Source organism: Gossypium hirsutum, chromosome A05 (genome assembly GCF_007990345.1).
Source record: "Gossypium hirsutum isolate 1008001.06 chromosome A05, Gossypium_hirsutum_v2.1, whole genome shotgun sequence".
Lineage (NCBI taxonomy): Eukaryota > Viridiplantae > Streptophyta > Magnoliopsida > Malvales > Malvaceae > Gossypium > Gossypium hirsutum.
In genome coordinates, this window is record NC_053428.1 from 52,321,974 (window position 1) to 52,394,062 (window position 72,089).

At 33.9% G+C, this 72,089-nt stretch overlaps 2 protein-coding genes across 2 annotated transcripts; both read left to right on the plus strand.

Annotated features, from left to right (window-relative positions):
* The first annotated feature begins 34,490 nt into the window (after positions 1-34,490).
* LOC107959925 (sufE-like protein 2, chloroplastic) lies at positions 34,491-35,529 on the plus strand. Its single transcript, XM_016896098.2, has one exon. The coding sequence runs from the start codon at positions 34,558-34,560 to the stop codon at positions 35,218-35,220; it is 663 nt and encodes a 220-aa protein (XP_016751587.1). The 5' UTR covers positions 34,491-34,557; the 3' UTR covers positions 35,221-35,529.
* Positions 35,530-47,639: 12,110 nt separating this feature from the next.
* LOC107960990 (uncharacterized) lies at positions 47,640-48,323 on the plus strand. Its single transcript, XM_016897233.1, has one exon. It carries the CDS (start codon positions 47,640-47,642, stop codon positions 48,321-48,323), a length of 684 nt encoding a protein of 227 aa, XP_016752722.1.
* Positions 48,324-72,089: the final 23,766 nt, after the last annotated feature.

Here is a 72,089-nt window from a genome sequence, read left to right on the forward strand (position 1 = left end):
TAGCATCAGTTAATGATTTAGCATGCCTCACTAAGGCACGTTTTTAACAACCAACCATAGCATATTACGCAATAATTAATCTCTACTTATTCTTCAAATTTCCATGTTCAATCATCAACAACTTAATGTCAATTTACGCGTTTATTCCATAGCTATGACCACGCCAAATGGTCCTAAAGCATTCATTATGTACATGTGCCATACATTACCCATTCATAGCAAACAAACATAATCACATCACAGAGCATGAGCACACCGCATGGATAATTTGGCTTACAAGCCACAACCATTATAAGCCACCTCTCATGGCTATATACAATAGATCATTACAAGCCAATACATTTGGCTATTCATAATAACATCTATAATAAAAACTAAGTCTCTATACAAGCCACTCACTTGAAAATGCTTAACATATATATATATGTCAGCTTCCTTAAGTTGATGATTTGATAGTGTCACGCTATCTCCGACGATCTCCAACCCCAAGCTAACCTGTCAACACTAAAGAAATTAAAAGGAGGGAGTAATCTTTACACTTAGTAAGTCCATATGAAAATAATAAGCAACATGCTAACATGCTTCTTAAGATAATACAACCACAATTGCACTTATATTTATATTCTGGTCATGCTGTCTTCTCGAGTCATAGTTACCAAATTATTTATATTTGGAGCTATGGAGCTCCAAATTAATATATGCTAATTTTCCCTGAAACTAGACTCACATATATTATTACCATAAAATTTTCATAATTTTTGGTCTAGCCAATAAGTACAGTTTATTCTTTAAAGTTACCCCTATTTAACTATCTAGCAGTTCCGACCTCTTTTCACTACGAATTAATTATCTCATAGTACGGGACTCAAATGATTCTCCTATCTATTTCCCTTGAAAATATACTCATTATTAATTTTAAGAATATTAATTCCAGCCCATAATTATTTTTTTTACAATTTCTAGTGATTTTCCAAAGTCGGAACAGGGGAATCAGAATTCATTCTGACTCTATCTCACAAAATTTCAGATATCTCATAGTATGAAATTCTTTTTCTTATACAGTTTCCTTTATATAAAAATAGACTCAATAAGCTTTAATTTCATGTATTATTCAGTCTCTAATTCGACTTCCACCATTTTTGGTGATTTTTCAAAGTCCCACAATGACTGTTGTCCAAAACTATTTTAATGAAATATAATGATAACTACCATAAGTTCCTTTTCAACTAATATTGAACTCACCATACATGATTCCATGTTCAATTTCACAATGTAAGCTAGCATGGTATTTCGACAAAATGTATAATCATAATTCATACATCTTAGCTCACCAAGGTCCCGACATTTCGAGGTTTCAATAAGCATAACCTTAGTGTACTACCTGTACCATATATTCTTAATCATATCATTCCACCTCTTAACCCAAATATCTTGAATTGCCCATTGAACCACCCAGAATGCTAAAGGATGCTCGGGATTATCATACACCAATTTGAATACCAAAGCTATGTCCTATACATGGTCTTACATGTATCCACATATCGTTTCCATATCACGGATATGGTCTTATACAAGGTCTCATGTCAGTGCCAATGCCATGTCTCAGATATGGTCTTATACTGCACACATATCATCACCGATGCCATGTCCCAGACATGGTCTTACATAGGCACAATTATCATTTATCACAGTGTCATGATATCCAAGTCTTAAGTATTCCTTCGGTCACCCGGGGCTTCCGAGATACAAGGCTATTGCCAAACTTTCATTAAATCAACACAAACCAATTTCATTAGGTCATACATACATGTATCATACAATGTCAAACATTAAACACATAATTATCACAGTGTTATTGAATTACTTACACACAACTTACTTGTCGAGATCTCGTCGGGGACAACCGTGTTGCAATTCCCACAACTCATGTAATAGTAATTTAACATTCATCACATTTTCCACATCATACATCATCCATAAATTCTTCTAATATATTATGTAACATCTCAAAATAGGGCCTAAATGGAATAGTGGTTGCGAAACCACAAATCTGAGATAGAAAAGTTTATTTCGATTAATTTTTTTATGATTTACCGAGTGATTAGATGCATGTGTTAGAGTATTGATAAGAAATTTTATAGATTGCATGTTTAATTTGCCTATTAAGGCTTATTTGTAGAAGTTACTGTAACAGCCCGATTTAGGGCCTAAAGGAATGATGGTTTTAGAACCACGAATTCAAAGTCAAAAAATTTATTTTGATTAAGTTTTAAGGTTTATTTATTGATTAAAATATTGTGTAAAAATATCGTTAAGAAATTTTACTGATAAAGTGCTTAATTGGACTTTTAGGACTAAATTGCAAAAGTTACAAAATATGTGTTCTAATTCATAAGTACTTGATTAAAATGGGGTTTTAAAGATGAGATCCTTAAATGGTAATTAGACCATTATATTTCGTTTGGACAAAAATGGGCATGGATAGGACAAAATTTTAAAGAAAGGCCTTAAGGGCATTTTAGTCATTTGGTAATTAAAAGAAATAAAAAGGGAAAATAAAGTCAAAATTGACTCATCTTTTTCATGGAGGCCAAAATTAGCATGGGGGAATCCATGGCTAGGGTTTTCAAGCTTTCCAAGCTCAATAGTAAGTCCGTTCTAGCCCCGTTTTTCAAGCTCTTTATGTTTTTGGAATCCCGGTAACTTGATTAAGCTTATTCTAGCAATAATTTAAGCTAGGGTTCATACTTGGAAAAATACCCATAGGTGAAATGTGTTTATTTTGATGTTTTATTGTAGAATATAAAGGCTGAAATTATGTTAAACAACTTTTGCTTAGCGGTTTTAAGCAAAAAATGAGTAAAACGGCTTAATCGGTAAAAGTTGTTATTGTTCATAACTATGTGTTAGAGTGAGAATTTGATTTTTCCATGGAAGGGAAAAATGATCAGCATGTCATAAAACATAAGAATAAGGGATGGAGTTTAATTCCCGAGCCTAGGGGCAAAAGTGTAAATATGCTAAAGTTCAGGGGCAAAATTGTAATTTTACCAAAGTTTGAGTTAAGGACTATTTTGAATACTACATTAATTAAACAAGTAAATTATGATGTTTTAGATTCCTGGAAAACAAGATTTGAACCTAGAATGGGAGAAAAATCGAAAATCGAAAAAGTTGGTAAAATGGCCGTTTTAGTATCGAGGTAAGTTCATAAGTATAATAAACATTAATTTATGCATGTTTCAATGTAAAATTAAAATATTTACTATGATTGCCGAGGTATTGAAAGTAAGTATAATTATGATGATTTAAATGTTCAATATTAAATCGACATGGAAATGAGAAAGTATGTAAGTTTGTATGTAAATAATACATTATCTTTATTACGTTTTTATATTTCAGCATATTTTATGTATTGTAGCTGATTTTTGAATCATAATTGACTATTGGAAGAATGGAATAAAGTATTAGAAAGTGAGATACTTCCCATTTGAACCTTCGGAATCGAAAGATACAGATGGTATGTAGCTAGGTCACATGTGTAATACGGGATGTATACCATGTGTACAAGAGAGCTACGAGACATTATGAGGTAGCTAGGTCGCATGGGTGATACTATGTGTACACCATGTGTACAGGAGAGCCAAAATTATGTGAACAATTAAGCTAGGTCACATGAGTGGTGCTAAGTGAAGGCCACTATGTGTACAAGAGAGCTTCGATTTTAAAGGTGGACTGTGTGCGATACCATCGCATATCTGTTATTATTCCGAAGTGTTCAACTGGGAAATTGATTAAATGAAATTGTGTATGACATTGTGAAGATAAGTGTAAGTATATATGTGTATAACTTATGAGTAATATGCTTGATATGTGATTGGAAATTGGAAAGATTGTTATGGGTAAGTGATGAATACAATTGAAGTGTGAAAGATCAGAATTGACAATAAAACTGTTCTGGATAGTTACAGTGATGAGAATCTAAAAATTTACCAAAAATATTAAAAATTGAATCAGAGACTGAATGAGATATCAAATTAAAGCTTAATGAGTCTATTTTCATATAACAGAAACAGAGCAAGAAAAGGAATTCTATATTCTGAGATACTTAAGTTTCTATGAGACTGGTTCAGAATGACTACGTGATCCCCTGTTCTAACTTTGAAAAATCATTAAAAATTTTACAGAAATAATTACGGGATATAATTTATATGTTTGAAATCCTTAATAAGTCTAGTTTCAAATAAAATAAATGATAACATCATATGAGTTTTTTATGAGGATAAAATTTATTTGTAGTGAAGAGTGGTCAGGAAGTTGAACAGTGAAACAGGGGTAACTTCAATGAATAAACGTACAAATTGGCTAAATAAAAAATTCTGAAAATTTTATGGTAAGAATATACGTGAATCTAATTTCAAAGAAAATTAACAGTTTGTAATTTGGAGTTTTGTATCTCCAGAAATAAATAATTTAGCTGCTAGTACTCTGCTAGACAGCTTATTTTGAACTTGTTTATAATTGTAATAGTGAAAGTATGAGTGTTTGTGATGGTAATGTTCCGGGAACATATTGTGACTTTGTTTAATGTATGATAATGTATTGTTTATTAATATTTACATATTTACTTACTAAGCTATTATGCTTACTCCCTTCCTTTCCTTTTTCCTATAGTGTCGTAGATGTTAGCTCGAGTTGGAGGTCGTCGGAGGTTAAATCACACTATCAAAATATTGATCGATATATAAAGGTTTTAAAGTATTCTTAAGTCTTTGGCATGTATGGGGACTCGTTTAATTATTATTAAGTTGCTAGGAGTTGGCCTAAAATACTGACCTATGTTATTTGAAGGTCTCTATTGTATAAAGTCATTTAATGTAGATAGTCTTGAATATGTTTGAAAAGTTTAAAATTGATGAAATTTGATGTATCGATTTTAAATGATTACAAGTACTCAAGTCTAGTAATACCTCGTACCCTGTTCCGGCGTCGGATACGGGTAAGAGGTGTTACATTTAGTGGTATCAGAGCTATAGTTTAGTCGGTTCTCCGACTAACCTAACATGTGCAAGAGTTAAGCTATACATGCCATATTACTACCTGTGATAGTGTGATGCCTCACGATCCCGATGAAATAGTTCTGTTGAGACAGAAGTGTTTTCCAATCAAGCTACCATCGACGTGCAAAAAGGGGTTAAGTAAGTTCATATAATTTGGTGGATATATTGGTGTACTTAAAAATTGATCTTGGTGACTTGTGATGGTATGTGTGAGATCAAGTGTAAAATGAAATAGATATAAGTGGAGAAATATAGAAAAGTGAAAAGAAGTGAAAGTTTACATCATTATAAACTCATCCATGTTCGTTTGACATTGACATGATATTATGTGTCTAACTTATTTGACTAATTCGATGTGATAAATAGATTTACTCAAATTCGTGGAATGTATGTTTGAGTGCATTTGTTTTAAGATATGAATATGTGTGTAAGTCTGTCTAAAGTGAATTATATAACTGTGATAATATTAAGATGAAATGAGACTCGTAAAAGGTAAGAGTATTAGTTCATGATGTTTATGTGATAATGAATGAGTTGTGAATAAGAATTTCTCTTGGAATATGAAAGATGAGATGAAGAGAAAGTTTATATTATGATAATTGTTCAAGTTGATTGGCAATTGTGTGATGCTATGAGTGTAACTTGTGAAATTAAATGAATGTTATGAGTAATTCTATTTGAGAATTATGAACACATGGTAATTCTATTTGAGAATTATGAACATATGTATAAGTGTATTTTTTTGTATAAGATGATAGGAGGGTTGTGTAAAATGAATATGCATGTTGAGTTATTTGAAGCAAATTATATATATACTGATGAGTGTTAAGTTATATGCATGAATATATAAGACACAAGTTAGAAGTGTTAAAGCCTGACCCCCTTCCAATAAGATTAATTGACAATGTGATAGCATTTGAGAATGGTTTAATAAATGAACTCAGTTGCAGAAAAGATGTCAAGTTAATATGAAGATTTTCTAAATTCTAAAATGTTACAGTCAAAGAAAGATTAGACTTAGTTAATTAACTCATCCAGGTATGATGCTTAAAGTATATGATTGCTGGATTTTTTTTAAAATAAATTTTGATTGTGAATGAGATAATGTGGATTTAGTAATGATAGAATTAGACAGAAGAATAATGATTGAGCTGTATTAAAAGCTGAAGGCAGAGTTTTTGGTTAAAAAAAATGAAAGCAAATGTGAGAATTGGAAATAGTTTTCAATTAATATAGAGGTCATACAGAGTTGAAACTTAGTTATATTGGATTTCAATTTGATAGTGGGATGATTTTGAAAGTACTGCTTTGAAGAAAATTTGTTTGTAGATGTTTAAGAAATTTTGAGAAAAGATATTGAATCTTTTTACCAGTAAGATTTTCGGGGACGAAAATCCCTAAAGGGGGGAAGAAATGTAACATCTCGAAATAGGGCCTAAATGGAATAGTGGTTGCGAAACCACAAATCTGAGATAGAAAAGTTTATTTTTATTAATTTTTTTATGATTTATCGAGTGATTCGATGCATGTGTTAGAGTATTGATAAGAAATTTCATAGATTGCATGTTTAATTTGCCTATTAGGGCTTATTTGCAGAAGTTGCTGTAACAGCCCGATTTAGGGCCTAAACGGAATGGTGGTTTTAGAACCATGAATTAAAAGTCAAAAAATTTATTTCGATTAAGTTTTAAAGTTTATTTATTGATTAAAATATTGTGTAAAAATATCGTTAAGAAATTTTACTGATAAAGTGCTTAATTGGACTTTTATGACTAAATTGCAAAAGTTGCAAAATATGTGTTCTAATTCATAAGTAATTGATTGAAATGGGGTCTTAAAGAGGAGGTCCTTAAATGGTAATTAGACCACTATATTTCGTTTGGACAAAAATGGGCATGAATAGGACAAAATTTTAAAGAAAGGCCTTAAGGGCATTTTAGTCCTTTGGTAATTAAAAGAATTAAAAAGGGAAAATAAAGTCAAAATTGACTCATCTTTTTCATGGAGTCCAAAATTAGCATGGGGGAAGCCATGGCTAGGGTTTTCAAGCTTTCCAAGCTCAATAGTAAGTCCGTTCTAGCCCCGTTTTTCAAGTTCTTTATGTTTTTGGAATCCCGGTAACTTGATTAAGCTTATTCTAGCAATAATTTAAGCTAGGGTTCATATTTGGAAAAATACCCATAGGTGAAATGTGTTTATTTTGATTTTTTATTGTAGATTATGAAGGCTGAAATTATGTTAAACAACTTTTGCTAAGCGGTTTTAAGCAAAAATGAGTATAACGGCTTAATCGGTAAAAGTTGTTATTGTTCATAACTATGTGTTAGAGTGAGAATTTGATGTTTCCATAGAAGGGAACAATGATCAGCATGTCATAAAACATAAGAATAAGGGATGAAGTTTAATTCCCGAGCCTAGGGGTAAAAGTGTAAATTTGCAAAAGTTTAGGGGTAAAATTGTAATTTTGCAAAAGTTTGAGTTAAGGACTGTTTTGAATAGTACATTAATTAAATAAGTAAAATATGATGTTCTAGATTCCCAAAAAATGAGATTTGAACCTAGAATGGGAGAAAAATCGAAAATCGAGAAAGTTGGTAAAATAACCGTTTTAGTATCGAGGTAAGTTCATATGTATAATAAGCATTAATTTATGCATGTTTCAATGTAAAATTAATATATTTACTATGATTGCCAAGGTGTTGAAAGTAAGTATAGTTATGATGATTTAAATGGTCAATATTAATTCGACATGGAAATGAGAAAGTATGTAAGTTTGTATGTAAATAATACATTATCTTTATTACGTTTTTATATTTCAGCATATTTTATGTATTGTAGCTGATTTTTGAATCATAATTGACTATTGGAAGAATGAAATAAAGTATTATAAAGTGAGATACTTCCCGTTTGAACCTTCGGAATCGAAAGATACAGATGGTATGTAGCTAGGTCACATGTGTAATACGGGATGTATACCATGTGTACAAGAGAGCTACGAGACATTATGAGGTAGCTAGGTCGCATGGGTGATACTATGTGTACACCATGTGTACAAGAGAGCCAAAATTATGTGTACAATCGAGTTAGGTCACATGAGTGGTGCTAAGTGAAGGCCATTATGTGTACAAGAGAGCTTCGATTTTAAAGGTGGACTGTGTGCGATACCATCGCGTATCTGTTATTATTCCGAAGTGTTCAACTGGGAAATTGATTAAATGAAATTGTGTATGGCTTTGTGAAGATAAGTGTAAGTATATATGTGTGTAACTTATGAGTAATATGCTTGATATGTGATTGGAAATTGTAAAGATTGTTATGGGTAAGTGATGCATACAATTGAAGTGTGAAAGATTAGAATTGACAATAAAACTGTTCTGGATAGTTACAGTGATGAGAATCTAAAAATTTACCAAAAATATTAAAAATTGAATCAGAGACTGAATGAGATATCAAATTAAATCTTAATGAGTCTATTTTCATATAACAGAAACAGAGCAAGCAAAGGAATTCTATATTCTGAGATACTTAAGTTTCTATGAGACTGGTTCAGAATGACTACGTGATCCCCTGTTCTGACTTTGAAAACTTATTAAAAATTGTACAAAAATAATTATGGGATATAATGTATATGTTTGAAATCCTTAATAAGTCTAGTTTCAAATAAAATAAACGATAACATCATATGAGTTTTGTATGAAGAGAAAATTTATTTGTAGTGAAGAGTAGGTAGGGTAGTTGAACAGTGAAACAGGGGTAACTTCAATGAATAGACTGTACTACTTGGCTAGACCAAAAAATCTAAACATTTTATGGTAAGAATATATGTGAATCTAATTTCAAGGAAAATTAACGGTTTGTAATTTGGAGATTTGTAGCTCCAGAAATAAATAATGTAGCTGCCGGTACTCTGCTAGATAGCTTATTTTGAACTTGTTTATAATTGTAATAATGAAAGTATGTGTGTTTGTGATGGTAATGTTTTGGGAACATATTGTGACTTTGTTTAATGTATGATAATGTATGTTTATTAATATTTACATATTTACTTACTAAGCTATAATGCTTACTCCCTTCCTTTCCTTTTTCCTATAGTGTCGCAGATGTTAGCTCGAGTTGGAAGTCGTCGGAGGTTAAATCACATTATCAAACTATTGATCGATATATAAAGGTTTTAAAGTATTCTTAAGTCTTTGGCATGTTTGGGGACTCGTTTAATTATTATTAAGTTGCTAGGAGTTGGCCTAAAACACTGACCTATGTTATTTGAAGGTCTCTATTGTATAAAGTCATTTAATGTAGATAGTCTTGAATATGTTTGAAATGTTTAAAATTGATGAAATTTGATGTCTCGGTTTTAAATGATTTCAAGTACTCAAGTCCAGTAATACCTCGTACCCTGTTCCGGCGTCGGATACGGGTAAGGGGTGTTACATATTAAATCATAAATTTTACGCCATAATAATAGATAATTACAATTCAAGCATGATATTGCATTATTATTACCATACGAATTTACCTCGAATCCCAGCACGACTAATGATTCCATTTTAATCCATAATCTCGTACCTTCCCGTTTTAATCCCGCATCTCGTTTTCCTTGATCTAAAATATCACATATAGCTTAATTATTAGTCACATTATTCATTGTGACCCAAAAATCATATTATGGAAAAATTATGTTTTTGCCCCTAAACTTTGTCATATTTACACTTTTTCCCCTAGGCTCGTAAAATTATTTTTATTCAATTTCCTTGCCTTTTAAGCCTAGCCGAATCATTTTCATAGCTATACCAGCCTCTAATTTCCACTAATTCACCCTTTTATGACCAATTTTATAACTTTTACAAAACGGTCCTTTCAGACGTTTTCATCGAAAATCATTTAGTAAAAGTCATTCCTCTAACCATAAACATGCATAATCTACCATTAAAACTCAAAATACCAACATGTCACTCATGGGTAAAGAACATTAAAAACGGGGCTCGAGATCACTTACAAATGAGCTTGGAAGCTTGAACCAAACCCTAGCCATGGCTTCCATGGTATTTTCAGCTGGATGAAGAAGATGGGCATGAATTTGGCTTATTTTCCCTTTTATTCTTTTAATTATCAAAAGACCAAAATGCCCCTAACTTAAAAATATTTTATTTCAACCATTTCATGACTATTTTTGTCCAAAATTAACCAATGGTCTAATTACCATTTAAGGACCTCCAATATAAAAACTCATAACAATTAGACACCTTTAACATGTAGAACTCAACTTTTGTACTTTTTACAATTTGGTCCTTTTGACCAAATTGAGTGCCCAAACATCGAAATTTTCGAACGAATTTTTCATGAAATCATCTCGTGAAATTTTAGACCATAAAAATATAATAAAAATAATTTTTTACATCAAATTTGTGGTCTCAAAACCACTGTTCCGACTAGGCCCTAATTCGAGATGTTACACTTGGTCATTTTGTTATATGCGTCGTTATTAATTTGGCCAAATGTATTGGCTTGTAATTTTAAAAGGCTTGATATGGTATTTGGCCATGGAACTTGGTTCATTTTGGTTGAATTGGTTGTAAGCTTATATATATAATATATATTTATATATGCACGCATGTGCAATTATCTCTTGTGTGATGTGGTTTATAAATGCTTGGTAAATGGTTGAATGTGGCTTAATGGTTTTGTTGTTGAATGGTTAGGATTGGCTCATTGGTATGCTAGGAAAACTAAGTAAAAATTATGCATGTTATTGGTAGCCATATTGGAACTTGTAGAATGTGAGTTTGGTATGATTTGGATTGGCATAACATGAAGTTGTAAAAATGTTGAGTGTGGATAAATGAAATGACATGATTTGGCCTTGTTTGTGAATGTTTTGGTTGCCTAAATATGCCATGATTTATGCCTTTAAGATTGTGGGTGTGTATGTGCAAATGAGGGTGACAAATGGCTTGGTAAATAGCCTTTATTTTTCCATATAGGTAGACATACGGGTGTGTGTCTAGGTCGTGTGTGACATACAGTCTGCCCTATGGGCATGTGATTCGGCCGTGTGTCCCCTGCACCTTAATTGTGAGAAACAAAATGCTCAGAATTGAGCACACGGGTAGAGACACGAGCGTGTCTCTCGGCCATGTGAGGGACATGGCCTCAAGCTCAGGTGTGTGTCCCGATCATGTGAAGTTTGCACCTATTTTATGAAAATTAAATTAACCACAACGCCTAGCACATGAGTGTGTGACTTGGCCGTGTGACCTCAATTTGTTCATGCTTTGCAAAACAGAGAGTTACACAGGTTAAGGACACGGGCGTGTATGACCACACGACCTGCCCACACAGGCGTGTCCCAAACCACATGGACGTGTGACCCTTGTTCATAGAAAAAATTTTCTAAGTTTTGTAAACTTTTCCTAAGTGCTCGGTTTAGTCTCGAACCACTTTCAAAGCATGTTTTGGGCCTCGTAAGCTCATATTAGGGACTTTATGATTGAATACAAATGGTTTTAATTTGGATGCAAATTTATGACACAATTTGTATGTTTGCTTACTTTGTAAGTCCAATGATGCCTCGTATCCTATTTCGGTATTGAATACGGATAAGGAGTGTTACATTTAGTGGTATCAGAACTACAGTTTAGTCGATTCTCGGACTAATGTAGCGTATGTCTGAGTCTAGCTATATATGCCATATATAATTTGTGATAGTGTGACGACTCCTGACAATTTAAATTGTGTTTTCATCTAGCAAATGGATCCCAACCGAGAAGTAACTGATGATGTTGAAAGTAATGCGCCAGCTCCCACTCAAGGACAACGCCATCTGAAAGTAGACTAGTAATGGTTAGTCAGGGAGGAGAGGCTAGGGAAGCCTCCTTCCAAAGGATGAACGAGTGGTTTTCTAAGTTTGTTCGAACAAATTTAGCTACCAAACATCCTCCACCCCCACCTAAGCCCCAATCGGTTCCCGTAGCTCCCTAAGATATTGAATTGTTAAGACTAAACAAACCTCTAGTTGATAAGATTCGGAAACAAGGGGCTGAAGAATTTAGAGCCAATGTTGACAATGATCCCAAGAGAGTAGAGTTTTGGCTTGAGAACTCTATCAGGGTATTTGATGAGCTTTCTTGCACATCGGATGAGTGCTTGAAATGTGCTATATCACTTTTGAGGGACTCGGCTTATCAGTGGTGGAATACTCTTATATCCGTGGTACCAAGAGAAAGAGTTATCTAGGAATTCTTCTAAGACTAGTTTAGAAGGAAATATATCAGTCAACGATTCATTGATCAGAAATATATCAGTCAACGGTTTAGTGACCGAATATGAGTGAGAGTTTGTTAGGCTTAATAAGTATGCTCAGGAATGTGTTTCCATAGAGGCTATCATGTGTAAGAGATTCAAAGATGGGTTGAATGAAGATAGCAGACTGCTAGTTGGGATTTTAGAGTTGAAAGAATTTGTTGTGCTAGCCAACTGAGCTTGCAAAGCTGAAGAGTTGAGCAAAAAAAAGGGAAAAGCTGAGCTTAAAACTAGAGATTTGAGAAAAAGACAGATGAATAAGCCATTTCAATCTTCATCAAAGAATTCGAGGGATTTGTATACTCGTTCAAATGTTTCAGCTAGGTATCCCAACAAAGATCGTGGGAAGCAATATTTAGGTTCTAAGGCCCAAACTACGTCAATAGTGAGCGTTGGTAATGCTAGGTCTAATAGACCTGAATGTTAATATTGTGGTAGACGACATCTCGATGAATGTAGGATGCATAATAGGGCTTGCTTTAAATGTGTCTCCCAAGATCACTTTATTCGAGATTGCCCGAAAATGACTAAGAAAGATAATTTTCAGAATGCAAGACCGAGAAACACTACCACTAGAGAGAGGCCATCGAGAAATACTAGAAATGGGAATAGTAGCAGAGGTGCAATAAAATATTTAACTGCTAGATCAGAGATCAGAGCACCTACTAGAACCTACGCTATTCGCACTCGCGAAGATGCGTCATCCCCTGATGTTATCAATGGTACATTTTCTCTCTATGATACTAATGTAGTTGCAATGATTGATCCTGGATCGACTCATTCTTATATTTGCATGAATTTGGTATCTAGTAAGAATTTGCCTGTTGAGTCTACTGAGTATGTGATTAAAGTGTCGAACCCCTTAGGCAAATATGTTCTAAAGTTTGCAATGGTTGTCCTTTAACGATTCGAGGTCACTGTTTTTCAGCTGATTTAATGCTTTTACCGTTTGATGGGTTCAATGTAATTCTGGAAATGGATTGGTTGACTGTAATTGATGTCGTAGTGAATTGTAGACGAAAGATTATTGAATTGAAATGTCAAAATAATAAAATTCTTTGGATTAAATCGGACGAGTCGGGTGAGTTGCCTATTGTGATTTCGTCTATGTTGGCTCAGAGGTATGTAAGAAAAGGTTGTGAAACTTATCTTGCGTATGTGCTGAATACAAAAGTGTTTGAATTAAAAATTGAATTTGTGCCAGTAGTTTGTGAATACCCGGATATGTTTCCAGAAGAATTGTTTGGATTACCACCGATCAGAGAGGTTGAGTTTATTATTGATTTAGTACCAGAAACATCACCGATATCGATAGTTCCGTATAGAATGGCTCCAACCAAATTGAAAGAATTGAAGTCTTAGTTACAAGAATTGACAGATAAGGGTTTTGTGAGACTGAGTTTTTCACCCTAGGGTGCACCAATGTTATTCGTCAAGAAGAAAGACGGATCCATGAGACTTTGTATTGATTATCGTCAACTTAACAAAGTTATGATAAAGAACAAGTATCATTTACCAAGAATTAATGATTTTTTCGATCAGTTGAAAGGGGCAACAGTGTTCTCGAAGATATACTTAAGATCAGGCTATTATCAGCTGAGAGTTAAGGATTCAGATGTGCCGAAAACTGCATTCAGAACAAGGTACGGGCATTATGAATTTCTTGTTATACAGTTTGGGTTAACTAATGCTCCAGCAGTTTTTATGGACTTGATGAATCGAATCTGTCGACCATATTTAGATAAGTTTGTGGTTGTATTTATTGATGACATCCTGATTTATTCCCGAGATGAGTCTGAGCATGCCGAACATTTAATAATCGTATTGTAGACTTTGAGAGTAAGAAATTGTTTGCTAAATTCAGCAAAAGTGAGTTTTGGCTCTGAGAAGTCAGATTTTTGGGACATATTGTTTCAGCGAAAGGTATACGGGTTGATCCGAGTAAGATTTTAGTAGTCGCTAATTGGAAACCTCCAAGCAATGTATCCGAATTCAGAAGCTTTTTGGGTTTAGCTGGTTTTTATCGACATTTTGTTAAGGGATTTTTGATGATTACTACACCTATGACCAGATTGTTACAAAAAAATGTGAAATTCAAGTGGTCTGAGAAATGTCAAAAGAGTTTTGAATAGTTGAAAGCGTTGTTGACTAAGGCACTAGTATTAGTGCAACCTGAGTCAAGAAAAAAGTTTGTAATTTTCAGTGACGTGTCCTTGAACGGTCTTGGTTGTGTGTTGATGCAAGAGGGTAAAGTGATAGCTCATGCCTCAAGACAGTTGAAACCACACAAAAAGAATTATCCGACGCACGACTTGGAATTGGTTGATATTGTGTTCGCTTTAAAATTTTGAGTACACCACTTATTTGGTGAGAAGTGCCACATCTTTACTGACCACAAGAGTTTAAAGTATTTGATGACTCAGAAAGATTTGAATTTGCGATAACGAAGATGGCTCTAGCTATTGAAAGATTATGAATTAGTGATCGACTACCACCCAGGGAAAGCGAACGTAGTCGCAGATGCTTTAAGTAGAAAGTCCTTGTTTGTATTAAGAGTGATGAATACACGATTAACCTTATCTGATGATGGATCAATTATGGTCGATTTAAAAGCTAGACTGGTATTTCTTCAACAAATTTGCAAAGCTCGGAAAGGTGATAATAAGTTACAAGCTAAAAGAGTTCAATGCAAATCGAATAGTGATTCAGAATATCAGATTGGATCCGATGATTGTTTGAGGTTCCGAGGTAGGATTTGTGTACTGAGAGATACTGAACTGATTCAGAAAATTCTTCATGAGGCACATAATGGTTGTTTATCGGTTCATCCTGAAAGTACAAAGATGTATAATGATTTAAAGAAATTGTATTGGTGGTCAGGCATGAAACGAGACATTTCAGAGTTTGTAACAAGATGTTTGATTTGTCAACAAGTGAAAGCCGCACATCAAGTGCCTTCGGGTTTACTTCAGCCTCTGACTATACCCAAGTGGAAATGGGATAGAGTTACGATGGACTTCGTATCGAGGTTACCTCTGACTCCAAAGAAGAAAGATGTTGTTTGGGTCATTGTTGATAGATTGACGAAATTGGCTCATTTTATTCCAGTACGTATCGATTATTCACTTAATAAACTAGCTGAATTGTACATTGCTAAAATTGCTAGATTGCACAGAGTGCCTACTTCTATTATTTCGAATAGAGATTCGAGGTTTACGTCGTGATTTTGGAAGAAATTGCAAGAAGCGTTGGGTACAAAGTTGAATTTTAGTACTGCATTTCATCCACAAACCAAGGTCAATTTGAGAGAGTGATTCAAATTCTTGAAGATATGCTTTGTTGTTGTGTTTTAGAGTTCGAAGGTATTGGGAGATATATCTACCGTTGGTCGAATTTACTTATAACAACAGTTTTCAATCGAGTATAAAGATGGAACCGTATGAAGCATTGTATGGTCGCAAGTGCTAAAATACACTATACTGGACTGAGCTTAACGAGAAATGAATTCGCAGAGTTGATTTGGTTAGAGAAACCAAGGAGAAAGTGAAAGTATTTTGTGATTGCTTGAAAGCAGCTTCAGATCGACAGAAATCGTATGCGAATTTGAAACAGAAGGATATTGAATTCCAGGTTGATGATAAAGTGTTTTTGAAAGTGTTTCTGTGGAAGAAAATTCTTAGATTTGGTCGCAAAGGCAAGTTGAGTTCGCATTTCATTGGGTCGTATGAGATTATTGAAAAAATAGGGCCAGTGGCATATCGACTAGCCTTGTCGTCAGAGTTGGACAGAATTCATAATGTATTTCATGTGTCGATGTTGTAACGATATCGATCAGATCTATCACATGTAATATCATCTTCAGAGATCAAGATTCGACCGGAGATGACATGTTGTGAAGAACCGATAAAAGTGTTAGCTCGAGAGGTTAAAGAATTGAGAAATAAAACCATAGCTCTAGTGAAAGTTTTGTGGCAATGACACGAGGTCGAAGAGGCTATGTAGGAACCCGAGGAAGTTATGAGAAAACAGTACCCAAACCTCTTTTCTGGTAAGATTTTTGGGGACAAAAATCCCTAAAGGGGGAGAGTTATAACAACTCATTTTTGGGTCAAATCAGACCAGTGGGATTGGGTGCCCAATTTGACTAGAAGGACTAATTTCCAATAGGTGAAAAACTCTAATTCTATAAGTTAAAGGTGTCTAATTGTTATGAACTTTTAATTAGTGGTTCTTAAATGCCAACTAGACCATTATACCTTAGGATGGACAAAAATGGACATAGTTAGGTAAAATTTTAAAGTTATGCATTAAGAGTATTTTAGTAATTTGGTAAATAAAGAAAAAATTAACAAATAAAAGTGTCCATATTCTTCAATTTAGTCCCTAATAGCCGAAAATTGCAAGGAAGACATAGCTAGGGTTTTGGCCAAGCTTTCAAGCTCGATTGTAAGTCCGTTCTTGTCCCGTTTTTAATGATTTTTATATTTTTGAGATTGTTGTAACTTAATTTAGTTATTTTAAGGACTAATTTGAAAGAAATTTAAAGTTTAAAATTTTACCCATGTTGACTATGTTTGTATTTTGATGTTTGATGGCAGAAAATACATGTTCGTTGTTAGTTAAACAACGTTTGTAAAGTGATTTTTTGATAAAAACGTTAAATAGGGACATTTGTAAAAGTCTATAAAATGTGTAGAAAAGTGTGAATAAATGAAAAATGTGGGCTGTTATGAGTACAAATAATATTCAGCAGGCTTGGGTTGTGATGAAATTAAAACAAATTCATTTTACGAGCCCAGAGACTAAATCGTAAAATGTTGAAAAGTTAGGGGCAAAAATGTAATTTTTTCATAATGTGGTTTTGGGCTGAATTGAATATGTGATGATTAAATAAGTTAAATGTGGTATTGTAGATCAAGAAAAATGAAGTTCGAGTCTAGATCGAAGGAAAAACAAAGTAATTGACGAATAGATCCCTTTAGCCGTTTTTGTAACCGAGATAAGTTGGTATGTTAAATATTATAATTGTATTTTTAATGCTTTAATATTATATGAATTGTATAAACGACTCTATGGACACGTCCGACAATGTTTTGGCAAGTGAGAAATCCCAATCGAACCTTAGGAATAGATTAGGATACAAGTGATATGTCACTAGGGTTTTATGTTATGTGATCCAGGCGCTGGTCCTGTACGTCCTACCGGTGGCTAAGTATACCAGCGTATGTTGTGGTTACTTAACAGCTTGTGTGAGCAACTATAACGCCCTAATATTCGGGATTTTTCGAGTTTCTGTGATTTTTGGTAAATTTTGAAAGTTTGGTGTGACACCCCTAATTTGACCCTAGTCGAAAAGTGGTTTCGGGACCACAAAATTGAGTCACAAAAATAATTAATTGTTATATTCTATGCTTATTATTTGTGAATAAGTATGTGTAAAAATTTCATGTTTTAATTTTGTCATTTGGATGTGAAATTAGCTAAAAAGGACATATTTGAGAAGCTTTAAAAAAATGATAGGCAAATGTCCAAGTGATTAAAATGTTAAATTACTAAAGTTGTGGACTTGCATGTCAAATGCCCCACTTTTAACATTAGTGGATGGCAATGATGTCATGATCTTGGCATTATGTGTATATTATATTTAGTAAATAATATTTAATAGTTTATAATTTGAAAACATGAATTAAATAAAAAAAAGAATGGTGATAGAAAAAACAAAGAAACTTTTCTCTTTGTTTTCTCTTATTGCCGTAACTAAGGAGGAAAAAAAAAGGGGGGAAAAGAAGCTAGGCATTCGGTCTTCTACTTGCTTAATTAAGGTAAGTTTTAGGTAAATTCTTTGAGATTTTATGAAATTTTAGTTGATGGATAGGTCTTTGATTGAGCCCATGTGTGAATTTTGATCCTTGTGGTGATTTGGGCATTTGGTTAAGGTAGGAAACTTAGAAGATGATTTCTATTCCTTATGTTTTATGAGTTGGGAGCTTAAATTGAAGATGAATAAGGGGAATATGTGTATAGAGGTTTTAGTAGTATGGAAATTCGGTTATGAGAGAGTGTGTGTGGTCACTTGCCAAATGTGGGTGTTAAGGTTTGTAGGTTGGCTTAATTCTTGTATTAGAAATCTATTTGAGAAATTAGATAGGCTTTGAATGGTTGAAGTAATGAAATTAGAAACTCATGAACTTGATTTAAATACTTTAAATTTATGGTAGTTAAATGGAATAGAAAGGATCTATTCGGCCATGGAGGTTAAACACATTGTTAAATTGTTGAATATAGGCTTTGGTTGTTAATGAATATTCGGTCTTGGTATGAATCTCATTAATAACATTTAGTTATTAGATTTGGTATAAAATACTTATTAAAATGGTGGAATTGGATGACTTACTTATGGATTTTAGTTATGAGAGTCTTTTGTAAGTAGAGATAGAGGGTTTAAAGGGTGGTGTTTTAAAATAAACATGTATATGGACCCTATGTATGTACCTTGTAATTTTATTGTAAACTTTTGGTTTAACTTGTATCATATTAATTACTAAAATACTAGCTTGTGTGGAAAATTTTGTGTATGCTTTTATGTGCCGAATGTGAGTTAAAAAAAATGGAGCTCACTATGTGTATCATGGTCAACCTTTGATAACTAATATGTCTTGATTCGTAAATTGAGTTAAAAGATTATATATGTTCGATCTAGCCTAAGCTAGGCTTAACTTGTAACATAGTAATGATTGACTGAACGTATATGTGTGAGATAGTGAGGATAATTGTATTTCTTGCTTTGATTAAGTGAAGTATATGAAGTTGATATACTTAATTTACTCAATTAAGCTTAAGAGCACATAGGGACAACTTCGGATAAGGTGAAAGCTAAAGTGACGAAATAGCCGACCCGTAACTACTCAGAAAGATACGAGGTAAGTTCTTAAGTATTTGAGTTTGATTCCTTTGTAAGTTTTAAGTTTTTAAATGGGATGAATATGAATTAAGTATATATGTTAAGGTCAATTACTTTTCTAAATGATGGCATATATGATATTATGTTTTAAATATGTGAATGAGAACTTTACAGAGTAAATTTGTATAAATCTGCTTGGGACAGCAGCAGTAGTGTGTTTTGGAAAAATTACCATAAATTGTGGGAATTGAGTTAAAGGCTGAATGGATTATGTAATTAAAGCTTGATGCGTCTAGTTTCGTATAAAAGAAATCATGTAATTAAAGGGGTTGCCGATAATGAGATTTTTTTTAAGTTGTGTGAGACAGAGTCAGAATGGCTCTGAAATACCCTGTCCAGTATTTGGAAAATCATTATAAATCGTACCAAAATGATTATAAGATAGGATTTATATACTTAGACTCCTTAATGAGTCTAGTTTCAAACAAAATAAACGAAAACATATTTTGAATTCTGTACAATGAGAAATTCAATTCTTAGTGAAGAGTAGTCAGAATAGTCTAGCAGTAAAATAGAGGAAACTTTAAGAAAAATCTGGTATTGATTAGCCAAACCAAATATTCTGAAAATTTTGTGCATAGAAGATATACGAGTCTATTTTCATGGAAAATTAACGGCACATCATTTGGAGTTTTGTAGCTCCAGTTACAAATAATTTAACGACTGTTGCTCAGGAAAACAGCTTGTAGAGAATATGTGATTATGTTGTAAACATTGATAAAACTTGTTTTAGTTGCTCATAAGCTATTGATTAAACCCATACGTGAATTCTAATTTGTGACATTATAAAATGATATATGAGTGTTAGACGGATCTTTGATATTAAAATTGTGAAATTGTAAGTTTATAAGTATTCGAATATGAAATGATAGTATGGCTTGAAATTGAATTATTCATTGGAAAATGATAGATGTAGATTCAGCCAAGACAAAGTGTATACATGAAAGTTTATGTGAATATATGAAAATTTATATTTTGATTCAGAATTTTATGTGATGAATGTGAATGTGTATATATGAGATAAGGCCGAATGGCCAATGTGATGAACGTGAAAGTGTATATATATACTGTGGCCAAATGACAAACTGTGGAAGGTGTGTTTTATTAGATATTTGATGAGGCAAATGAATTACAAATATGATAGTCGATGTGAATGCTGTAACATGTGAATAAATATGCATGAAACTTTGTGATGTAAATCCGGGATTTAAGACCCGATGACTATATGTGGTGACTATGTCCGGGTTAAGACCCGCTGACTTCGTCTGGAGATTTCATCTGAGCTAAAGGTCTCGCCGATAATCCGAGTAGAGTTTAAAGCTATAAGACTTCGCAATAAGAATTGCTTATAAATATATTCAATGCGAAAGGTTAAATAGGTATGTACTCCGAGTTTATATGTGAGCTTGATTTGAACTAAATCATAAGGTAGTTATGTGATGCATACGTGAGCAATCTATGAGACTATTCCTATGATTATGTGGCATCGAATCAGTGTGAAAGGTTATGTGAAATTATACAATATATCTATGTTACATGAGCTCACTTTTATGTGAAAGTTTATCTACCTATTGTATATGATGAGATGTGCATATTCGGTAAAGGGATGATATACCCAAAGGAAGAGTGAAATAAAAATACGAAAAACCATGTTAAAATTTGATTGTTATCTGTTGACACTGCTTAAAACTTACTAAGCATTGTAATGCTTACTCCGTTTACTTTGTTTCCTCTATTTTATAGATCTCATTTGGAAGCTACAGACTCGGGGATCGTCAGCAACTGGTTACACTATCACTATCCACTGCTTGGTACTGTTATGTTTTGGGTTATTTTATGGCATGTGTAGAATAGACCACTGGCAGAATAATATTTTGGTTAATATATATAAGCCATGCGAAAATGGCATCTTTTGAATGTGTACTTATAGAAGTTTAAATTGTATCCCTGTCTGTCTTTAGTATTTATCTAAAGGAATGTTCTTTATTTCAAAAAATAAATAAATAATTTCAAAATTTTTACTGTTCTGATATGAGTTTCAAGTCCGGTAATACCCCTTTACCTATTCCGGCGACGGATACGGGATAGGGGTGTTACATTTTATTGTTATCAGAGCTACGGTTTAGTCGATTCTAGGACTAACGTAACACGCGTGAGTCTATTTATACATGCCATAAAGTGATAAAATGATAGTGTGATGATTTTTTACTATTAAAATGTGTTTGTTGTATTGTAATGAATCTTGATCCCGATCGAGCTGTAGCAAGCTTCTGACTATGAGAATTTGCGATATAACTTCACTTGGATATGCTTAAATTATTAAGTTGATCAGGTACGTATCATGTACTCGTATTTGAATTTTGATTTGGATTGAATTATAAGGGTATAAGTGATGCAATTTTGAAATAGTGTTATGACTATAAATGTGATCTTTGTATGTGCCTATGGAACTGAAAGTTGAATGGTCGATAAGCATGTTGTGTTTGTATTCAAGTAATGTAAATGATATACTAATGTGTATTGTTATATATGTATATGTACATGAGAATTGAGAGTTATATATGATCCGGGCTAAGTCCCGAAGAGCATACGTGCTGGTGTTATATCCGGGCTAAGTCCCGAAGAGCATTCGTGCTGGAGTTATATCCGGGCTAAGTCCCGAAGAGCATACGTGCTGGAGTTATCCGGGCTAAGTCCCGATGAGCATATGTGCTGGAGTTATATCCGAGCTAAGTCCCGAAGAGCATACGTGCTGGTGTTATATCCGGGCTAAGTCCCGAAGAGCATACGTGCTGGTGTTATATCCGGGCTAAGTCTCGAAGAGCATTCGTGCTGGAGTTATATCAAGGTTAAGTCCCGAAGAGCATTCGTACTGGTGTTATATCCGGGCTAAGTCCCGAAGAGCATTCATGCTGGTGATGTGTATTCGGGCCTTCGTGCCTAGTAGGCTTCGTGCTGGTAATTTGAACAAAGTTTAAGTGTTCATTACTATACGAATTCAAAGTTAAATGAAAGGATATGTTTAAAAGTGTACATACATGATGTTTATAGACTTGGTTAAGTCATTTCAATGTGTAACAACAAATGAATAGGGGCACTATGTGTGCAAATGATTAGAGGCACTGAGAGTGCAAGTTCTTCAACCGAGCACTATGCGTACGAGATCGGTCAGTAGACATTAAGTGAGTAAAACAAGATTCATGTAAGACCTCGTATGGAACGAAGGCATTGATTTAAGATGGTGGATATGTTGTTAAGAAATGAATTCATGTTATAAATGTGTTACGGATTTAGTTTAGGGGATGCTTGGTATATGAAGTCATATGTGCTATTGCTAAATGACCCTTATTTTTGTTAATCATGTTCAAGAAATTATTTCGATTAAGTTCGACATTTGAAAGTCTGTAAGAATTTTTGATGAATGCTGATAATTTTGGATATATGGGTTATCGATTGTATACGGGTATCGTTAACGGTGATTGAATGTGCTAAATGAATTCAATGTTCAGGTATGTGGAAGTTGATTTCTGTTGGAAATAGGTTAAGTTGAATAGTGAGATATGATGGAGTTATAAAGGATATTTATTGGGATGTTTGAGTATATGTGTACTTTCGGTCAGGTTACAGCTTCTACATGAATGAAAATGTGGGTTACAAATATGTGGGTTGATGATGTGAATTATACATGTTAATATGTGCTTAATATGTGTTTGAAATGCATTTGTGAATTAAATTAAGTGATTATTGCTTATGAAATCAAGAAAATGATATATATGTGCATACTTGTAGAAATGTTTATGTATTTGTTTTAAGATAAGAAAATGATTTTATAGATCGATGCGAAATCAGTAATGAATTACAATTGCTATCGATGAGCTAATGCTTATATGGATATAATTCAATAAGAGGACGTTATCCTAAACTATGAATCAATAGAAATTTTCGGGGACGAAAATCCCTAAAGGGGGGGAGAGTTGTGACACCCCTAATTTGACCCTAGTCGGAAAGTGGTTTCGGGACCACAAAATCGAGTCACAAAAATAATTAATTGTTATATTCTATGCTTATTATTTCTGAATAAGTATGTGTAGAAATTTCATGTTTTAATTTTGCCATTTGGATGTGAAATTAGCTAAAAAGGACATATTTGAGAAGCTTTAAAAATATGATAGGCAAATGTCCAAGTGATAAAAATGTTAAATTACTAAAGTTGTGGACTTGCATGTCAAATGCCCCACTTTTAACATTAGTGGATGGCAATGATGTCATGATCTTGGCATTATGTGTATATTATATTTAGTAAATAATATTTAATAGTTTATAATTTGAAAACATGAATTAAATAAAAAAAAAAGAATGGTGATAAAAAAAACAAAGAAACTTTTCTCTTTGTTTTCTCTTATTGCCGTAACTAAGGAGGAAAAAAAAGGGGGGAAAAGAAGCTAGGCATTCGGTCTTCTACTTGCTTAATTAAGGTAAGTTTTAGGTAAATTCTTTGAGATTTTATGAAATTTTAGTTGATGGATAGGTCTTTGATTGAGCCCATGTGTGAATTTTGATCCTTGTGGTGATTTGGGCATTTGGTTAAGGTAGGAAACTTAGAAGATGATTTCTATTCCTTATGTTTTATGAGTTGGGAGCTTAAATTGAAGATGAATAAGGGGAATATGTGTATAGAGGTTTTAGTAGTATGGAAATTCGGTTATGAGAGAGTGTGTGTGGTCACTTGCCGAATGTGGGTGTTAAGGTTTGTAGGTTGGCTTAATTCTTGTATTAGAAATCTATTTGAGAAATTAGATAGGCTTTGAATGGTTGAAGTAATGAAATTAGAAACTCATGAACTTGATTTAAATACTTTAAATTTATGGTAGTTAAATGGAATAGAAAGGATCTATTCGGCCATGGAGGTTAAACACATTGTTAAATTGTTGAATATATGCTTTGGTTGTTAATAAATATTCGGTCTTGGTATGAATCTCATTAATAACATTTAGTTATTAGATTTGGTATAAAATACTTATTAAAATGGTGGAATTGGATGACTTACTTATGGATTTTAGTTATGAGAGTCTTTTGTAAGTAGAGATAGAGGGTTTAAAGGGTGGTGTTTTAAAATAAACATGTATATGGACCCTATGTATGTACCTTGTAATTTTATTGTAAACTTTTGGTTTAACTTGTATCATATTAATTACTAAAATACTAGCTTGTGTGGAAAATTTTGTGTATGCTTTTATGTGCCGAATGTGAGTTAAAAAAAATGGAGCTCACTATGTGTATCATGGTCAACCTTTGATAACTAATATGTCTTGATTCGTAAATTGAGTTAAAAGATTATATATGTTCGATCTAGCCTAAGCTAGGCTTAACTTGTAACATAGTAATGATTGACTGAACGTATATGTGTGAGATAGTGAGGATAATTGTATTTCTTGCTTTGATTAAGTGAAGTATATGAAGTTGATATACTTAATTTACTCAATTAAGCTTAAGAGCACATAGGGACAACTTCGGATAAGGTGAAAGCTAAAGTGACGAAATAGCCGACCCGTAACTACTCAGAAAGATACGAGGTAAGTTCTTAAGTATTTGAGTTTGATTCCTTTGTAAGTTTTAAGTTTTTAAATGGGATGAATATGAATTAAGTATATATGTTAAGGTCAATTACTTTTCTAAATGATGGCATATATGATATTATGTTTTAAATATGTGAATGAGAACTTTACAGAGTAAATTTGTATAAATCTGCTTGGGACAGCAGCAGTAGTGTGTTTTGGAAAAATTACCATAAATTGTGGGAATTGAGTTAAAGGCTGAATGGATTATGTAATTAAAGCTTGATGCGTCTAGTTTCGTATAAAAGAAATCGTGTAAGTAAAGGGGTTGCCGATAATGAGATTTTTTTAAGTTGTGTGAGACAGAGTCAGAATGGCTCTGAAATACCCTGTCCAGTATTTGGAAAATCATTATAAATCGTACAAAAATGATTATAAGATAAGATTTATATACTTAGACTCCTTAATGAGTCTAGTTTCAAACAAAATAAACGAAAACATATTTTGAATTCTGTATAATGAGAAATTCAATTCTTAGTGAAGAGTAGTCAGAATAGTCAAGCAGTAAAATAGGGGAAACTTTACGAAAAATCTGGTATTGATTAGCCAAGCCAAAAATTCTGAAAATTTTTTGCATAGAAGATATACGAGTCTATTTTCATGGAAAATTAACGGCACATCAATTGGAGTTTCGTAGCTCCAGTTACAAATAATTTAACGACTGTTGCTCAGGAAAACAGCTTGTAGAGAATATGTGATTATGTTGTAAACATTGATAAAACTTGTTTTAGTTGCTCATAAGCTATTGATTAAACCCATACGTGAATTCTAATTTGTGACATTATAAAATGATATATGAGTGTTAGACGGATCTTTGATATTAAAATTGTGAAATTGTAAGTTTATAAGTATTCGAATATGAAATGATAGTATGGCTTGAAATTGAATTATTCATTGGAAAATGATAGATGTAGATTCAGCCAAGACAAAGTGTATACATGAAAGTTTATGTGAATATATGAAAATTTATATTTTGATTCAGAATTTTATGTGATGAATGTGAATGTGTATATATGAGATAAGGCCGAATGGCCAATGTGATGAACATGAAAGTGTATATATATACTGTGGCCAAATGACAAACTGTGGAAGGTGTGTTTTATTAGATATTTGATGAGGCAAATGAATTACAAATATGATAGTCGATGTGAATGCTGTAACATGTGAATAAATATGCATGAAACTTTGTGATGTAAATCCGGGATTTAAGACCCGATAACTATATGTGGTGACTATGTCCGGGTTAAGACCCGCTGACTTCGTCTGGAGATTTCATCTGAGCTAAAGGTCTCGCCGATAATCCGAGTAGAGTTTAAAGCTATAAGACTTCGCAATAAGAATTGCTTATAAATATATTCAATGCGAAAGGTTAAATAGGTATGTACTCCGAGTTTATATGTGAGCTTGATTTGAACTAAATCATAAGGTAGTTATGTGATGCATACGTGAGCAATCTATGAGACTATTCCTATGATTATGTGGCATCGGATCAGTGTGAAAGGTTATGTGAAATTATACAATATATCTATGTTACATGAGCTCACTTTTATGTGAAAGTTTATCTGCCTATTGTATATGATGAGATGTGCATATTCGGTAAAGGGATGATATACCCAAAGGAAGAGTGAAATAAAAATACGAACAACCATGTTATAATTTGATTGTTATCTGTTGACACTGCTTAAAACTTACTAAGCATTGTAATGCTTACTCCGTTTACTTTGTTTCCTCTGTTTTATAGATCTCATTTGGAAGCTACAGACTCGGGGATCGTCAGCAACTTGTTACACTATCACTATCCACTGCTTGGTACTGTTATGTTTTGGGTTATTTTATGGCATGTGTAGAATAGACCAGTGGCAGAAGAATATTTTGGTTAATGTATATAAGCCATACGAAAATGGCATCTTTTGAATGTGTACTTATAGAAGTTTAAATTGTATCCCTGTCTGTCTTTAGTATTTATCTAAATGAATGTTTTTTATTTCAAAAAAAAATTCCAAATTTTTACTGTTCTGATATGAGTTTCAAGTCCGGTAATGCCCCTTTACTTATTCCGGCGACGGATACGGGATAGGGGTGTTACATTTGGTGTTCTGAATATTGGAATTGTGTTTCAGTGTGTTAGTGGGCCTTTAGAAGGCCCAAGCCTAAGTTAAACACGGTAAAATATCAAAGTTGGATTTTAAGTGAATAGGAGACTTGGTTAAGTGGGCTTTTTAAGAAGAACTTCATAAATTATAACGCAAATAAGGCCTTGTAAAGTGGCAAGGTGGCGCCACTAAGTTCCTAAAAACAAATGGGGTCTGGGAAGGAATTAAAGGTCCAGGGTTCAAGTTGCAAGGTAGGCATATGGTTACTTTTTAATTTTAGGCATGTCCCGGGCATGTGATCACTTAAGTGAATTTCGGCAAGGGCCTTAGGGAGGTTGGGCCGATTGTTTTAGTTGATATTAGGGTTAGGTTCTTTTCTTTTTCTGTTTTGGAGAATTTGGGTTAGCCACCTGAAAGCTTTCACTGCCATTCATCCTTTCTGAGTTCTCACAAAAGCCGAAAACGCAAATTCCTTCTCCTTGGTGCCGATTCCTTCTTCCTCTCTTTTTCCTCCATTTTCTTTCTTCCTTTTTTCTTTTTCTTCTAACCGAGACCTTTTGATCACCTTACTCACCTCCTCTATCAATCCCATCCTCCACAAAACCTCCATAGCCGATTGGCATAAAAGCCGAAATCCTGAAAACTCACTTCTTGTGCCGATTTCTCCAAGCCAAAATCCTTCAGTTATTTTTATTCTTTTTGATCAACTTTCATCTTCTCTAAACCCTTAGTATCTTTCAGCAACATTACTTCAAAGTTATAGCCTCAAATCGTCATCTTCTTCATCACTTAAAAAGCCGAAATACCATAGATTTAGGGACTCATAGTCGAAACTTCAGATCTCCTGGATTCGAGTTCTACTATCATTTAGAGAATAGATCTACATCAGATCTACGTAGAAATCAAAGAGGAATAAGTGGTAAGTGCTCATCACCTCAGATATAGTCTTATTTTACAATTTAGAAAAAGCCGAAGTCCCTAAGATCTAAGGAGGCTGTCGATTTGGGAATAGGGCTTTAAGGGTCTTTAACTGGCGATTTCTTTTGGTGATTAGTGTCTTCTAGAGGTTGGATCGAAGGCTTGGATCTTTGGAACAACTAGACTTAGATCTAGTCATCGGTTTTCGGCAAAAAGGTAAGATTCTAAAGGCTTAAGGAGCATGGTTCGAATATGGGTAGGTGAATATTGGGATTGGTTGTTGTGGTTTGCAATCTAAGAATTGTGGTAATCATTTGTAGGACATCATAAGGGATCTCAGTAGCAGTCATCGCAAAACAGGTGTGTATCGAACACCCTCTCATAGTTCAATTCGGCAAAAGCCGAAATGCCGAAATTCCGGCATTTCGTGGGCTTGTGAGTGTGCGAGTGCTCACAAGACATTTAGAAATCATTAGATCTAAAATTGTAAAGTGGTAAGTTAGTCGTGTGTGAAATTTCATGCACTTCGGTAATTGGGCCTCGATAGGCTAAAACTGGGCCCAATGGGCTTACGGGCTCATACGGGTTAATAAATAAAAAAATAATAAAAATGTATAATATAAAAAAATAGGCAATAAGTATGTTCTGTTAGACTGTAGAATCGAAACTGCTTAAACCGATAAACTGGTCATAAAACTTGAGTTAAATGGGCTTAAATTGCTAATGGACACTGTAGGGCCCATTAGGGGTTTTAGGGCCCAATGGCTAAAATTGTGAAATTAAGATAAATAAATTACTGCGATGACAAATGGGCTAGTAAGTACAGTAACACTCGTGAGAACCCTTAAAACTGATAACATTACTAAAATACCTTTATAGGTGGAAAATTTATAAATTTACCCCTATGAGCAAAATTACTGATATACCCCTAGGGTTAAGGTTGACCTGAATGCATGTTTGACTGTTACTATTTACTGCATGCCATGTTATTATTATCTGATGCATGGGACTGGGTTATTGATGGAGGAAGTATTGAAAGTGGCTTGTCCACGTACTGGAGGCTTTGCCTCAACTTACTGATATCTGAGCAGCAGTGCTGCAACTGTAGAGTGTAGGGTTGGGTGGGTTGAACTATTCCCCACATGGTGTGTAGGACTGGTACAGGTGGAGTGTAGCAGTTGGTTATAGGCTGGGTTGGGCTTGCATACACGAATTTGTTTGATCTGTTCTGGAATGGGCCTACGGGCCATACTGTTATCTGAAAAGGGGCTAAGGCCCAGGTTACTATATTCTGAAAAGGGTTTCGACCCAGTACCCACTGTTATCTAAATAGGGCTTAGGCCCAACGGGCTTGAGCTAACTTGGGCTTTGGATGGGTTTTCCATACACACTGAGTTTTCCAAACTCACCCCCTTTCTCTTCCATCATTGCAGGTGAGCCTTAGTTGGTGGACTTGGAGCTGGGCGGGATTCAGAGTGGCCACGAAGATTAAATTTCTGGTTTTTTTTAAATAAGTTTCAATTAGCTTCCTTTTAAATTTAGCATTTATTTTTTATTATTTCTATTTTGGTTAAAGTTGTAATAAGGTTGCTATATTATTTTTATTTTGGGTTTTAAAATTACTTAAATCATTTTCAACTTGAGATTCATATCACTTAAATTGATTCCTTAAACTTGGTTAGCTCTAGGGCGCGTTTTATAAAAGTTACTTATTTTCAAAATATCACGATATAACCGAGCAAAGCTTTCGCAACGTAAATGTTTTCAAAGGAAATAAATATTTTAAATAGACTTAAACTTAATTTGTTGTTCGTGGACAAGTAATAAGCTTAAAGTGTGGCAATGGATGTGTGCATGTCTAGGATTGGATCATGGAAGAGCTAGGTACTTAAGCAGTCTAATTGACTCACCTCCTCTTTTTTTGAATCCTACCTGGTGCGTAGTATCCATTCACTTTAAGCCATAACAAAGAAGGTTTGATTTTTTCGATACTTAACTGTTTTTAAAATAACATGTTTCTGCCACTACAAAGGTTTACAAGTTTTCAAAGTTTCCCATAAGATTTTACAAGGTTGTTAACAATGTTTTGATTATTACAACGAATCACGTTTTGGAAAAAAAAAGTAATAAGGCTAAGGTTTTATACAAGTTTAAATGGTAAAAGTTTCTAAACATCAAGAAGGGTTTTCAATGAAAACATGGTTTTCGAAAAACACTTCAATGTAACACACCAGACTTGGCCATAATGTCTAGGTCGAGTTTGGGGTGTTACAGCAACACCGAGTAGCTACGTCCTGACTGACAGCTTGTGTGAGTAGGCCCATTAATGGCTCGAGAGCAAGCATATATGTGTTATGAGATAGAGGTAGCAATGGCTACATATGTGGCACCTTGTGTGCAGGGTTTTCTTGAGTATCCAATATTACTATTTCGAGTGGTTCATTGGGTATAACAATGATGAGACTAAGTATGAAATTATTACGAGATGGTACAGATGTGTACTTAAAGCTTGTGATTATTAATTTGTGAAATGACGATTTCAAGGTAAGTTGTGATGGAAGTGAATTATTATCATGAGATTTTGGTAAATTACGTTATCTTATGTTATATTACTTGCATGTTAATGTATGGTAAGATTTTCTTATTTCTTTCATACGAGCTTACTAAGCTATATAGCTTACTCCTTTTTATTTTCCATGTTTTCTATTGTCACCAAGCTAGCTCAGGTTGGAGATTATCGGAGTTTGCATCACACTATCAAACTGTTAATTTGGGTACTGATGATTTTAAACATTTTGAGTATATGGCATGTATAGGGACTCAGTCATTTTGTTATATGTGTCGTTATGAATTTAGCCAAATGTATTGGCTTGTAATTGTCAAAGGCTTGATATGGTATTTGGCCATGTAACTTGGCTCATTATATATATATATATATTTATATATGCATGCATGTGCAATTATCTCTTTTGTGATGTGGTTTATAAATGTTTGGTAAATGGTTGAATGTGGCTTAATGGTTTTGTTGTTGAATGGTTAAGATTGGCTCAGTGGTATGCAAAGAAAACTAAGTAAAAATTATGCATATTATTGGTAGCCATATTGGAACTTGTAGAATGTGAGTTTGGTATGATTTGGATTGGCATAAAATGAAGTTGTAAAAATGTTGAGTGTGGATAATGAAATGACATGCTTTGGCCTTGCTTGTGAATGTTTTGGTTGCCTAAATATGCCATGATTTATGCCTTAAGATTGTGGGTGTGTATGCGCAAATGAGGGTGACAACTGGCTTGGTAAATAACCTTTATTTTGTCCATACAGGTAGGCACACGAGCATGTGCCTAGGCCGTGTGTGACATACGGTCTGCCCCATGGGCATGTGATTCGGCTGTGTGCCCCTTGCACCTTAATTTTGAGAAATAGAATGCTCAGAATTGAGCACACGGGCAGAGACAAGGGTGTGTGTCTCAATCGTGTGAGGGACACGACCTCAAGCTCGGGTGTGTGTCCCGATCGTGTGAAGTTTGCACCTATTTTATGAAAATTAAATTAACCACAAGGCGTAGCACACGGGCGTGTGACTTGGCCATGTGACCTCAATTTGTTCATGCTTTGCAAAACAGAGAGTTACGCGAGTTAAGGACATAGGCGTATGTGACCACATGGCCTGCCCATACAGGAATGTCCCAAACTACACGGGCGTGTGACCCCTGTTCATAGCAAAAATTTTCTAAGTTTTGTAAAATTTTCCTAAGTGCTTGATTTAGGGACTCGTAGGCTCATATTAGGGACTTTATGATTGAATACAAATGGTTTTAATTTGGATGCAAATTTATGACTCAATTTGTATATTTGCTTGCTTTGTAAGTCTGGTAATGCCTCGTATCCTATTTGAACGTTGAATACGGATAAGGGGTGTTACAACATCCACCTTATAGAAGAAGTTATAAACTCTTTCCATGAAAAGTCTTTGGCTAATCGATTTGTGTCGAAACATTGCCTATACACATTCCGTATGGCTGAAGGTGCGTCCAATAGTTCTCACATCATTGAATTCATTACTCTCTTAAATGATCTGAAGAATGTCAAGGCTAATATAGATGATGAAGATCAGGTTGTGCTATTATTGTGCTCATGTTTGAGGACGTGAAAGAAACTTGTTGAGGAAAGACAATCTTGACAATGAATTAGGTTCAAATAGCAAGTCAGACGGGAAGCCTCGATTTTGGTTGTACAAACAAATTGAAGTTGAGGAATTGAGATAAGTCATGTGGCTACTATAAGAAGTTAAGTCACATTAAGGCAGAATGTTATAAGATGCAAATAAGAACAATAGGGTGTTGAGAGCAACGAGAAAGAAAAGCAAAAGGTTGAGGTAGCTGATGCTAGTGTGGCCTAAGACAAGGGTGATAATTGGTTGCTGGTATCTATGACCAAAAGGTCTAAGCTTACATTTGAGTGGATCTTGCATTCAAGGTGTTCTTACCATATGTGTCCCAATAGGAGTGGTTCTCCAAATGTAGTCCAGTTGAAGGTCATAATTGTGCTCATGGGGAATAATTCACCATGTAAGATAATCGGCAGTGGTACTGTTCAATTAGGTTGCACGATAGGATTATCAGGACACTGCCAAGTGTCAGATATGTGCCTGATTTAAAGAAAAACTCATCTCTTTGGGTATGTTAGACTCGAACAATTGTAGAATAACCATCAAGCCAAGCAGTATTAAGATATCTCATGGAGCTCTCGTTTTGATAAAAGGTCAGAAAACTGACAATTTATATATTATGTAGGTTTTAACAGTGATTGGTGCAACAACAATTTCCTCGTCTATTATGGAGTTGGAGTCAACTCGGTTGTGGCATATGCGACTTGGTCATATGAGTAAGATATGTATGACCATTTTGAATAAGAGTCTTCTAGTTTCAAAGTTCAAGCACTGTTTGGACTTGGTTAGTTTCTTGCAAAGATCGAGTTATGCTGGTAGCGGGGCCTAAAAAAAAGGTATGTTAAAATACGAGTCAAGGTGGAGATTTGTGGAGTATGCCTCGCATTTTTGGACATTTTGCAGGCACTTGACATAACCAGGACCGAAATAGAGGTGAAGTCCCAATGAAGAAGCACAGGACATCACGGAGACACAACAACGACATCCTAAAGAGGAAGCATGTGACATCGTAACGGCTCGACGTATTCTTTAGGCAACATAGTCACGTTTTTGCAACCAAGCAGGGCTCTTTCTTCCACTCAAACTCCGATTACTCCAAAGAAGTTTTAGTCACATTAATTTTCTTCTTTTAACCTATAAATAGAGTCATTGTAATTTTAATAGACAAGATCATAACAAAACATTAGAGAGAAAATCAAGAGAAAGTTTTAGAGAGCTTTAAGGGAATTTTGCGTTTTAGCCAGAGAGCTTTGTATTCGGGGTTAGGGTTTGTTTTAAATTTCTCCATCTTGTAATCTTCGTTTATTTTCTCATTAGTAAATTCTCATTTGCCCGTGGTTTTTTTCCTCTTGATTGGAGGAGTTTTTCCACATAAATTTGTATGCCTAATTTTCTCTATTCCTTCTTTCTCATTGTTTATATGAGTCAATCCCAAACAATTAAATTTACGATTATACTAATTTAGAAAATGTCACATCATACTCATTTTAATCACTTAACGGTCCAGTGACTAAAAACACAATTTCAAAAATGTTAATGACTAAATTGTAAGATTTTTTAGTTAAGTGGCCAAAACGAAAAGTTATAAATAGTTGGGTGACTACTGTTGTAGTTGACCCAAATTTTAAAATGTTAATAGCTTTACCATGTCAAGTTAACTTTTAGGGTAAACTACACCCAAGGTTACTAAAGTAATAGTAAATTTACGTTTTGATTACTCAACTTTAAAAAGTTACAAATTGATCACTGAATTATTCGAAAGTTTTCATTTAAGTCACTAAATTATTTGAATGTTTTCGTCACTCGACTACTAATTTTTTTTTTAAAATAAAAAGTATAGCTAGCAAGCTCTAAACGATGATTCAATGATCGATACGATGGTTCGATACCCAACGACAAGTTGAAGAACATATCTTAGATCCAATTTGATTTTATGGATAGTGTTAAAGATCGAAGAAGAAAGCTATTTGAATTTTGATTTGCAAATTCGTAATGTTCAAAGTTATTTTAAGAAATACATTAAACTATAAAAGAAAATAGAAAAGAGGACTTTTGATTATTGTAGATGATGAACAAAGAAGCCCATACAACAGCGATTTTAAAATTCAATGACTTAAATAAAAATTTGTAAATAGTTCATACTTTAGTGACGATTTTGTAATATTTTAAAATTGAGGGACCAAAATATAAACTTATTGATAGTTTAATAACTTTGAGTGTGATTAACCCTAACTTCTATTTATTATTGTATTTATTTACTATTATAAGTTTTAAAATATTTACTAATCCAAGCGTCAAGTTTATGTCATGCATGACAATTGACATATGGCAGCTACAACTTGAACTAAAACTTATAACTACGCTCCATCTTCCCTTTCTTTTTTATCTCTTGGCTCTTTCTTTTCCTTTTCTCCACTTCTCTTCATTTTCTTTCTATTCAAACATGACCTCCTTATCCATAACAACAACTGCAACAACCCCTTTCGCTTTCCCCTACCATTGTTTCTTTGATAAACTCTATTTCCTCATTACTAAAAGAATTCAATTAAAGCTTTGCAGAGGAGGTACTATTGAATCAAACAAATTCTCAGGTAAATCGGGTTCGAACAAGTTATTCGTTGCTTCGTCTTGTTTAACGAAGATTCAAACACCTGTGGAAACTACGTATAAACAAGGAGTTTCCCACAAGGTTCAGTTTTTGGTTTCGGAATTCAGGTCTTTAACGGAACCAATCGATCGCGTGAAACGGCTGTTATATTATGCAGAGATGCTCGCTCCGTTTGACGAGTCGGCTCGGCTGCCTGAGAATCGAGTCAAGGGTTGCACCACCCAGGTGTGGCTCGATGCCGGGATAGACAAAAAAGGGAAGGTTTGGTTTCGAGCTGACAGTGATTCAGAGATAAGTAAAGGTTTTTGTTCGTGTCTAATATGGGTGATGGACGGTGCCGATCCTGAAGAGGTTGTCGGGGTGACAGCTGAGGAATTGGTGGAGCTGAACGTCGGAGTCCATGGGAAGGTCCAATCTAGAGTGAATACATGGCAAAATGTGCTGATTAGTATGCGAGATAAAGCGGCGGCGCTGGTGGCGGAAAGGCACATGAAATGAACTCATCAGCTGAGGGTCTGAGGACGCCGCCATTTTCTTCATTGCTTGTCAGCTCTGCTGGAATTTAGACAGGACATTTAGATTTTCTTTGGTTTCCCCCGTCTTTGGTAATTTCAGGATGGTTATACGAAATTAAAGTAGTTTTTACTCTATGATTTTTGTAGATAAATTTATTAGATCAAGTCAAATATTTGAGATGGATGGAAAAAAATACTTTGAAGAATGAAAAAACATATAATTTCAATTCACTCCTTAAATTAAAGAGAAAAATTGGTTATTACAATTTTTTTTTAATTTTCACACAATAAATCATGAATCATGTTCGTGATTCGAAATTGATCTTCTGAATAAAATTGTCTCAGGGTTTATTGATTATTAAATATTTATTGATATAAATTAGTACTAATGAATGGTATCTAATTATTTTGGTTGGTGAAAGTCCATTCATTTAAAAAGAATTTTAATTTACCATTTCATTATTAAATTATACTCATTTTTATACTTTGATATATAAATTTTTTTAGTCTAAATTAATACTTAAAGTACAATCACTTCTTAATTTGATATTTAAAGATCACTTCTTAATTTGATATTTAAAGTATGTCTCTATTATATATTTTAGTTCATTTTTAACAAAAGTTATAACCAAACATAAACCGTCATGTAATGTTTTTATGTAAAAAATATTTTTTTCTTTTATTAGATGTATATACATAATAAAATATATATAAAAATTAGAAATAAATATATAAAAAATTCAAGAAATATATAAAATCTAGAAAAAAATATAAAAATAAAATTTACAAAAAATACGATAAATAAAAAGAAATTAATTGAACTTAATAATATTATTTTTAAAATATTTTTAAAATATTTTAATTTTTTTATAAAATTCTAAAAAATAATTTACATTTAAAGTTTTTTTTGAATTACTTGAAATTTGAATATATTTTTTAATTTTTATAAAATTTATAATTACAAAGGATCTTTCATTTGCCAAAGTTGTGTAATAGTTTTTTTTAACATTTATTATAAAATAGATTAAAAATTAAAAAATTATTTTAATACCTAATTGAGAAAAATTTTTATAATACGAAAATGAAAAAAAAATATTTCAAAGGTTTAATAGTGAATTAAGCCATTAGAAAAAGAAGCATTACAACTGTCTTAGGAGTTCCAAAAACAGAGGGGGGATTGTTGACAGAAACATATATAACAAAACAGTTGAAAGAACGGAACAATCAAAACCTGCTGTGGTTGGGTCGAGAACGGAATCTTATAATATATAGTTTTTAGAAATGAAATTGTGGGTCACTGACCGGTATCTTGGACAAATCTCCAAGATTTTTAGTTTTATTTGTTTGAACAAATATGTAGAAGATGGAAAACGAATAACTCTATTCAACAACCAAATTTAATTACTAATTTACCTAAAAAGGCTCATTTCCAAGCATATTTACAGAAATGAGCTGATTACAGAATTATTTATTGAAAAGGGCTAATTTTAGAAAAATGTTCTAATGTGGACACGTTTTAAGGGGAAAACGCCAGCAAATCGTGCCACTGGGGAGCGTTTTTGCCACGTCAGCCAGAAACACGCTAACAAGGAAGCGCTTTGTTGACGTGGCAAAAACACTCCGTATTTTTTAAACCCGACGGCTATTTTTTTTACCGTTGGGGGGTCCAACGGTCAAAAAAAATATAAAACTCCCTCCTATTATTTAACATATTATTTCTTCACATTTTAGCAAAAAAACTCTAAAATTTCTCCCTAACGCTTTCAAATTTCTCATTAAATTTTTCAAAACTCTTTTTAATTAGTTATTTACTTTAATTTTTTTTCTAAATTAGTATTATTTTTTTATAATTTCAAAAATATTTGATCGTGTTAGCAATGGCCGAGGAATTAATTCGTCTCGATGATAAACATATCTCATCAAACAAATGAAAATGGTAAGGGTTAATTTTAAATTTAGAATATTATTTAATTTTTTTAATTTATGTAATTTTAATTAATTTTAATTTTTTAATATTATTTATTATTCTTTTCATTTATGTAATTTAAATTAATTTGTATTTTATAATTTTTTATAACAATCTGTAGATCAGGTATTACAATGTTATATTCGAAATATGTTTGATCCGCCATCACCGTTGATAGAAAATTACTTAAGGGATGCAGGCTTTTGGCATGCGGCCACTATAGGTCGGGAGGTGCAAGTTGGACTCGAAACTCATCAGCGTGTTAATAGAGAGGTGGGACCCGAGACGCACACATTCCATCTTCCATGCGGAGAGTGTACTATCACTTTAGAGGATGTCCAGTTACAATTAGGATTTTAGGTGGATGGGTCCACACTCACGGGGTCCGTTCAACCTGCTGATTGGGGAGCCATATGCTACGATCTTTTGGGTGCGATTTTGGATAATTTTTATGGAGGTCGGATCAAGATGGGCTGGTTACGAGACACATTCCTGGAGCCAGAGAATAATTCGACTGAAGTAGAAAGAATACGATATGCTCCGGCATACATCCTTGAGATGATTGGAGGTTATCTGATGCCGGACTTGTCACGAAACCTCGTACATCTAAGGTGGCTGCTGAAACTCATTGATTTTAGAGCAGCTAATGAACTTAGTTGGGGGTCTACCATATTGGCAACATTGTACCGAGAGATGTGCAAGGTGACGCCACCAAATAAAGCCAAAATTGGAGGTTGTCTATCACTACTACAATCAGGGGTTCAGTTTCACTTTCCATTTTTATGTACTCGAGTGAACCACCCATATACATTCTCACTCATAACAAGGTAAATTTTTATTTGATTTTACAATTATTCCATAGATTTAAAATAAAATTGTATGCTGAAAATTTATTTAATTAGGTGGAACCATCCTGCAAATTATGTTGGAATACCTACCGCTCTTGAAGATATACAGCTTCTATTAGACCAACGGTCGAAAGCGAAAGTAAGTATTAAATAATATATATACATAAAATAGTCGTTTCTTATTTAGTTATTTAGTATTATGTATATAACTAATATTTTTATCCCGTTCATATAGTTTCAATAGACACCATATGAGGATCCGGCAATACGAGTAGTAATTCTAGAAGAATTCTTTCAAAATCAAAAGATTTGGCATGTTAAGGTCCCAATGGTTAACTATGCTATTGTCGAGATACACTAGATGGATAGAGTGCTGCGGCAATATAGATTCTGACAACCAATTCCTGAAGAACTTGAGGTGCTCGAGGACCAGCACAGAATTGACTTACGGCAAACGAATACGAATTGGCCGGTATTCTGGTCTGAATATATCGAAATTTTAGAAAACCGATATGATCATATACCTAATCGTAAACCGATCATAATCCCAGAGTTAGCGTGCACGCCTGATTACATGCCATGGTTTAAGATACATGGCAAGCCATATTTATTGTCGAAAGAGCAGAGGCGTCGGCAAATCCGTGTCGAAAGGGAATGACGGGGCCCTTTAAATCCAAGGAGAAGAGATGACAACACGGGCCCATTAATAGCACCCACACAATCATCGGGCCCAACACCTCAACCGAATACACCCACAGCACAGTCCTTTCATATTATGCCAAGTGGGTATCCTAGCCCTTATATGTATCCTAACCCTTATATGTTTCCTTTTTCCAGTCTTATGCCAGATTGGAATGCATGGCCTGGTGTATCTCCTTTCCAGATGACTCCAACTCAACAGATGATATATAGGCCATCGTCGCCGGAGGAATCGCATAAGGCACCGTCAGTGAGCTCATCTCATTACCATTCCCCATTACCTTATGGGATTCAAACACCTCTGCCGTAGGTGATGCAAACACCTTCATATTCTTTATTCTACCAAGGCGGGTCATCCTCCCAACACTCATAACTGGAGCATCCACAACCCCCAACGGAGCAACCAATGAGGAATCCAGCGCGTAATCGTCAACCACCCCCATGTGGCATTGATTTCGACCAACATATACATTGATTTTTTAAATATATTTTTACAAACTATTTCTATATTGTTTCATTTAATAAAATAAAAGTTATTTTTTAATATTTTAATAGTAAATTAATTTTATATTTTTAATAAAATAGAAGTTCTTTTGAATAAGGCGGAATAAAAATAATGCAACATAGTTTCATTACAGCAATTATCAACTATTTCGATTTGGACATGATCGAATTGTATAACCTGGGTTCCTACACCATCCACAAAACTTCTATTGGCTCGTTCTTTCCCGGATATCCATATTATTATGTATTCTACTCAAGTAAGATTGACCTTTTGGTTTGTGACACAATTCTTTATCCGATAACAACTTAAACGGAGCAAGCGATGCAAACGACCACTTACGTTCATCTGAGACCGGTAGGAATACGTGTCTTCACACATTGTACATGTATTGTATTTTGTACACTTGGTCGACATATCTCATGGGATCAAAATGGAAATTCTGACAAGCTGCAATTACATGAGCACATAGATAACGAAGTGCGTCAAACATCCTACAGACACAAGTCCTATTTATCAGGTGTACACAATATTGCCCGCCGATAATACATTGGCTCAATCTGTCAAACTCCGTCACATGAAACCATAGGTTGTTGCGATCGTGACACATTGTGTGTATCGTGTTGAACCGCGCCTTTGCCTTGTTAATTTCTTGCAAAACCTTCTGGAACCATACATGGCCTCCCTACATTTGGCCTTTATAACTCGCTACTCACTTTGGAAATAGTGCCACCAAACGAAAACATGCCTCTCGCACAACCGAGGTTATCGATAAATGACGCATTCTTTTTAGAATAGAATTTATGCATTCAGCCAGGTTTGTGGTCATATGACCATATCATAGGCCACCATCATATGCTTGTTTCCACTGTTTGAAAGGTATGTTACAGAGGTAGTCTGCGCCTTTATCGTTAGCTGAACGCAAAATCCCTAACATCTCATGAAAATGGTCCTTATTGATCTCATACCCTACCAATATAAGTTGATAGCAAAAATTACATACCAATATTCCATTCAAAATAAATTGAATATTACAAACGAAAGTATATTAATAGAGATTAAATACCCATGTTGGTCACTTGCTGTCGTTCAGTCGTAGACCGATATTGCCCGTAATAGTTGGATGCAACATACCTTAGACAATACCGATGGTGTGTGCAATCCTATAGGTTTCCCTATCGCTCAATTGCGGCTAGTATTCTAGTGCCCCGATCCGATATAACACAGATATTAGGTTGGGGGCACACATGCCTCCTTAACCTAGAGAGAAAGAAATCTCAGTCATCGCCTGACTCCCCCAGTGTTATTGCAAATGCAATTGGAAGAATTCTACCACCGTCATCCTATGCCACAACTAGTAATAGCCGATGGTTATATCTACCATACATAAAGGTACCGTCAATTTGTACTAATGGCTTGTAGTTCACAAATGCATTCTGACATTGCTTAAAGCTCTAGAACAGATGCTTGAACACTTGCCAGCAATCGGTCGTTGTAGTATTCAGGGACTGTTTTAAGGTCTGTTATGCATCCTAGGACGTACCTCTCCAGCACCTGACACCATTGCTAAACTTCATTATATGAAGCGTCCCACCCACTATGCATATTTTCCAACGACTTTTACTTAGCTATCCAAGCCTAGCAGTAAGAGGGCGTGTACCTCAATTCGCTACGAATACTGGCAATTATGTATGACACAAAAGTCTTGGGATCCGCCTTCAACATCGGTAGTATTAAGCAAGCTATCATACCTGAATCCATCTTGGGATAACCTTGTGAAACACCTGCTAACGAAGTATATTAAATAATACAACATTAAGTAATAACATTATTATTCAAAACCCTAGACACCCATTGATACTGTACCGGCAACATAGGTATGTGGACCTTTGTACTTTTTATCTCCTATAAGCCTATCTTTTTCTTGAAAGAAACCATGATTTTTCATGAACACATACCATTTTTCACTGCACACTTGGCCTCGAACTTCTTAGATTTGGATTTAACCACGTTGTAGTTAACCTCATGATTGATTTTATGTTGTTTCAAAGCACTAAGAAAACTATCCTTACTGGAAAACTCCTTACCAACTTCCAATTCACCCGAATCCAATGACAAACTTGTACGGTCAAGCATTGTGTGGTAGATCTGGAAATCTAACGCATCATCTGCCGATATATTGATATTACGCATGTGGGTTGGATGCGAGTATGCCCTAAATCGCGGATCTTCTTCTTCTTCCTCTAAACTCCCTTCAACATCTTCAGGTTCGGATAGAACAAGCTCTAGTTCAGAAAATAATGCAACTTCTATACCATTGGGGCTGGGCTCTCGAGTTGGATCCACATTCAACTCATCATCTAACCACTATCATCTGTAACGTATGAGGTCTTCTCACCGGTGGACGTCGTAGGGAGTACATCATCCCTTCTTGTGGACGTTTCATAACGTGCCCAATCAGATGTGGATTGCCAACCACTAGAAGTTGATGTCATTCCTCAATACAAATTTCCAGCATCAAACATCGACCCATCGATGTGCATGTCCTATCCACTAACCGAGTGTTGTGCAAGAGTTGTGTTTTCCATATTGCCACCAAACACGAGCGCTTCCATGTTCTGCCTCTCACTAGCGAAGTGTCGGCTAGAGGTCGTGTATTCCTCTCGAACAGCAGTTGATGTTGAAGTCGCACATGTTTCATTTAACGATGAAAATTGAACATATAACTTAAGATAGGGTGATCCACTAGCGAGATGAGTCTGTACCATCGCCTCAAAGCTACGACCACCTTTGATATCAAATGAGTCATATGTCACGGGATCAATCGAAGCACAAAATCAATACTTAATAGAAGAAACCCTACTTGGCGTCGTTTCGAAGATTTTACGCCTAATTCTTTTACGAAATTCTATAAAATCTATCTCTAGTTAAAAACCATTCACGTTGTGTTCTATAATAAAAAAACGTAATTTTTTGTGTCACTTTTCGGTGTCACGGACCTCACCATCATAATAAATAACAGTACAAATACGCTGACTCATCTTCAACTTCTATTATGCTTAGCCTCTCTAATTTTTCTTACTGTAACTTATGCAACCTGAGAATAAAATTTGCCTCGTTTATAGCTTAAGGCCAAGCATGAACTACTGTAGAAAAATAGCGTCCACATGAGAGCTTTTTTTAGAACTTTTGTTGATATTGCATCATGCTTGAAGCGTTTTTGACACTATTTGTTTAGAAATATCTTCTCAAATTTATTTTTTCAGGAACTACTATAGAAAAAGAACGTCCACGTGGGAGCTTTTTTAAAAAATTTTGCTGACATTACGTCATACTTGAAGCGTTTTTGACACTATTTGTTTGGAAACGTCTTCTTAAAATTATTTTTTCAAGAACTATTGTAGAAAAACCATAAACCCTAATTTAAATAATTTTTATAAGATAACACTAAATCCTGATTTATTTTTAAAATCTACTAAAATCCTAAACCCTAACTTATTCTAACAAAAACTTAAAACCTAAAACCTAAACCCTAAATTATTTTAGCAAAACCCTAACCCTAAAAACCCTAAAAAACCCTAGGGACTAAACATGCAAAAATTTCAAACCTAAAAAAACACAGAGCAAAATGCGCCTCTTGGGGAACTTTTTGCCACGTCAGCAAAGCGCTTATTCGTCAGCGCATTTTTGGTTGACGTGGCCAAAAAAGCTCCCCTAGGGGCGTGATTTGCTGACATTTCCCCCTAAAACGTGTCCACATATGAGCGTTTTGCCAAAATCGACCCTTTCCGATAAATAATTCTGTAATTGACCCATTTCCGTAAATATGTTTGGAAATAGATCTTTTTAGATAAATTAGTCAAATTCAACTTGATTATGGATTTTTTAAATTTAAATTATAACTATTTTAGATAATTATAATTATTACACTTTTATTATAAAAAAATTAAAATGTTTGATATTTTCACTGTGTCATGTTTTATTTCGTGTTGTATTTATTTACTGTTATAGGTTTTAAAATATTTACAAAGCCAAGCGTCAAGTTTATGTCATGCATGACAATTGATAAATGGCTGCAACACTTAATTAAAAGCTTGACTTTAAACCATTTCCAATTCAATGTATTCCACCATTATAGGAAGCTTTAAAGAGGAACGTCATTATCATTTTAAAAAATAGAGATTTGGTGGGTGGGACGGGCGGCGGAAATTATTAATTATATTATTAAATTGGTATTAAAATAATAACATAATAATATCTCTATAATCTTTATAATATTTTATTATATAAGTATGAGTGTGAAAAAATTTAAAATTGACCACAATATCAAAATTTTTCATTATATTACTATATTAATTTAGAATTATTATTATTAATAAAAACGTTTAAGTAAAATAAAAGTTGTGGGAAAATATTTATATTTTAATTTACAACTATAAGTTAGAAAATGTGTTAATTATAAAATAGAGTTATGAATAGATTTTAAGTATAAAATATAAAAAAATTGTGATAATTATATATTTAAAAGTATTTATAATTTAATAAAAGTTATGATAATTACACATCTAAAAATAATTATAGTATCCATTCCAAAAATATCTCAACCAAAAAAGTCAAGAGTGCTCTTTTAGGTCTCCCAAAGAAATAGTGAATACTGTGGTTGGGAAGGAGATGAGTGGTGACTTTGGAACGACGAAAGATCAAAACGAAATTGCCCTTCTCGAAGAAGAACTAATCCAGTTAACGGTGAAAAGTTCAACACTGGTCTCAGCTGAGAATCCAACGTTGATCTGCTCAGTATGGACGAGGAAAACATATAATCCAGACAGTCTGTGAGCGCAATTGAAAAGCATTTGGAAGACAAAAAAGAAATTTGAGATTCAGATCGCAGGTCAGAATTTATTTACAATCTCTTTTGAAGATAAGGAAGATTTAGAACAGATTTTAGAAGGACGACCATGGCACTTCCGGAAACAACTAATTATCATTGAGCGCCTGGCGCAACCTATTGAAAGACACAAGATCATACTGGTTCATTCTCCGTTTTGGTTAAAGGCTGGCCCTTGTCCTTCGGAGTGTGATAAGAAGGACCTTATACATGCAGTTGGATCTACTTTTGGGGGATAATCCGAGCTGAGATCAAAGGTATGTTCTGTCAAATTAGAGTCAATTTGCATGTCCAAAACCAATTGAGAAGAGGTATTTTTGTTGTTCCTAATGGAAAAAGGAAGATCTGGCTATCCTTTAAATATGAAAACCTTCCAATCTTTTGTTTTGGATGCAGTAGAATGGGGCATGGAGTCAAGGAGTGTCCAGCAAAACATGTGGGGAATAATAATAAAGAAGGAGAAGAATATCCATTCTCAATAGCACTCAAGGCCAAATCATCTGCCATAGGAAAAGAATGCTTGGTTTTTGGTTCACTGATGAAAAAAACAATGGAACAATGTTCCTATACAGAAGGGGAAAAGAAGTGCAAAGAAGAGGAGGTCCAGTCGAAACCCAGGAGAACAGCCAATCGGACGGTAAAGGAAGTTTACTTAGAAGAGAACTCTGTGAATAGGGGAACAGAAACTTCGCAGCTAAACTTTAAGGATACTACTGCTTATCTTTCGCCTCAAGTTTCGCCTATAAAAGGGGAAGATAAATTAAATAAAAATTGGTACACTGAAGAAGACAGATCAAAAGGAAATTTTACAATGGTGGGGCCTACAAAAGAGGAAAGACATTCTAACACAAATAGAGGTACTGAAGGGGACCAGTTTAAAAACCTATCCGCCTTAGATGGGCCCACTAATGATGTTGAAGATATTTTGAGACATAAGATAAAGAGGTGGCGACGTGTGTTAAGCAGAGAGAAAAATGATTCTAATATGAGTGAGAGTCAAATTGGAAAGCGGAAAATTGAACAGGTACTGGATCTTGATCTCGAAGTATATCCCAAAGATGGAATAAAAAAACAAAATTCGATGATGGGTACTCCAGAGTTATTTCAACAATACAGCCTTTTCTATCTCCTTTAAAGATTGATGATGCTCTTCCACAAACCATATCGGCGGCTGCCAAACGGTCAGTCGACCGAAAGCAATGAAACTTCTGAGCTGGAATGTCCGAGGATTGGGGAATCCTCGGGCCATTCGAAGGCTTCAAAATACATTGAAGCTTTATAATCCCCAATTGGTCTTCTTGATGGAGACAAAATTAGATAATAAGAGAATGGAAAGTGTTCGGAGACGATGTGGTTTTCAAAATGGTTTGGATGTCTCAGCTGAAGGTTCTCGTGGAGGATTAAGTCTTGCATGGAACGGGAATAATCTAATTCAAGTTTATAGTTATTCAACTTACCATATTGATGTGGGAATTACCGACGAAAATAACCAAAATAAATGGCGGTTCACCGGCTTCTATGGGAATCCACGACAAGCAAATAAATAGGAATCATGGAATTTACTCCGCCAATTAAAAGAGATGTATCTGTTACCATGATGTGTATGTAGGGATTTTAACGAGATTATGTATGCACACGAGAAAATTGGAGGGAGAGTAAAGGATGAACGACAAACGGAGAAATTTAGAAGAGTTTTAGAAGAATGTGATCTGGTGGATATGGGTTTTCATGGGCAAAAGTTTACATGGGAAAGGGGAAATTTCGCGGATACAAATATAAGGGAGAGGCTTGACAGGGGGCTTGCAAACTTGGAATGGATGAATTTATTTAACGATTACTTCGTACAAAATTTACCTCACTCTTTTTTTGACCATTGTCCGATCCTCATCAAAACTACGCCAATGATGAAGCAGTTTGGAAATCGGTTCTTTAAATTTGAGTCTTGGTGGATAACTGAGTCGTCATGCGAGGAACTAATTAAAGAAGTTTGGACAAAGACGTCTGGAAATATTCTTGAAAAATTAGAACACATCGGGGTTGCCCTCAAAAGATGGGAGAAAAAAGTTAAGGGAGAACGTAGGAAAAGAGCAATGAATATCCGTGAACGACTGTCTGAACTCGATAACATGGAGAGGGATGATGATATTTTAGCAGAAGTAATTGATGTAAAATTAGAATTAAATTGGGAGATGGAGAAAGAAGAGATGTATTGGGAGCAGAGAGCCCGAACAAATTGGTTGCGACACGGCGATAGAATTACGGCTTTCTTTCACAATATGTCATCTCAGAGACGTAGAATTAACAAAATACGAGGGCTGGAAGACAATGAGGGTATTCTTAGAACAGAAGAGGAAGAAAATGAAGAGATTTTACGAGATTATTTTACGAGGCTCTTCCACTCCAACGGGATTGGCGATAGTAGCCATTTTCTTTCAGGTGTTGCGAGGAAAATCAGTGGGGAAACAAACCATATGTTAACTGCGAAATACAAAGAGGAAGATATTACTGAGGCACTCAACAGCATTGGTCCAACAAAAGCCCCAAGTCCTAACGGCTTCCCATCAATCTTTTTTCAAAAATACTGGCACATAGTGGAAGGTGAGGTTTGGGATTTTTGTTTAGACGTTCTCAATAAAGGACAATCTCTGTAAAAACATTAATCACACAAATATTGTTTTAATCCCGAAGATGTCTCATCCGAGAAACCCATAACATTTTAGACTAATTAGCCTTTGTTCGGTCTTTTACAAAATAATCTCCAAAACTATTGCTAATAGATTCCAAAACGTCCTTGAACATTGTATTGATCTTGCTCAGAGTGCCTTTATACCGGGTAGACTAATCACTGATAATATTTTGCTCGCTTATGAGATTCTACATTCTATGAGGAACAAAAGGGTGGGAAAGAAAGGTTCTATGGCAATAAAGATCGATATGAGCAAGGCGTACAATCAGGTGGAATGGGAATTTTTGGAGCAAATGATGGGCAAAATAGGTTTCAATAGAAGTTGGATTCGACTCATTATGCACTGTATAAGCACAGTCTCTTACTCGATTGTTCTAAATGGTGAAGTCGGGAAAACGTTTTGGCCAATGAGAGGATTACGACAGGGAGATCCGCTGAGTCCTTTTTTATTTCTCATCAGCAGTGAGGGTTTATCGACTCTCTTAAGACTCGCAAGAGAGGAAGGGTCTCTGAGAGGAATTAAAGCATGCAGAAGGAGTCCCCAGATTACTCACCTACTGTTCGCTGACGATTGTATTCTTTTTGGAGAGGCATCTGAAGAAGGTACGATTGTATTATTTGCCTACTCTAGTGAATCTAAGAATCAGAAGGTTAACAAACGAGGGAGTATGTCCAAGATGCAAGCAAGGCCTGGAGAACAGGGAGCACATATTCCGTGATTGCACTGTTACAAAAGAAACATGGAATACATTACGATATGATTGGCCCCAGGATTTATCTCATTTGGAGTTCTTGGATTGGTTTACCTGGTTCATGCTAAACAAAGAGAACGACAGCTACCGTATGTTCATTTGCGCTATCTGGGCTATCTGGCATGCTAGAAATCAATGGATCTATGAAGGACGACGGAGATCTAGAGCAGAGACAGCAAGATTTATTTTAGAGTATCTCCAAGAGCTGAACACCATAAAGCAGATATATCCTACATCAAGAATGTCTCAAGAGCCGTGGAAGCCTCCGGAGCAAGGGTTCTGCAAAATCAATTTCGATGCTGCAGTGGATACTAAAAACTACAGATCATGCTCAGGAATCATCATCAGAGACTGTAATGGGGATGTCATGAATTCAACAACCACAATAAACGAAAATGTACCTTCAGGGTTTGCAGCTGAAGCCCTTGCATGTCTACAGGGACTTGAAATGGGAAAGAATCTGGGGTTAAAATATGTGGAAATTGAAGGAGATTCCCTGGCCATTATTAAACGAGTCAAAAGCAGAAATAGAGATAAATCGGTAATAGGGGCACACATCCATAATATTAAAGAACTGAGTAAGGCCTTCTACGAGTGTAAGTTTCAACATGTCAGACGAACAGTTAATGAGCATGCGCATATACTGGCAACAAGGGGTTTAAAAATGAAGAATACCACTCACCTTGCCCAGAGAAATAATGGTCTGGATATTACAATCGCTGAAGTCGATCGTGGAAGGTGTTGAAGAAGAACCGAAGGTTTAAGATTGAGAAGAGAACCATTTAATTTTACCAGACGATTGATCTTCTCCAGGAGCTGCTATAATTGAGAAAGAAGATTTTTTCAACAGGGTTTAGAAATGCAAGCTCATAAAGCTGGGTTACCTTTCCTTTCTTTTGTCGTTTCATTTGTTTCTTTATTAGTATTTTAATAGGCCTGTGTATGTTTGGGCCATGCTTTATTTTCTTAGGAACAAGTTATGGTTTCCTTTCTTATTTAATACAACCCAGTTTTTATTAAATAAAAATAAAAATAATTATAGTTTAATTTATAAACTAGAGTTAAACTGCTAATTATAAACTAGATTTATTACTTGAATTGAACTCTAAGTATGAAATATATAAAATTTTTGATAATTATACATTTAAAAGTATTTATAATTTAATAAATGTTGTGATAATTATAATTTTAAAAATAATTATAATTATAATTTACAATTATTAATTAATAAAGTTGTTCTAACTGTAAAATAAAGTTATTACTTGAATAGAACTCCAAGTATAAAATATATAATCATCATTAATTATAATTTAAATTACAATTATAAGGTAAAAAAAATTACATAAAAAAGTTGTGCTAATTTTAAAATATAGTCATTATAGAACTCTCAATATAAAATATAACAAAAAGTTGTGATAATGATAATTATAATTTTAATTACAATTACAATTAGTAGTTAAAAAAATTATGCTAATTTTAATGATGTAAAATAGAGTTATTACTTGAATAGAATTCTAAGTATATTAATTATCATTTAATTAATATTAGAGTTACATACCAATTAAAATAAGTTTAGCATTTTAAATAGCCTTCAAATATTTAATCAAGTAGCATTTAGAATTATATATAAAAACAATTGCTCTTCGAAGAGAGAATATTGGATCATATTCGAACAACTATAGCACTAGAGAGAAAAGAAAGATTATTTTAATCAATAATAAGGTTATATAATATTATGATTTAAAAAAATTGTATGTTGTTTATATTATTTGAAGCAAGCACTCTTAAAATTAGTTTTTATCTATTCGGCTTTTTTGTGCAAGTATAAAAAACATTTGTTGAGTTTGTTTTGAAAATAAAATCAAATTTCAATAATTATTTTTAATCGTTATTATTATAATTAAAATTATATGCAACATATGTGACATTAGAAACTAATATAAATAAAAACACAAGTTTAGTTTACACTCTTTATTTTCTATCATATTACTAAATGAACATTTAAAAATAATTATAATATTTAATTTAAAATTATTAGTTAAAATGTTAACATAAAATAAAATTTGGATAATTATACGTTTTAAAGTAATTAGAATTTAATAAAAATTGTGATAATCACACATTTAAAAATTATAATTTGTTATGAATATTTTGTTATTAAGTGAATGTCCATCAAGATCAAGATAATTTTTGGTGTACTTTAAATTCTAATAGTCATTAGAATTAGATCTCTACTTCATCTATACTTCTTATGCCTGTAAATAGAAACTTTGGAAAAGCTTTGTAAATATTCTCATAGATCAATAAAATAGGCTCTCTCTCTTTTGCTCTTCTATTTTCTTTATTTTTTACTTTGCCTATTTATTTTATAACACGTTATCAGCACGATTCTCTTTCAATTGTTTTTCTCCATATGTCACAAATTGTTTTCCTTTCACCAAGCCTTACCCCTTTCAAGTAGTAACCAATGCAATAGCCGGTTACTCCAAATTTGTTGCTTAAGCTATTGTTGATTGCCTTCTAGAGCTGCTACTATTTCAGTCTTCAATTGAGGCTTGCACACTATTGGTAATTATTATGCAAAGAAATTTATATAATCCTTACGTGTGCTCATGATAATAGCCAGGTTGATAAGATGATGTTAAAGAATCTCAGGTATATTTTACTGTAATTTATTTATTACATCATGTTTATTATAATTGGGGACTACTCATGACAACAAATATTTGTTCTAAAGTATTGGGGAAGTACATAGGATTTTTTTTAATTCGTGTGTTTTATTTAATTATTTGTTCTAGAAAAAAATATTTCCTTCAGTGTAAAAACTCCTCACTTTAGACGGCACAACATTTTGGAGTTGAACCTGTAACACCCCTTACCCGTATCCAAGGCCGGAACAGGGTACGAGGCATTACCAGACTTAACCATACACATAGACAAAAATCGGGCCATAAAATTTCATTTAATTCAAAACTTTTTAAACACATGCATAGACTCATATTTAAAGACATATAACGTGGCATAAATGAGCACTTACACATCCATAATTATGCAATAACATGTCATTCACTTTAAACATATTTGCTTACCATCCTGTATATAATATACATTCTTACATTAACTAGAACTAGACATGCTAAATCTTATTCTGATTTTATACCATCATAATGTAGTTACCAATTTGTCCATGAAACATCCATATTCAAGGCAACATTACTCATTTCCATTTAATTCATGATCCACTGGCTTGCATTTAACTTACCTTATGTATTACCAATCATGCATAACAAACAAAGCTAACTATATCATCACATCAAAACATAGGACATGGCATGATTAATTAAACTTATAAACCATAATGGATAAGGACCATATCTCATGATTATATACGATAACTCAATGCAGACTAATACGTATGGTCAAAGTCATAATAATAATACATATCACAAACCAACTTCCTATACATGCCACTCACTTGATATTTCTAATATTTGAATTAATTCTCCTAAAAATGATAGTTTGATAGTGTGATTTTGCCTCCGACGATCTCCAACCCCGAGCCGACCTGCCAATACTAAAGAAATAGAGAGGATGGGTAAGCTTTACTCTTAGTAAGTCCATATGAAATTAATAAGCAATTACTAACATGCTTTTCAAGATAAAACACTATAATTGTACAATTACACATGTTCGGGTTAAGCTGTTTTATTGAGTTACAGTTACTAAATCATTCATATCTACAGATAAAAAACTCCAAATTTAGTTTCGTTAATTTTCCTTGAAACTAGACTCATATACCTTTCTCCCATAAAATTTTCAGAATTTTTGGTTTAGCCAATTAGTACAGTTTATTCATTAAAGTTTCCCCTGTTTTGCTGTCCAATAGTTCTAACCTCTAAAAATTATTTATCTCATATTTCGGGACTTGGATGATGTTCTCATCCATTCCTCCTGAAATTATACTCATTTAGGATTCTATTTATATAAATTACAACTCATAATTATGTTTTTACATTTTTTAACGATTTTTCTAAGTCAGAACAGGGGATCTCGAATTCATTCTGATACTGTCTCACAAAAATTAGAATATCACATAATACAAAACTCTTTTGTTCCCCCTGTTTCTTTTATATGAAAATAGACTCATTAATATTTAATTCCATAATTTTTGGAAATTTAATTCAACTTACACAATTTTTGGTGAATTTTCAAAGTCACGCAACTGCTGCTGTCCAACACTGTTTTACTACTAAAATTCACTCTGACATAATTTCACTTAATCCATTTTGTCTTATCGAAGTTCACTCAAATATCAAGCACATTGCTCATAATTTTCATAAACATATACCTGCACTTATTCATCATATAATCTTGTTCACATGTATTTTTACTTAATCGATTTTTCCGTTGAACTCTTCGGAATAATAACTGATACTCAGTTGCCTGCACATATTTTCACACTTGTAGACAAGGCTATCTAGTACGCATAGTAGCCTGCACTTAGTACTATACATGCGACCAATTATCCGGTACACGTAGTAGCCTGCACTTAGTACTACACACGTGATCGAAGTTATCGGGTACGCATAGTAGCCTGCACTTAGTACTACACATGTGACCTCACAATAGATCATTCGTATTGTTTCTATTCTGAAGGCTCAACCGGGAAATTCCTCACTTTCCAAAATGTTACAAATTTATTCATAGTCCTTTTTCAATTTGCAATTTACAACAAATAGTCATTCTATAGGCAGCCACATTTCATATGATAACAAAATTTAATAAAATAAAAAGAATCGATAAATTATTTACGTACAAACTTGTCGAAATCTCATCAGGTACAACCGTGTAGCAATTCATACAACCCATGTAATAGTAATTTAACATTCAATTCATGTAACAATAATTTGCCATTCAATTTCACGTGACACAACAAGCATCACATTTTCCATATCATACGCACCATCCATCAACTTCTCCTAAACATATTAAATCATACAATTTATGCCATAACAATAGAAAATTACAACTCAAGTATGGTATTGCATTATTATTAACACACGAACTTTCCTCATATACAAAAATGGCCATTTTTACCATATTGTCCACAACTTGGTATTTGGCCGATTTTAGCCCGAATTTCAATTTTTCTTTCTCTATCATTACAAATATAGCCTAATTAGGATCAGATTATTCAAATCGACTCAAAATCATATTTTGGAAAAATTAAAATTTTGCCCCTAAACTTTGTCAAAATTACATTTTTGCCCTTAGGCTTGTAAATTAAACTTCATCCAATTTTCTTATGTTTTATGACATTTTGATCACTTTTCCCTTCTATAGAAACATCAAATTCACACTCTAACATGTACTTATGAACATTAGGTATATTTACTGATTATGTCATTTTACTCGTTTTCACGTAAAATCGCTTAGTAAAGTAGTTTAACACAATTTCAAGCTTCATATTCTACCATAAAACATCAAAATAAATACATTTCACCTATGAGTATTTTTCCAAATATAAAACCTACGTTAAATTATTGCTAGAATAAGTTTAACCAAGTTACCGGGATTTCAAAAATGTAAAGAACTTTAAAAACAGGGCTAAGGAGCACTTACAATCGAGCTCGGGAGTTTGAACAAACCTTAACCATGGCTGCTGCTGGTAGAAATAGTTGAATGAAGAAGATGATAACTAATTTGGCTTATTTCCCTTTTTAATTCTTTTAATTATTAGTTTACCAAAATACCCCTAACTTAAAATATTTTATTACACCCATTTCATGTCTATTTTTGTCCAGCAATTAACCAATGGTCTAATTACCATTTAAGGACCCTCAATTTAAAATTTCATAACAATTGGACACTTCTAGTATGTAGAACTCAACTTTTTCACTTTTTACGATTTAGTCCTTTTGACTAAATTAAGTGCCCGAATGTCAAAATTTTCGAACAAAATTTTCACAAAATTATTCCATGAAATCGTAGACCATAAAAATATAATAAAAAATAAAATTTTCATCGTCAGATTTGTGGTCCCGAAACTACTGTTCCGACTAGGCCCAAAATCAGGGTGTTACAAAACCAAAAAGGGGGAGATAGCCCAACAAATCATGAGGACTTTTCATACCAAACCGGGTAGTCTCATTCCTTTATTTATTTTTGGTGCACATTGGGGACAATGTGTCAAATAAAGTGTGGGGATGACATAGAATTTTGAAACTTTTCTGTTATTTTGGTAGATTTTTAGTAGTTTAATTTTTTATTTTTGTATGCTTTGTTTGTACTCGAGCTTGTAGAAATACAAGTGATTGATTAGGACCATGCTAATAAGATTTTGTTAATAAATTGTAAATTTAGTTTGATAATAATTGATTCTAAACTTTTAATTTTAGACTACTTAGTTCAATTTATTACCCTATGAATAGATTTAAGGTGCTAAATATACCATATGATAAAATAAGTAGCATGCATGTTTAATTGAATTATAGGTTGTAGAAACTGATAGACTTGGCTGATTTAATCCATGTATTGAATTACTTAGGGATGACTCAAGGCATTGTTTGAAAGACAATTTGTTAAGTCAAAAAGTTATCCCGTAAATATTTTCCCTAGTACCTATTTTGAGCCTTAATCAATTTTATTGATGAACTCGAAATGAAACCTTAAGCTCATTGTATGTTCTATTTGATCCTTTATTTCTTAGTCTTTGCACAGATTTAGACACCCGACCATTGATATTAAGGGATTAGGTAAATACATCTTAGTGGTTTTGAAAAATAAAAATAAAAAAAATTAGTGAACTAAAGAGTTGTATAGTATAGTGAGTATAAGATTTTGAGTTTGTATAAAAATAAGGCAAAATGTCAAAAGCTCACATTTGTTTGAAAAATATATATATTACAATCTCGGATGATTGTACTCATGAATACTATATGATGCCTTAGTAAATGGAGAAATAAGGAAGGTGAGGGAAGTGGATATAAGGTGGTGAGCTACATGTACAAGTGGGGGAGTATCGGGGACAATATAATATGTCAAACTACTTTCATGCTTAACCATTTTGTCGAGCTTGTTCTTTGAATTCTAAAGAACCTAAGCCACAAAATGTTACAAGCTGAAAAGTCCTATGTGTGTAACACCCCTAACTTGTATCCATTGCCAGAATAGGGATTACGAAGTATTAGCAGAGTTTACAGAACATTCACAAATAATTTATACTAGTTACTAAAAATTTTTTGATATCAATCATAACGTCCCTTAAATGGACCCTCGAGGCCCAAAATGAACAGTAGAAATAAATCAGGACTTAATCGGGATCTCATAAACTTTTTCATGAATTTTCAAAATTTTGCTTATGAACAGTATCCACACGCCCGTGTGGTGTAGGAACACGCTCGTGTGGTCTGGCCGTGTGACTACACACGCCCGTGTCACTAACCCGTGTAACTCTCTAACTTATAAGGCATGAAGAAATTGAAGTCACATGGCCAAGTCACACGCCTATGTGCTAGGTCGTGTAGTGAATTTTATTTTCAAAATTTAGGTGTAGCTTTCACACGATTGTGTAACTTGCCCGTGTCCAAGGTCGTGTCAACCACACGACTGAGACACATGCCCGTGTACCTAATTCTAAGCATTCTGTTTCTCATTTTTAAGATACAGGGGACACACGGCCAAGACACACGCCCGTGTGTCTACCCGTGTGGACAAAAATAAAGCCATTTCCTAGCCTCATTTTCACATAAAATTAGTCATCAATCATGTAGTATTATCTCATACATCAATAGATATAAACTTGCTCTTATCATAAACTTATATGCTAACATAACTCCAACAATAACACATAATAAGCACTTATATGATTAACAAAACATCACTTCAAAAATAGGCAAACTTAGACCATCACTAGCCACTCCAATGGCTAGATTACAAAACAACAATTACAAGCCATCATTGGCCAAATAACCTTATACATGGCATTATACCAAAACTAGATTTCTATTTGTACCAAAATGAGATAGTGGATAGTGTGATAATTGTTGTGACCGACTTCCAACCTTCGTGAGCTTTTGAGCACTATAAAAATAGAGAAATTAAACGAAGTAAGCATTTTATGCTTAGTATGTTCATATAACGGAAAATAACTTACCTGTCATATTTATTATTACAAGCAAACATAAATATACATTCCATCAAATTTTGGGTAAGTTACCTAAACATAGAGACTTATTCAAACAAGTTAGTCACATAATCTCATATGAATATCAAGTAAACATAGATGAGCCCGTCATAATATAAGCTTTCATTTAATTTCACCTTTCCATATTTCAAAAGTCCTTTCCGTTGAACTATTGAAGTTTCGATGGACATCCGTTTAGTTTACTCAAGGTATACTTGTCAACTATTTGACAATTTATGTCCAAAAGCACCCATTGGGGCACAAGATGAACGAGTACACTCTCGAGCCACATACTATATTATAGGATTACCAGTTCAGGCTAAATCCTTTTCATATCATATGCTCTGAAGAGCTTAATCTAGATTACCTGTCCAGGCTAAATCCAATCTATAGCATATGCTCGAGCTTCGTACATCAGGATTACCCGTCCGGGCTAAATCCTTTATACAACATGTGTAGTATTATTCTCATTCAAGAATATCACCTTATCCCATCGAATTTCAACGTTCAACCGCAACATGACAATTTGTCTACATTTCACAACTTATGATTAATTTCAATATGTGTATCATCTCACACATATCAACACAATCATATAATTCAATTCAAGCATATTAACACATATTTAAGTTACACGAACTTACCTTGAAAATGTCTCATATTTAAATGTCAACTAATCCGAAACCTTTTGCTTTCCTCAATCTAGTTTTGTAGTTGGTCTTTTTGGATCTATATGGATAAATTTAACTATTTATCTACCACATTTCATTTACATTTGCATTCAATTACATCCTAGGAAAAATTACCATTTTGCCCCTATCATTTTTAAAAATTTTGATTTCGTCCCTAGGTTTGGAAAATGAAATTCATGAAATTTAACCCTCTTTGCAAGCCTAACTAAAATTTCGATACTACATTTACAACACACACATTTCACGAATCTTAGAATTTTCCATGGGTTTTACCACTGTTTCATTTTAGTCCCTAAATCAAGTTTTCATCAAAAATTACTTTGTAAAAGTTGTTTATCTATGGGTAACTTTGCATTTTCTACCATAAATTTCTAATTTTCAGCATATTCATTCATGACCTAAATTTCATACCTTGAAAACTTTTCTGATAAATCCCCTAAATAGAAAGATTAGACTATCCCGATTCCAAAAATATAGAAATTACTAAAAATGGGACTTGATTTCATGCTTTTTTAAGCTTGAAAAGTTTTCTTCCTCTCTTCTAGGGTTTCCATAGAAAAATTGGGGAAGATGATATGAAAATAGATGATTTTTTCTTTTTAATTAATTATCATCTATTAATTTTATTACTTTCCAATTTAGTCCCTACCCTTTTCTAATTTTTCCATGGATGAGTTATTAAAATATCTACTAACTACTCTTCAATGGTCTAATTACCATAAAAAGGACCTTAAGTTTTGAGTTCCATAGCTATTTGATACCTATAGGTACTAGAACCCAACTTTTGCATTTTATGCAATTTAGTCCTTTCCCTAATTAAACACAAAAATGGTAAAATTTTCATATCAAAATTTTCATGTAACCTTTCTATCATGATGCCAACCATAAAATAAAATAAAAATATATATTTTTTATTTTTGGTTCGAATTTATGGTCTCGAAACTACTGTTCTGTCTCACCAAAAATGCGCTGTTATAACTTCCCCCATTAGAAATTTTTGTCCTCAAAAATTCTTACAAGAAAAGAGGTTAGGATATTGTTTCCTTATAGTATCCTCCGGCTGTAACATCCCGAATTAGGGCTTAGTCAGAACAGTGGTTTCGAGACCATAAATCTACAATAGAAATAATTATTTTATGATTATTTGATCATCCATGATATGATTGCATGTTTATGTGAAATTTTCATGAGAAATTATATGCCTAAAGTGTCCAATTTGACTTTAGGGACCAAATTGAATATGTTGTAAAACTTGTGTTCTAGAAGCTTCAAGCATGAAATTGCATTAGATCATTAATTAGAGGTACTTAAATAGAAATTTGACCAAGTTCTAAAATTTTGGACAAAAATGGACATGAATAGGAAAAATTGGAAAGAAAGGCCTTAAGGGCATTTTTGTCTTTTGGTAAATAAAAGAATAAAAAGGGAAAAAGAAAGCAAAATTTTCCATCTTCTTCTTACTTATGCTAAAAATCTAAGGGTCACCATAGCTAGGGTTTGTTCATCTTTTCAAGCTTTATTGTAAGTGCTCCCTAGCCACTTTTTTAATGTTCTTTACATTTTGGAAGTTGTCATCAACCGATTTAGCTATTTCTACCATTATTTTGAGCTAGGGTTCATGTATGAAATTTGAACCATGTGTGACATGTTTATATTTTGATGTTTAATGGAAGAATATGACAGTTTGATGTGTGTTTAACATATTTTACTAAGTGGTTTTTCATGAAAACACCTAAAAAGGACCTTTTTGTAAAAGTTGTAAAACAAGTGGTTAAAAATATAATTTAAAAGAAAATGTTGGCTGATATGAGTATGATATAAGTTTGCTAGGCTTGCGTATCAAACAAAATGAACACATTTCATTTTACGAACATAGGGGCTAAGTTGTAATTATGTGAAAGTTTAGCGGCAAAATTGTAATATTTCAAAAGTATGATTTATGGACTATTTTGAACAATGTGATGATTAAATGAGCTGAATTTGCTATTATAGATTAAGAAAAAAAGAGTTAGGACCTAGACCGGGGAAAGAACAAGATTTTGGACTAAATCGAATTAATTGTCCATATTTTGTACCGAGGTAAGTTCATGTATAAATAATGCAATGATATATCATGTTTTAATATTTTATTAATGTATGAGTCTCTATTATTAATTATTATGACAAGTGTATGAATGATGTTATAGTCAATGAGCATGACATTGTGAACAAGTTCGACGACTATGCGTTATCGAGAAAATCCCGTTTGAACCTTAGGAATAATTTAAGATACAATGTGACATTTCACTAGGAACTATGTGACATGTCACTAGGAACTATGTGAATATGAGCTCATGAAAATATGTGTAAATGTGACTATGTGAATCCGGGTGCTAGTCTTGTACGTTCTACAGGGGGCTGGGTAGCCCAGCATGTGTTACGGGTACTTGTCAGCTTGTGCGAGCAGCCCGAGTAGTTACGTCCTGACTGTCAGCTTGTCTGCGCAGGCCCATGATTAGCTCAAGAGTGAGTAATGTGTGATTGTGATATGAGGTAGCATGTGGCTACGTTTGAAGCACTATGTGTAAGTCTTTCGTGTATCTGATAGTATTTCGAGTGTTCAACAGGTAAACCTATGAGTTATTCGACAAGTAAGTCAATGATGAGGAAATATGATAATGTGTTATGAGTTGGTACATGTATGTACAAAAAAATCATATGAATGAGCTCGGTATGTGATGAACTTTTGGTAAGATTGAAAATGTGTAAGTTATGTCTACAAATTTAAGTTATACCTATGAACCTATGATAACTCATAAGTAAACTCTGTTATGTCAATGGTATTTATATATATGAATATGTTGCTATTTATTTGCATGTGAACTTACTAAGCTTTATGCTTCTCCCCTCTCTTTTCTAATTTCTTATAGTATCACCAAGCTAACTCAGGGATCGAAGGACATCAGAGGCTCGATCACACTATCAACTGGACATTTGGGTATAATTAGTCTCAACATTTTGAGTATGGCATGTATAGGGACTTGGTATTTTGTTATATGTCATATTGGTCTAGCCATATGTGTTGGCTTATGGTAATATTTGATTCATTTTGTATATGGCCATGTGATATGGTTCATATTGATTATTTGGGTTGTAACCCTAATTATTGATGCATGCATGCAAATGTGCTTATACTTTAATGTGGTTATAGTTTCTTATTGTTAATGAGTGTGATGGATGGCATGTATGAGTGGTGTATGGGATATGATTAATGTGTATGCAATAAATGTGGTGCAAATGTATAACTTGAAATAGGTTAGCACAAATGATAGACAAATATGAAATTGGTGTGGAATGCCATATAAAAGCATGATAGTTGAATTGGTGATATTACCAAGTCATAATTTAACCATGAATGTGAATGCTTGAGTAATCAAATGTGTCATGTTGCATGCTATGAAGTGGAATTAAGTAGTTAAGTGTTTAAGGGTGGCAAATGGCTTGGAAAATAGCCTAGAAATTGTCCACACGGTTAGACACACGGGCATGTGTCTAGGCCGTGTGTGACACACGAGTAGAGACACGGCCATATGTCTCAGCCGTGTGAAGGACACGGCCTTAGGACATGGTGTGTACCCAAGTCGTGTGAAGTCTGCACTTAATTTTGGAATTTAATTCGCCACACAGCTTAAGCACACGGGTGTGTGACTTGGCTGTGTGACCTTATTTGGTTGATGACATCATAGTCAAAGAGTTATACGGGCTGGAGACATGGGCATGTGACTCTCCAAAGTAGGAAATTTTTCTAAGTTAACCTAAAGATTTCTAAAGTTCTCGGTTTAGTCCCAAACCACCTTCGTTGTATGTTTTGGGCCTCGTAGTTCCAAATAAGGGACAATTTGCATATATATGAATGAAATTGATTTGAACGAAAATTTTATGGCCCGATTTTGTATGTGTGCTTGTGTTAAAGTCTGGTAATGCCTCGAACCCTGTCCTGGCTTTGGATACGGGTAAGGGGTGTTACACCGACTCCCAGGTAGCTTCCTCTAAACCATGCCATTGCCAGAGGACTTTTACTAATGCCACCTTTTTATTTCTTAGCTCTTTCGCCTCATATGCCAATATTTTAATCGGTTCCTCATTGTAAGTCATATCAGGCTGAATCTCAACTTCTATTGGAGTAATAATGTGTTAAGGATCCGATTGATATCGTTGTAGCATGGACGCATGAAACACATTATGAATTTTATCAAGCTCCGGTGGTAATGCTAACCGATATGCAACAAGCCCGATTCTTTCAATGATCTCATATGGCCCGATGAACCGTAGACTCAGTTTTCCTTTAAAGCCGAATCGGAGAACCTTCTTCCAAGGTGACACTTTCAAGAATACTTTATCACCAACTTGAAATTCTATCTCTTTCCGCTTTAAATCAGCATAAGACTTTTGACGGTCTGAGGCCGCTCTCAAACTATCTCTAATTATTTTCACCTTTTCTTTGGTTTCCCAGATCAAGTCAACTCCATGTATCTTTTTCTCACTTAACTCTATCCAATAGAATGGAGTTCTACATTTGCAACCATATAGAGCTTCATACTGTGCCATTTTAATACTAGACTGATAACTGTTATTGTAAGCAAATTCAATCAAATGTAAGTATTTTTCCCATTTACCTCCAAATTCAAGTACACAACACCGAAGCATGTCTTCTAAAATCTGTACCACACATTCAAATGGTCCATCTGTTTGAGGATGGAATGAAGTACTAAAGTGTAAATGAGTGCCCAGAGCTTCTTGAAACTTACTCCAAAATCAGGATGTAAACCGGGAATCTCTATCTAAAATAATAGAGATTGGCACTCCGTATAGCCTTACAATCTTAGAGACATACGTACCGGGATAAAGTGTGCAGACTTCGTTAAACGATTGATAATTACCCAGATGACATCTTTCTTTTTTGGTGATAAAGGTAATCCCGTTACAAAGTCCATGGTAATTCTTTCCCATTTCCATTCCGATATTGTAATTGACTTCAATAATCCTAAAGGTACTTGGTGTTCAGCCTTTACTTGCTGACATATCAAACACTTCGATACAAATTCAGAAATATCTCGTTTCATTCTTAGCCACCAGTACATCTTTTTCAGATCACTATACATCTTATTACTACCAGGATGAATAGACATGTTACCATTATGAGCTTCATTCAAAATCTTCTGTACTAGTTCTAAACTTTTCAATACACATGCTCTGCCTTTGAATAACAAACAACCATCGGTCCTGATCTGAAATTCTGAGTCAGGAGTCAGTTCACTTTGTATCCGCTTTTCTTGCAACTTACTATCATTTTTTTGAGCTTCAGAGATCTGTTGCAAAAACGTCGGTCTAACTTTTAACTCAGCTGTTATTGAACCTGTAACAGCCCGATTTTGGGCTTAGTCAGAATAGTGGTTTTGAGACCACAAATCTGAGGCTGAGAAATTATTTTTATTATTATTTTGGTGTCATAGCATGATTATATGAGTGTATGAAAATTTTGGTGAATTAATTTTAGCGTTTGTGAGCTTAATTGCGAAAAAGGACTAAATCGCATAAAGGGTAAAAGTTTTATTTTACTTGATAGTCATACCAAATGACTAGAGAACCATAATTGGAGGTCTTTAAAGAGAAATTAGACCCCTTAAAGAGGCAAGGCCGGCCATAGGGACAAGAAAAATCAATTGGTCAAATGGTTAGGTGAGTTGATGACTTAATATTGTCTAGAAATAAAATAAAGAGAAAAATGTTTTCATCTTTTTACTATTCTTTCTTCCATCGATTTTTCCTCCAAGAAATAGCCATGGGAGCTTGAAACTTTCAGCCATTTATTCCTCTCTCAAGTAAGTAATTTAGATGGTTATTTTTGATGATTTTGGTATTTTTGAAACCCTTGTAGCATGAGCTATCTATTGAGGGGACTATTTTGCAAAATGGTTGATAGTCCAGGGATTTTCCATGGAAAAATTTATGATGTTTTCTGAGTTTTTATGGAAGAAAATGAATCGTAGTTGTTTAATAACAACTTTTGAGAAGTGGTGTTTATGAAAGACACCTAAAAAGGGCTACCTTGTAGTAATTGTAAAATAGATAGTAATGTTCTGAAATAATGGAAATTTTGGATTTCTATAAGAGTAAAAAGGGTTTGAATAGGCTTACGGCATAAAGAAATTTGATAAAAATCAATTTTCGAGCCTAGGGGTAAAATGGTCATTTTGTAAAAGTCTAAGGGAAAAATAGTCATTTTGTTAAAAACGTGAATTTATGATTGCCTAAATTTATTTAGAGGTTAAATGAGTAAATTTTTATTATTTTAGATCAAGAAATACAAAATTCAAACGTAGACCCGGGGAAGGCGAAGTAAGTAGATTAAATCGACTAGTCGCCTACATTTTGTAATCTGAGGTAAGTTGTATGTTAATAATGCAACTATGTTGTTATGATTTGTGATTGAATTCATATTGCATAAATTGGTTTGATTGTGAATATGAGTATGCATGTTGAGAAATTAATGTAATAAAGACTTCCAGTTGAACATTAGGAATAGATGTGGATATTCATGCCATGACAGTGGGTGATATGTGTGCTAGTGTAAGACCTGTCTGGGACATAGCATCAGGTTGTTGCGTGTCAGTGTAAGACCTGTCTGGGACATGGCATCGACACCGATAGATGAGAGCCAGTGTAAGACCTGTCTGGAACACGGCATCAACCTTGATATATGAAAGTTAGTGTAAGACCTGTCTGGGACATGGCATCGACTTTGATGTGCTAGCCAGTGTAAGACCATGTCTAGGACATGGCGTCGACATCTTATCCCATGTCTATGGCTATTGAATATCCTGTAGTATTCTGAATTGTTCAATGGGATATTTACGGTTTATATCGAAATAAGAGAACTTATGATCATGTGGTGAGTGGTACAGGTACTAAATGAGAATTACGAAATAAGAGCTTCATATATGTTGTATGTTTAGTAAGGGAGGAAAGTGAGTAAGTTATGCTTATGACTACTTGTGTATTTTATATGAATTATGAAATGTGAACTCAAACTAATGTTGTATGATTAGTGAGAAACAAATATGAGTAAGTAGTGTTTATGAATCCTTACTTTCATGTGCAAATCGAGATATGTTAGGAGTATGATCCCTTATGGTAACTTGTAGTTATTTCATTATTTACATGCGACTTACTAAGCTTTGTGCTTACTCCTCTTCCTTTCCATTTCCTTGTAGTGTTGCCAAGTTAGTCCGTGGATCAAAGAACATCAGAGGCCTTGTTCACACTATCATTTGAAGCACTTGGTATAGTTAGTTCTTTTATTTTGATTATGACATGTATAGGATCTTGTCTTTTGAGTTTTGTGTCATTGTTAATTGGCCAAATGTGTTGGCGTGGGGTGGAACCCCTTTATTTTGTATAAGACCATGGATAATGGCTAATACTATCATGTTCTATATATAAATGATGATGATTCCATAGATGAGTAAATTTCATGACTAATCAAGCTCTTGTTAGATTGTTAAAGTGTAATGTGGTCGTATTAGATATCTTGTTATGGTTGAATTGGCTTTATGTTGCTACATGGTTTGGTGGTATGAGTTGTTTGTAGGTTGATGTAAGTAAGGGTGGCAAAAAGGCTTGGTAGAAAGCCTATTTTTTTCCACACGGCTAGACACACGAGCGTGTGCCTAGGCCGTGTGCGGCACACGATCAACCTCATGGGCGTGTTGTTCGGCCGTGTGTCCCCTACACCTCGAATTTGCAAGTCAGTATGCATGGTAGTAAACACATGGGCAGAGACACACCGTGTTTTTCAGTCGTGTGGAGAACACAGTCCCTGGCCATGGGCGTGTGCCTTGGCCGTGTGCCCCTAATTGGTTGATGATGTCAAAAACAGAATGTCCAGGTTTTTACACACGAGTTGCGACATGGGTGTGTCATGGTCATGTGAGGGACACAGGCTATAAACATGGGCATGTGCCCGGCCGTGTGAAAATCCCTGTAGGTTCAAATTTGGAATTAAATTCACACGGGTTTGGGGCACGAGTGTGTCCCCTTGTACTTAGGCCGTGTGAACCACATGAGCCTTTAGCACTGTCAAAATGGCCACACGGGCGTGTCGCCCTTTCACACGGGCGTGTGCCCCTATTTCAAGTGACATTTTTCAAAGTTTTCAAAGGTGTTCAGATTAATCCCCAATTATTTTCAAAGAGTGTTGTAGGCCTCGTAGGCCCATATTAAAAATTTCTAGATTAAGATTGAAAAGTTTTAAATTCGGTTGAGTTTTTATGACCCGAAATGATTGTATGCATATGTTTAAGTAGGTAATGCCTTGTGCCTTGTCCCAACCTCAGATTCGGGTAAGGGGTATTACAGAACCATCATCAGATAAAGGCAACTGAGTGTTTAATGCCCATAAGGCAAATAAAGATTTTCGGCTCAAGGCATCCGCCACTACATTAGCTTTCCCCGGATGATAATGAATAACGAGATCATAATCTTTCAATAATTCCAACCACCTATGTTGTCTCAAATTTAATTCTTTTTGTTTTATTAAATACTTTAGACTTTTGTGATCCGTAAAGAAGTGACATTTTTCACCAAAGAGAAAATACCGCCATATTTTCAACGCAAAAATAATAGCTGCTTATTCAAGATCATGTACCGAGTAATTTCTTTCATGCGGTTTTAGCTGCTTAGATGCATAAGCTATTACTTTACCATCTTGCATCAATACACATTCCAAACCATTCAATAAGGCATCGCTATAGACTATAAATTCCTTACCCGATTCAGGTTGGACTAATACGGGCGCTTCCGTCAATAAAGCTTTCAATCTATCAAAACTCTACTGACACTTATCAGTCCACTCAAATTTCACTTCTTTTTGCAACAATCGAGTCATCGGAGAAGCTAAAATTGAAAACCCTTTAACAAATCTCTTTTAATATCCTGCTAGTCCCAGAAAACTTCTGACTTCTGAAACATTCTTCGGTGGCTTCCAACTTACAATAGCTGAAATTTTGTTCGGATCCACCCGAATACCTTCTACAGATGCAACATTTCCAAGGAAACTAACTTCCCATAGTCAGAATTCACATTTACTGAATTTAGCATACAGTGGTTTCTTACGCAGAGTTTGCAATACAATTCTCAAATGTTCAGTATGCTTATTTTCATCCTGAGAGTAAACCAAAATTGTAACAACCCTATTTTGGGCATAGTCAGAATAGTGATTTCGAGACCACAAAATTGATGGTCAAGAAATTATTTTTAATATTATTTTGGTGTTATAGCATGATTATATGGGTACATGAAAATTTTGGTGAATTAATTTTAGTGTTTGTGAGCTTAATTGAGAAAAAAAACTAAATCGCATAAAGGGCAAAAGTTCTGTTTTGCTAGCTAAATGTGTTAAATAGCTAGAGAACCATAATCAGGGGTCTTTAAAGAGCAAATAGACCTTTAAGAAAGGCTTGACCGGCCATAGAGACAAAGAAATTGAAAAGTCAAAGTTAGATGGGCATTAGGTGACTTATTTGGTAATAAAATAAAACAAAAAGGAAAAAGGTTGTCATCTTTTCATCTTTCTTCTTCATCCATTGAAAATGGCAGCAAACATGGGGGTTTTGAGATCCCAAACTTTCAGCCACTTATATCCCTTACAAGTAAGTGATTTTGATGGCTTTTCTTAATGATTTTTGTACTTTTGGGACCATTGTAGCATAGGCTAGATAATGAGGGGACTATTTTGCAAAATGGTTGAAAGTTTAGGGTTTTTCCATGAGAGTATTTATGTTGTTAGTTAAAAATTTATGGGAGAAAATGAGTCATGGTTGTAAAATAAACAACTTTTGTGGAAGGATTTTTTATGAAAACACCTAATATGGACAATTTTGTAAAGTTTATTAAATGGATGAGAATTGTGTAAAATAATTGGAATTTTGAGTTTCTACAAGAGTATTAAAGGTTGGGCTAGGCTTGGTTAATGATAAAATTTGATAAAAATCGTTTTACGAGTTGAGGGGCAAAATTATAATTTTTGTGAAAGTCTAGGGGCAAAGTGGTCATTTTGCCAAAGTATGAATTGTGGAACGCTTAATTTAATGTGATGATTAAATGAGTAAATTTTATTATTTTAGATCATGAAAATCGAGAATCAGACTTAAATCGAGAAAGTACGTGGTTTAGGACAAAAAGGGGATAATTAGCCATTTTTGTATTCGAAGTAAGTTCGTGTGACTAAATAAGCATGTTGTCCAGGTTATTGTTAATATATTTGAAATCTATCTTGCTATGATTGTATTGAATTATATGTTGATGATATTGAGTATGAGAAAGTGATGCCAAATGTTAATGACATTTATGTGATGACTGAATACATTGGAAATTTGATGGAATATGATATTCCATTGAAACGAGTAAGTTGTGCGTAAATATTACAAATTTATCGTTATTATGCATTTAATGATTGATTTTGCATAAAATTTTTGAATGTGTCTATGAGTAATGTATGATGAGATTAATACGGTAAACTCCTTGTTGAACCGTAGGAATAGATCCAGTATTCATACCATGATGCTAAGGAGATATGAGAGCTAGTGTAAGACTATGTCTAGGACATGGCATCTGTAACTCCCCTTACCCATACCCGAGGCTGGGATAAGGTACGAGGTGTTACCGGACAAACATACAAACATTAAACTAAAATACGAGCCATAAAATTTCATTCATATTTCAAAACGTTCATTTACTTACACATAGTCCCTTATTTGAGTCTACGGAGCCCAAAACATACTTTAGAAAGGGTTCGGGACTAAATCGAGAACTTACAAAAATCTTGGAAATTTCATGCTTTAAGGCTCCACATGCCCGTGTCCCAAAGTCGTGTTCCATACATAGCTGAGACACATGGTCGTGTCTCTGCTTGTGTGGAATATACCTAGGCTATTTTCCAAGCTTTGGTCAACCTTGATCTCTTACACACTTATACAAAATCAAAAGCATATAACATGGTATTCATTTAATGATTAAACATTCTCAATTTAAACCACAAACATAGCATTTGTATGTCATCATACATGTGTCTCTCATACTCATTTTACCTTGTCTATTATAGTACCACTTATACATTTATACCAAGATTATCATCTTACCAAATATCTTCAGCTTAATCATCAAGCATTCATATTTAAAGCTAGATTATATCTTTATAAAATACCACAATTCAGATGTGCAGAATAACATGTTTGCCTGAAACATTTCAATTCAACTCCATACCCAACAAGCATTACATTGAGACTAGTCATATATATATACATGTCATGATACATATCATTCTCTTTCTGTTTTCTTATAAACACATATCATTTATTTCATTATATCAATATTTCATATACCATAGTTTCTATGTATTCCACATATATTTATTTTCCTCCTCCTCCTCTCCATTCCACATCCTTAATGTATATAACATTCTTGTAAGTACGATTTCCCAATTTACTAATAAATGCTCACATCAAACTGTCCACACGAGTCATAGTCACTTACTTATTTATAATTCAAGCTACAGAGCTCCAAATTAAGATCCGTAAAATTCCCCTGAAACTAGACTCACATATATTTAAACCATTAAATTTTCATAAATTTTGGTTCAGCCAATTAATACAGTTTATTCATTAAAATTTCACCTGTTTCACTTTCTGACAGTTTTGACCTCTCTTCACTAAAAATTAATTATCTCACAGTACAGAACTCGGATAATGTTCTTGTTGATTTATCTTGAAAATAGACTCATTAGGGATTTTAAAAATATAAGTTTGAGCCTCTAATTATTTTTCTCCAATTTTTTGTGATTTTCCAAAGTCAGAACAGGGGATCACGTAATCATTCTGAACCAGTCTCACAAAAACATAAATATCTCAAAATATAGAACTCCTTTTCTTGCTTTGTTTCCTTTATATGAAAATAGACTCATTAATATTTAGTTTTATATCTTATTCAGTCTCTGATTCAATTTCTACTATTTTTGGTGATTTTTAAAATTCACATCACTGCTACTGTCCAAAACAGTTTTATTGCTAATTCACTCTTTCACACTTTCTTTGTATTAACCTCATTTTAACATACATATCACAAATCATTTTCACCACATTTCATACATCACAAGTATAGGCCCATGATCACAAGGTCACCATAAAATCATCCTCATGTATAACTTACTTATTTATAACCTTACCACATCCCGGTCACTTAATGAACACGCCATTCACATAACCAAGTTTCTACACTTATTCATCACAAAACTCACAAAGCAATGCATAGTGAGTCTCCCGTTGAACACTTCGGATCAATCCTCGATACTTGGTGGTTTCAGCACATAGCTCCACCCATCATATAGTTCGGCTCTCTTGTACACATGGTGAACACTTAGTACCACCCATGTGACCTAGCCAGTTTATCTCGTAGCTCTCTTGTCTACATGGTGTCCTTCACTTGGAACCACGCATGCGACCTAGCTACATATATCCCATAGCTCTCTTTCTACATGGTGTACACATAGTATCACCCATGCGACCTAGCTACATCATAATGTCTCGTAGCTCTCTTGTACACATGATGTGCACTCAGCACCATACATGTGACCTAGCTACATACCATCTGTATCATCCAATCTTTCTGAAGGTTCAACTAGGATTTCTCTCTCTTTTCCAACAATTTCACCAATCAAGTAATTATCCACAAACATATTTCCAATATTATTATAAAATATCAGAATACAAGAAATATTGATGTATTACTTACATATAAACTTACATCTCATTTAATATCAAGGCAATAACATTAAATTACACATTGCCTTATTAAAAATCATATGAACTTACAATTTTCCATAATATCCATAATCATAGAAATCACATTTATGTATGATAATTCAATGAACTTCATGTACCATAGACATATTTTTAAATCAATTCATAAGCTTGGCACCATAATCATTTAATTTAACATAATTCAATTAATTCACTAAATTTAACTTTCAAATATAAATTACAGCATTATTGCTGTATTATTATCATACCAACTTACATACTTTCAACACCTCGGAAATCATAGTAAATATATCAATTTTACATTGAAACACGGATAAATTAATGCTTATTATACATATGAACTTACCTCGATACTAAAATGGTCATTTTACCAACTTTCCCGATTTTCGATTTTTCTCTCATTTTGGGTTCAAATCACGTTTTCCAGGATCTAAAACATCATATTTTACTTATTTAATTAATGTACTATTCAAAACAGTCCTTAACTCAAACTTTGGAAAAATTACAATTTTGCCCCTAAACTTTTGCATATTTACACTTTTGCCCCTAGGCTCGGGAATTAAACTTCATCCATTATTCTTATGTTTTATGACATGCTGATCATTTTTTCCTTCTATGGCAACATCAAATTCTCACTCTAACACATAGTTATGAACAATAACAACTTTTATCGATTAAGTCGTTTGACTCATTTTTGCTTAAAACCGCTTAGTAAAAGTTGTTTAACATAATTTCAGCCTTCATATTCTACCATAAAACATCAAAATAAACACATTTAACCTATGGGTATTTTTCCAAATATGAACCCTAGCTTAAATTATTGCTAGAATAAGCTTAATCAAGTTACTGGGATTCCAAAAACGTAAAGAACTTGAAAAACGGGGTTAGAACGGACTTACTATTGAGCTTGGAAAGCTTGAAAACCCTATCCATGGAATCTCCCTTGGTATACACGTCCATGATGAAGAAGATGAGCAAAATTGGCTTTTAATTTTGTATTTTAATTCATTTTACCCCTAAATGACCAAAATGCCCTTACTATTAAACTTTCCAAAAATTCCATCCATGTCCAATTTTTGTCCATAACTTAGAAATTGGTAAAATTGCTATTTAATACCTCCTAATTAATATTTCAAAGAAATTTCATACTATAAACTTCTAGAATGCAAGTTTTGCAACTTATTCAATTTAGTCCCTAACTTCAAATTAAGCACTTTATGCATAGAATTTCTTCACGAAATTTTCACACAATCATGAAATCATATCATAGACCTCAAAATAATCATAAAATAATTATTTATATCTTGGATTTTGTGGTCCCGAAACCTCTGTTCCAACTAGACCCAATTTTGGGCTATTACAGCATCGGCCTTGAGATACGAGAGCTAGTGTAAGACCATGTCTGGGACATGGCATCGGCTTGATATGTGTCAGTGTAAGACCATGTCTGGGACATGGCATTGGCACTAATAGATGAGAGCCAATGTAAGACCATGCCTGGGACATGACATCGACTTTGATGTGTGAGCCAGTGTAAGACCATGTCCGGGACATGGTATCGGCACCTTACCCTATGCTTGAGGCTTATTGAATATCTTGTAGTATTCCAAATGGTTCAACGAGAAATTTACGGTCTATGTTGGAATAAGAGAGGTTATGAGTACAGGTACTTACATGAAAATTCATGAAATGCATGCTCAATTTATGTTGTATGATTAGTAAGGAATGAAAATGAGTAAACTATGTTTCTGATCATGTTGAACGGGTACAGGTATGTACTAAAAATTCATGAGTGATGAGCTCGACGTATATTAGACTTTTGGTAAAAATGTAAATAAGTCATACCTATAAGAATGACTTTGAGATGACCTTGTAAATATTAGGTCGATACCTATGGTGTATAATTATGTGGTAAATTTGATAGATGATTATGTGTAAGGCTTTTAGGTTGAATTAAATTGGGACATGATATGTTTATCCCTTCACCTTATGGCCTAATGAATATGAAAAGAGAAATTGATTGGCATAAAAGCCTATTTAAAAATAATTATGAAAGGGTAAAATTAGCATTGAAATAGTTTTAGACAGCAGCAGCAGTTTGACTTTGAAAATCCACCAAAAATTGTGAAAATTGAATTAGAGGCTGAATAAAATATGAAATTAAATATTATTGAGTATAGTTTTATATAGAAGAAACAGTGTGAGCAAAAGATGTTCATATTATGAGATATTTGAATTGTTGTAATATACAGTCAGAATGATTTTGAAATCCCCTGTTTCAATTTTGGAAAATCATTAAAAAATTGTACAAAAAAATAATTATGGGTTATAATTTATATGCTTAGAATCCTTAATGAGTATATTTTCAAAAGAAACAAAAGGGAACATCATCTGAATCCCATATAAGGAGATAATTAATTTTTAGTGAAGAGGGATCGAAACTATCAGACAGTAAAATAAGGGTGACTTTAAAGAATAAATTGTACTTATTGGCTAGACCAAAAATTCTGAAAATTTTATGGCAAGAATACATGTGAGTCTAGTTTTAGGGAAAATTAGTGGATCTTAATTTGGAGTTCCGTATCAAAAGATATAAATAATTTAATTACTATGACTTGAGAAAGCAGCTTGACCTGAACATAAGTAAAAGTGCAAATATGGTTGTATTACCTTGGGAAGCAAGTTGGTAGATTATTTATTATTTTCATACGGTCTTACTATGATATAAAGATTACTTTCTTCCTTTCCTTTTCTTTAGTGTTGTCACATTAGCTCGAGAT

Bases quoted from the DNA above. Each gene is read 5' to 3' on its own strand.
- LOC107959925 (XM_016896098.2), top strand. From the start codon at position 34,558: ATGACCTCCTTATCCATAACAACAACTGCAACAACCCCTTTCGCTTTC.
- LOC107960990 (XM_016897233.1), top strand. From the start codon at position 47,640: ATGCTAAACAAAGAGAACGACAGCTACCGTATGTTCATTTGCGCTATC.